Source organism: Muscardinus avellanarius, assembly GCF_963383645.1.
Source record: "Muscardinus avellanarius genome assembly, chromosome: 4".
NCBI lineage: Eukaryota > Metazoa > Chordata > Mammalia > Rodentia > Gliridae > Muscardinus > Muscardinus avellanarius.
The window spans coordinates 85,362,100-85,434,188 of record NC_137789.1 but is presented as its reverse complement, the minus strand read 5'-3'; the positions used below and the strand labels follow the sequence as shown (position 1 = coordinate 85,434,188).

Below are 72,089 nucleotides of genomic sequence, written 5' to 3'. Positions count from 1 at the left end.
ATACATTTGAGTGAGGCTTCATTAAAAACTATTAATACTGCTGTTAGGGAGAAGTTCAGCCAGTCTCATCTGTGAGAGCTTTCAAAAGTTGACTGGCTTTCACTTTCTCTTTCAAGAAAATTAAGATTTCTTGTCTTAATGAGGTCAGTGGTGGTGAAATTGCCTACAAATATAATTCTATGTCAAAGATTTTTAGCCAGCCCCCAAAGAGCAGGGGACCCATTTTCATGCATCTATTTCTCAGCTTTTGTAACATTTCTCCAATGGAAGTCACAAAATGGAGGCTAAAAGCAACCTACAAATATGGATAGTATTGGATTGGATATTTTTGCCTTTTTGTTTTTGAAAACTTTTTTGCTTCTAATATTTAAAAGTTAGAACTAACCTTTTTTTCTTTTTCTTCTTTGAACTGGGGATTGAACTCAGGGGTGTTCCACTGAGCATATTCCTAGCCCTTTTTATTTTGAGACAAAGTCTCACTAAGTTATCCAGGCTGGCCTCAAATGTGAAATCATCCTGCCTCAGCCTCTTGAGATTCTGGAATTAACAGATGTTCACTATGCACCTGACAAGATTTTCATCTTGATGTCTGCATTTTCATTCAAAATCCTGCAAGGTCATTAATAATAGACCCACACTGCCACCAGGCATCTATCAGCTCAGCATCTGGCTGTCCATGTGCAAGGCATGTCCCTGCCTTCCTCCAGTCCTCCATGCTCCAGCTGTCCACACTGGCACTCATTCTACCCACACAGCAGCTCTTCATTCACCCCGCACCCCTCATATTACTAGCCAGGTATTTGAATTTATAATTCTTGTCCTCAATTATAGAAACAATAATAACAGCTAACATTTTCCTAAGCATTCTGTGTGTATTGGCTGGGTGGTACTGGGGATTGAACCAAGGGGATGATCTACCTCTGAGCTACATTCTCCCCCAAGCCTTTTCTTTTCTTTTCTTTTTTTTTTTTTTTTGACAGGACCTCACTAACTTGCTGAAGCTGGCCATAAACCTGAAGCCTTCCAGTCTCATCTTCAAAGCAACTGACAGGTGATCACTATCAGACTCTTGGCTCTAGGAAGCTGAGACACTGGGGAATGGAGACACTGCCCAAGGCCACATACACTTGGTGTATGTGGTGAGTCCAGAGCTGCAGGCAGGTATCTGGTTCAGAGCCTAAGAACACAACCACTAAACTTTGTTTTATATTTAGTTATTCACCTTACTTACTTGTAGTACTGGGGATTGAACCCAGCTGCATTCTACCTGTGAGCTACACTCCTGCACTTTTTATTTTGTATTTGGACACACTGTTTCACTGTTACTGAGCTTACTGCTAAGTTGCTGAAGCTGGCATCAAACTCAATGCCCCTGTATGAGACTCCCAAGTCCTGTGATTATAGGTTTAAGTGTCATGCCCGCTGGCTCTGTCTTTGTACATCTATTCCCAGCTGCTTTGATGATGTCATTACCTCCAGATGTTATGTCTACAGCTACTACTCTAAAAATTGAGATGATTTTCCATCATGGTTCTGGACTAAGGCTGTCCCTTTCTAAGGCTTTATCACTATCTTGCAGGAAGTTGTCCCTTCAGAATGACAAATGGATATTTTAGGTTTGAAGGCACCTCCAGAGTTCTATTTGCATAGCCATCCACATCAGCCTTGGGCTCAAGAATCTGTCTTGTCAGATTCTATAGTAAGATTTATTCAATATTTACATGCATATAAAATTAAAATGTTATGCAGCAATAAAAATATATAGCTTATATGTTATTTTCTATACAACTTGTACTCTTTGTCACCAAGCCACAACTTCATGATTAGGACTGAGAGATCTACAGTGAGCATCTTAAACATATCTCTAAATTCTAGCAATGGTGGCTACTTCTCTCCATCCAAGAACAAATGGGAAACTCTGAAACCAGTTTTGTCTTCCACAGACATGGAAATAAACAAACACACAAACAAACAAAATGGGGCTGAGTGTGTAACTCAGAGATAGAATGCTCCTGGGTTCAATCCCCAGTACCAAAAATAAAATAATGTTTGCAAAGACTTTATCATGGATCAGAAAGCACAGGAGTCTGCATAATCTTCCAGAATTTTTCCTTATCCTTCTCAAGTGCAATCTTACAAATTATAATAAAATATTTTCTCTAATTCTGTAGTTATCTAACATTATTTAATTTAGTCTAAACATCAATTAAACTATACATACTTAATATCTTCATATTAATCACAATGAGGTATGATTTCAACTCAGTCTGTTCTACTCCTAAACTCTGTTTTCTATTACCCCATAGTACCTCCTAGATACTAGCTCCTCTAAATGGCTGCTCAGCAAGGCCTCTGAGAACCACGGACTCACGGGACCACTTATTCGGGGGCACAGACAATGTTCCTGGGAGGCAAACACCACCACAGAGGCAACTGGACCCACGTTCTGAAGTTAAATTTATTACCTCCAAATGGGACAGACATGGTGACCCAATTAAGAATCCCAAAGATTTGAGAAAACAGGATGACAGGGAATCAATTGAGAGCCTTTTTCAGTGAAATTGCTGAGGAAGAATAAAGATGTTCTGGAGAGTGCTAGACAGTAAACCTGCTCTGGAAACAAATATATTTCTGCCACCCCAGAACGGCTCACAGTTTGAGGCCAGCAACAGAGAAAAACCATGAATTTGTTCAGTTGTTCCTAAAGTGCAAAGCCTCTTTCAAGCAAGTGAGTAGAGAGAGCACTAGGAATACTAAGTTAGGAGAGGGACCCTCAGTCCCACAGATAGGCATGGGACCCGGCTGAGCGGGGCTGGGGACCTGTGAACTTACCAGGCCACAGTCTGCTGTGGAACCTGTGGAGGGCAGCCTAGCACCCTGTGCATGCAGCAGGTGGTCCTCTCGAAGCACAGACAATGACTGGGGCTGGAGCAAGGGGTACACATCATGACAGCCTGGGCTCCATCGCTTCTGCTGCTAGACAACTGCGTCACCACTCTGAGGACCTTGTCAGATGGCGCCTTGGCCACCACTTCTGGCACTGAAGCTGCAGGCAGCAAAAGGAATGGGGACTTTCCCTGGCAGCTTTCTGATGGGGAATGTGTTGATATTGGAAAATTGCTTTGGTATTAATTTCAAAGTGTAAATGTAGTCTGGGCTTGGGTGCTGTGCAGGCACTCAGGCATCATGTTATAATGCATTATTTCCCTCACCAAAAGTGATTACCAAGTACACAAAATAGTTGTAGCCCAGGGCCTTCATATTTTAAAGACAAGTTTACATTATAACTTCTAGCAAATAAGCTAAAACTCCCCCAAGGATGCAAGAAGATGGCACAGGCCTTGTCAAAAAGGCAGATACCATATGACCCCTGACTTTGTTAACCAAGTAACACATCTTGGTCTTAACAAACACTTGCCCCGGAGTCAAGGGGCTGCCCATACCTATATCAGGGCAGGAAGAAGGCTTTTGGTCAAGCAGGATGGGAGATAGTAAATCCTCATAGTCATAGCAAAAGGCTTGCACTGGAGATAATGGGCAGACTCACACCTATGTTGGGTCAGGAAGACTATTGGTTAAGTAAGATGGGAGATAATGAATCTTTATAAAAACTGTTCGATATTCAAAACCTCAGTGTCTTTTTTTCAAGGCACTCCACTACATTGTCCCTCTGATGTAGTCCTTTAATAATTCTGTCCCTTCTTTCTGCCTTTGTAATAATAAAAACTACTTAAGCTTACACCAGTATAGTTCTGGCTAATTTTTCTAAACTAGCTAAGAACAAGAGCCCGTACTTGCCATCTCACACCGTTACACTTTCACTTTGTGTTTATTTTCTATTATTTAGTTTTGTGGTGCTAGGAACTGAACCCACAGGCATTCTACCTCTGAGCTATACCCTCAGCCCTATTTTGAGGGTTTTGCCAGGTTGATGAGTCTTACTACTTGCTGAGGCTGACCTCAAACCTGAGATCTACCTGTCTCAGTCTCCCAAGTACTGGGATTACAGATGTGTATCCAGGTAGGTTCACTGTTTACTGAGTCCTAACAGAGCATCTTGTCTCCTTTTGACCTGGAAAGATTAAACCGAAAAGGATGGGCGCTAGTTAGCAGATTGAGGTACACATATATATCTCTAGTTCAAAAGATACTCTCAAAAACCTGGTTTCACTCTTTCTCTATGTTCTCCTGCAAAAACCCAACACATTGTGCCGCCCATGTCAGAATCAAATTGTCTACTTCTAGCCGGGCGTGGTCGCGCACGCTTGTAATCCCCGCGCTTGGGAGGCAGAGACAGGAGGATCGCGCAGGTTCGAAGCTAGCCCCGCGCGCTGGCTTAGGAGGCCCTGTTTCCAAATAAAAATGCAAAAATAGGTCTGGGAGTTTAGCCCGGAGGTAGAAGGGCTTCCAGGAACCCCAGTACCACCAAAAAAAAAAAAAAAAAAAATTGTCTACTTCTGTTTTTCAGTAGTTACTGTTTAAAATTGGATGCTTGAACCAAGCACAGTGGCTGCACACCTGTAATCCCATGCATGGGAGGCTGAGGAAGGAGGATAGCAAGATGAAGGCCATCACAAGTTAAGTTAGACTGTTTCAAAATTGAAAAATAAATAAATAAATAAATAAAATTGAAAAATAAATAAACAAATAAATAGGGCTGGAGGTGTAGTTCAGAATAGAATGACCCTGGGTTCAATCCCCAATACCAAAAATAAAATAAAATTGTATACTTAAAACCATGTCTTATATCCTAACTAGGGGATAGGCGTAGGCTTAGCATGGGAAGTGGAGCAGGAGGCTGACTGGAGACTGCCTGTTTATCAGCCATTTCCTGGGGCCAGCTTCCTGGAGGTGAGCAGCCTCTTTGAGAAAGTGTATGAGAACAGATGACTTTGATAAAATACAATTTTCAGTACATCTACTTTTGGGGCATTTTATAAACAGATATTTTTAAAAAGAGTTTTGGATTTTATCTTTAAAGACTAAAGATTTCAAACAAATTTCTTTAAAAAAATATATAACAAATCAATACAAACTAAAACTTTGGGGGATCAATCTCAAATGATCAGCCAGGGATACCAATCTAGCCAGCAGAGAGCTAGTTTTGTCAAATTTTATCAACCATACAAGGAAAAATAAATCCATCTTCTGCCTGCAAGAACTTTTCAGTTTCGTCATGTTCATTACTGCAGGTAAATACTGCCCTCTTTTGGCAAAATGTTCACATCTACACATGTGATGGTTTGCAGCTTAAAAATTAAAAGAAATGTGATGAATTAATCTTTGTGAAGAAGAATTTTTAAATAAACCTTAGGAAACAAGTATGGTAGTGCATACCAATACTCAGTACTTGAGAGGCTGCAACTTAGGAAGACACAGTTTCAAAATGAAAAGGGTTGTGGAAGCCAAGAGGTAGAATGTCCCTGAGTTCAATTCCCAGCACAAAGAAACAAAATATGACAAAGTTTAAGTATGCTGGACATTGTTCTTAGGTCTCTTCCTTCCTAAGCATACCGATCATCCCCAAAGCAAATCCCCCTGGCCAACTGCACTCTTAGGATTCCCATGTGGAAAAATGAGCCAGACCACTGTTTTGTGCAGGTTTGTGCCTTATGATATCAGTTCAAAATACAATAAATATTATTTGTACTCATAAAGTCTTTCCAAGAGAAAAGATGAAAAGCTTTCCACTTTGGAAGTGTGAACACAAGGCTAAGAACTGTAAGACACAAATGTCACCCCAGGAGTCAGCCTGCAGATAACTGTTGTCTTGAGATACTGCCTTGGAACAACTCTTACTGAGAACTTCCAAATATGCAAATAAAATAATTATCCAGGTGCAGTGGCACCCAACTCTAGTCCCAATACTTGAGAGCCTGAGAACTGCAGTTTTGAGGCCAGCCTGGGCAATTTAGTGAGGCCCTCAGCAACTTAGCGAGACTGAAAAGCTGTTTTAAAATAAAAGAGGAAGAAGAAAGACACCAGGATGTAGTTCAATGGTAGAGTTCCCCTGTGTTTAGTCCCCAGTACTACAAGAACAACAAAATTGAAATGCTTTTTAAAATGTATACATATAGCTGGGCATGGTGGCCCACACTTGTAATTCCAGTACTTGGGAAGCTGAGGCAGGAGGATCACAGGTTTGAGGATAGCCTCTGTAAGTAGTGACTCTCAGCAACCTAGTGAGGCCCTGTTTTAAAATCAAAATAAAAGATAGGGCAGGGAGTGTAGTTCAAATTTAGAATGCCCCTGGGTTAAATCCCCAGTACTTTCCCCTCAAAAATATAAATAAATAAAATGTATCCATGTGCTGGGCACAGTTGTGCATGCCTGTAGTCACAGTACTTGGGAGGCTAAAACAGAAAGATCACAGATTAATGGCCAGCCTCAGCAACTCTGTGAAGTCTTCTGCAATTTAGTGAGACCCTGTTTCAAAATAAAAATAAAATTGGCCTGTGGGTATAGCTCAGAAGTAGAATTTCCCTTAGGTTCAATCTCCTGTACCTCAAAATAAATAAGTAAATAAGTTAAGCATTCATGGGCTATGAGAGAAAATCCAGGTACGTACAAGAGTCCAAGAATTGAATGGGAAGACTACAAGGTCAAGTGGACTGACAGCTGGTTCAGCTACAGACTATTTGCCTCGTTAAGAGCAACAAACTTCTGGGACTGAAGTAGAAGGGGTACAGGCAGAAGAAGAAACTCTTTTATAGTAGAGCCAGAATGTTTCTTAAGAAAGATAATCTCTATCCTCAGCACTGTGCAATACCTACTAACCCCAGACAATGCAGAACTATCTATTTTGGAACTTGCATTGGGGAGGCAGAGACTTTCCCTGGGAGTATACCATCTCCAAAGTAGCCTTCAAGAGGACGCTCAGACCACTCCAGCTGGATGGCCCAGAAGCCCTCATGCCAAGGACATAAAGAGGTCATGTGGGCAACAACCCACATAACAAATGATACATCTAGTTAGGTCTGGTGGCATACATCTGTTATCCAAGTACTTGGAGGCTGAGACAGGAAGATAATGGATTCCAGGCCAGCCTCGGCAATTTAGGGAGGCCATCGGCAACTTAGAAAGACCCATTTTCAAAACACAAAGGGTTGTTTAGCTTGGAGGTAGAATGTGCCCAGGATCAATTCCCATAAGAAATGAAGGAAGGAAAGAAGGAAGGGAGTCATTTGAAACAATGTGATGGGATTAGATGTCATTATGTGTTGTAAAATAAGTCAGACACAGAAAAAAAAAAATGCATGACCATACTTACATGTAGAATCTTAGAAAGTTGATTTCATAGAGGTTGAGAGTAGAATGGTGGTCTATGGCCAAGGATGATAGTAGACCTTAGGACCAAGCTGCATTAATAAAACTGAAAAGGAAAAAGTACTATATTCATGGATTCATATTATAAGCAGGGAAATTGTGGCACAAACTTACCTATAAATTTAATGGTATTCCCAAGAAAATCCCCAAAGAGTTGTGTATATATAATCTGAGAAGCTGATTCTAAAACCTGTATGAAAGACTACAGGTATAAGTTTAGCCAAAAGGGGAGGGACTAAGCGAGATGGTGACTGTGGGACATAGCATATCTCAGTAGCTTTAACACTTGAAATTCAACCACCATGAAAGTAGCTCCTTAACAAGAGAAAAAAAGCAGCAAAAAGTTGAACTACGCTGCAAAAAAATTGAACCATGGCAGAACAAAATCCAGAAGAACAGGGTTTAGCAAAGTGGCCATGGGTACCTGACCTGAGGAATGATACTATGGTGGCCAGCTGCACCATTTTGGCATATCTGCTCTGAGCCAAGATTGCTAAGCACTGAGACCTCTAGAGACTCCTGGCAGAGAAGTCAATGATGTGACATAAAGTAAGTGGCTGCAGATCTTCAGTATCTTAAGCAGTCAGCACCTTCCTCCGGGTATGACAGAGATCCTATAGCCCAAATACCTAGCAAGAACCTGCAGCGGCAATAGTGGTGGCAGTGCATGCAGCCCACCTCCATCTTGCCCTCCAGAGACCTACAGCAGCACTCTACTGTTAACTTTACAACTCAGTAGGAGACCACCCAGCACAGCTATAGGTATTCCAGTGGCAAGTGAAAGACTTATGGGGTCACAGACTTTGCAGTCCACCCTGTGAAGGTTGGGTTGGAGGATGCTGCTGAACACAGCAGAGGTGCAGGAGAAGCCCATAGTGTCCAGGGAGTAGCAGCACACAGGGTCTCCAGAAATCACCCAGTGATTACACTGCACACCTACCATCAATTTAGGCAGAAAGAGAGGAGCATGGCTAGGTCTGCAGAGAGTGCAGAAATCTATTCCTAGTGATACCCGCTGCCTGAATAAACACAGAAATGCATAGGAACAGGTCCTGTGGAAAGTTTAGAGGCACAAGCATGCAGCAAGAGGCACCATCAGTGCGCTTGGTGCCTATACCAACAGAGAGACACCAGCTCAGGTCCTAATCATTGCAGGAGACCCAAAAGTGGGGTTCCAAACTTACTGAGCTTACTGAGCAAATGACAGTGTTTGGAACATGCTTGACAAAATACTAGAGTGAGTAGACACTAAACTGCTAAAAGTATCCATGCAGACACAGGACTTCAGAGGTTAAGTCTGCTTTGTACTTGTGTATTTGCAGGATTGTTTTTGTGTTTGGTTGGTTGTTATCTGTTTGTTTTCCTATTCCTTTTACAAGCTTTCCCCTCTTTCCTATCTATGCTCTTACCACCAAACATTTTTTCCTTTTTGTCTTTGAGATATATCTATATCTATATAAATATATATATATATATATATATATATATATATATATATATATATTTTGGGGGGTGGTACTGGGGTTCTTGGAAGCCCTTCTACCTCCAGGCTACACTCCCAGACCTATTTTATATTTTTGAAACAGGGTCTGTAATTATGCCAGCATGGCTGGCTTTGAACCTGTGCGATCCTCCTGTCTCTGCCTCCCAAGCACGGGGATTACAAGCGTGCGCCACCACGCCCGGTTGTCTTTGATATTAAATTCATTTCATATCACTATACCTACATACTATACACTGACTACTAGAATCCTTCTATATATACACTATCTTTCATATCTATTATATATTATCTTACTATACTTGATCTCTCATTCTACTTGATCATATCCTCTACTGTACCCTATTGCTACATCCATCATTCTAGCTCCTCATCACTCACCCAACCTTCACCATTTAATATAACGCCACTTACCCTTGTATATACCTACTGACACTTCTAAATCTCTACTGCTAATATTGGACTAGAGAGATGAACCACCTGAAAGGACTTCCAGACACTAAAGATAAACTAATCACAGCTGACAGAAGGAAAAACCTAACAGTTCATCATTGAGGTGTAAAATACATAGGTCACAAAATGCTCTTCTCATACCTCTGAGCCAACTCCTATAAAGGAGGTGACAGACAAGAGCACCTGATCTTAATACCTGAAACCCATCATTGCAGCAGGCAGAAGGAACCTCAGAGTAACCAAAACCCAGTACAGACAATCTACAGGTAGAACAAAAGTGGGATAATAGTAGACACATTTTTCAAAGTTAGTATCAAAGGATGATAAATACACAACAGAGAACAAAGAATAATCATACAGTAGAAGCTATTTGATTATAAGGCATATCTTGTGATAAATATCTACCTCCAAAATAAGATACTATTAAGAAAGATAAACTAGACATAAAAAACCTACAGACTGATAGAAAAAGGACATAAATGTAAGAAACAAAATCATGAGAATGAGGAAAAACAAAGAAACAATGAGCTCCCATGACCCCACAATAACAGAATCTGATAACATAGAATTGCAGAAATTGCCAGAAGGACAATTCACAATTTTAATAGTAGAAATGATACAAGACTTCCAAAAAGAGCTCAGAGAAAATCTGAAAGAAATAAAGAAAAAAAAACAAAGAACCTGACACCCCAAACAAGAACCAAAAAGAAACCTGAAAGAAAATGAAGGATGCAAACATTAAACTGAAGGCATTGCCAGGCATGGTGGTACACATTTGTAATTCCTGTGCTTGGGAGGCTGAGACAGGAGGATTGCACAGGTTCGAAGCCAACGTTAGCTACATGGTGAGGATCACAGTAACTTAGTGAGACCCTGTTTCCAAATAAAGTATAAAATAGGTCTGTAAGTATACCCCGGAGGTAGAAAAGCCCCTGGGTTCAACCCCCAGCACCACACACACACACAAAAATAAAGTCATCAATAATAAATATAAATAGTAGCCTAGACCACGTGGAAAATAGAATATAACTCTTAGAAGATGACCACTCCACAAATGAATGCATATAAAACTTAGAAAAAAAAGCAACTGAACAGCATAAATTGGACATTGAAGAGATATTGGTCAATTTTACAAGAGCTAACCTAAGAATACTAGGCATAGAAAAAAGAATAGAAGCTGAAACCAAAAGAATCAACAATTTTTTCAAAAAAATAATATCAAAAAATTACCAAACATAGAAAAAGAGGTCGATATACAAGTACAGGAAACATATACAACTTCCTTTAGACAAGATCAGAGGAAAGATTCACCATACTACCTAAGTAAAACTGACTAAAATAGAGGCCAAGGAGAGAATCCTGAATGCAAAAAAAGTAAGACCAAATGACTTTTAGAGGCAAACCAGTAAGAATTACTTCAGACTTTCCAAACCAAGTCATGAAAGCCAAGAGGGCCTGGAGTAACAACATATTCCAAACTCTGATAGAAAACAATTTGGAGCCCCAAATTTCCTACCTAGCAAAAACCTCAAATTTGATGAGAAAATAAAAACTTTCCATGACAAGCAGAAGCTGAAATAATTAGTCTTCTCAACCAGCACTACAGAAAATACTCAGAGATTAATTACAAAGAATAATTAATAAAGGCCAGAACCAGAGAAACAATAATTTTTATCAAACAAATATCTAAACAAAGAAAAAAAAAACTACCTCAAACAAAAAACCCAAAATGTTAGAAATTTAAAATCATCTCTCAATAGTCATGCTGAATATAAATGGTCTCAATGCCCCATTAAAAAGACATAAATTAAGCCAGGCATGATGGTAGACACTTGTAATCCCAATATTTGGGAGGCTGAGACAGGAGGATCACAGTTCCAAGAGAGCTTCAGCTATTTAGTTAGGCCCTTTGCAACTTGTGAGACCCTATTTCAAAATAAAAAATAAAAAATAGAACTAGGGGTGTAAAGCCAGGCGTGGTGGTGCATGCTTGTAATCCCTGCGCTTGGGAGGCGAAGACAGGAGGATTGAGCAGGTTCGAAGCCAGCCGTGCTGGCTTAAGAGACCCTGATTCCAAATAAAAATATAAAATAGGTCTGGGAGTGTAGCCCGGAGGTAGAAGGGCTTCCAGGAACCCCAGTACCACAAAAGAAAAAAAAAAAAAGAAAAGAAAAAGAACTAGGGGTGTAGCTCAGAGGTAGAATACCCCTGGGTTCCATGCCCAGTACTGTGAAAGAAAGAAAGAAAGAAAGAAAGAAAGAAAGAAAGAAAGAAAGAAAGAAAGAAAGAAAGAAAGAAAGAGACATGAGGTGGCAAAATATATTAAAAACCAAAATCCATCTATATGCTGTCTGCAAGAAACACACCTTACAAATAAAGATAGTCACAAACTAAAGATAAAGGGCTGGAGCAAGGTAATCCACACCAACAGAACTCAAAGACAAGCAGGAGTGGCAATTATGATATATGATATCCAACAAATTAGACTTCAAGCCTAAACTTAGCAGAAGAGACAAAGCAGGTCATTTTTTACTTGTAAAATGAACAATATAACAAGTGTTTTGCTTTAATGAAGGTCAACATTTATCCCCTAAACATGGGCATAGCCACTTTCAAAAATAAACTCTTTGTGACATTAAGTCACATATAGATCCCAATACAATAATACTGAGAGACTGTAACACTCAAGTCACACATAGATTCCAATACAGTAATACTGGGAGACTTCAACACACCTCTAAAACCAATGGACTGATCTTTTAGACAAAAGATCAATAAAGATTCCTCAGACCTAAAGAACACCATACACTAAATAGAACCTATTAGACATATAAAGAATATTCTACCCAACTACAGCTGACTTTTTCTCAGCTGCCCACAGAAATTTCTGCAAAATGGATAACAGCCTGGGCCACAAAGTGAGCACTAGCAAATTAAAAAAATATGACATATTTCCCTGTATCTTTTCAGACCACAATGGACTAAAACTAGAAATCAACTATAAGAAGAACAAGAGTAACCATATAAACACATGAAGACTGAAGATCACACTGCTGAATGAGAAATGGGTCATAGAAGAAGTAAAAGAAGAAATTAAGAGATTCCTAAAAATAAACAAAAATAGAGACACAATATATCAAAAATCTCTGGGACATCTTGAAGGCAATATTAAAAGAAAAATTCATAGCACTAAGTGCTCACATAAGAAGAACTAAAAGTTACCAAATATCCTAATGACACACCTCAAAGCCCTTGAAAAACAGAAGCAGTTTAACTCCAAAAGCTAGCAGAAGACAGGATATCAAAATCCGACCAGAAATCAGTGCAGTAGAGAAAAAAAAAAAAATACAGAAAATCAACAAACCCAAAAGCCGGTTTCTTGAAAAAATAAACAAGATAGATAAACCACTAACCTATCTAATCAAGAGATTAAAAAAAAGAAGATATTACCTTCAACAGTATGGAAATCCAAAGGATAATTAGAATGTACTTGAAAAAACCACACTCCAAAAAAATTGAAAATCTAGAAGAAATTGACAAACATTCCTAATTGAGTCAAGAAGATACAGAAAATTTAACCTGACAAATAGTGATCAAACAGATTAATGCAGCAATAAAGAGCCTATCATCAAACAAAAGCCCAGGACCAAATGGTTTCACAAATGAACTTTATAAAACCTTTATAGAAGAGCTAATCCCAATACTCCATGAAATAGAAAGAAATGGAACTCTCCCAAATATATTATATGAAGCCAACATCACACTAATACTAAAATTAAAGACAGCTCAAGAAAACAAAACTATAGGTCTATATTGTTGATGAACTTAGACACAAAATTGCTACATACTAGCAATATACATTCAAAACCACATCAAGAACATCATACATCATACACCATGACCATGAGAGTTCATCCCAGGGATGCAAGCCTTGTTCAAACAGCCCATGTAATTCACCACATAAATAGAATCAAAGACAAAAATCACATGACCATTTCAAGAGACCCTTAAAAAGCATTCTTCAAAATCCAACACCCATTCATGATAAAAAGCACTGCAGATAATCGGAATAGAAGGAACATACCTCAACATCATGAAGGCAATATGCAATATGCTCAGAAAATATCATATTAAAAGGCAGAAAATTTCAAGAGTTCCCCTTAAATAGAAACGAGACAAGGATGTCCATTATAACCACTTTTTTTTCCAAGTCAGTACTTGAGACTCTGACCAGAGCAATAAGGCAAGAGAAGGAAATCAAAGTACAAATAGAAAAAAGAACTAAAACGAACCCTATTTTCAGATAACATAATACTATACTTAGAAGACCCAACAAACTCAACCAAAAAGGCTTATAGAATTGTTCAACAAATTCAGCAAAGTGTTTGAATACAAAATAAATCCTAAAAAAATCAGAAGCTTTCCAGTATGCCAACCATAAATTCACTGAAAAAGAAATCCATAAAACAATTCCATTCACAATATCCCACACAAAAAAATAAAAGACATAGCAATAAACATAACCAAGGAAGTAAAACACCTCTACCAGAAAATTATAAAACATCCAAAAAATAAAAAATCAAAGACCTTAGGAGATGGAAAGATCTTCCATGCTCTTAAATAGGAAGAATAAATATCCTCTAAATGGCCATTCTGGTAAAAGTGTTCTACAGATTCAATACAATACACATTAAATTACCAAGGTCATTGCTCACAGACATAGAAAAAATTAGTCCTTAAATTCATTTGGTACAACAACAACAACAACAACAACAAAAACCAGAATAGCCAAAGTAGTTCTCAGCAATGAGAACCATGCAGGAGACATCACAATACCTGACTTCAAGCTATACTACAAAGTCATATAATAAGAACAGCATGGTACTGGCACAAAAACAGACACACAGATAAATAGAGCAGGTTAGGAAACTCAGAAACAATTCCGCAAACTTACAGCCAACTGATTTTTGACAAACAAGCCAAAAGCATACAGGGGAAAATAGACAGCCTGTTCAACAAATGGTGTTGGCAAAACTAGTTAACCATATGCAGAGAAATGGAAATAAACCCCAGTTTTTCACTTTGTACAGGAGTCAATTCAAGATGGATCAAAGGCTTAGAAATCAGACCAGAGACCATGCAGCTCCTTGAAGAGGGCATTGGTCCAAACTTCAACAGGCACAGGTAAAAGCTTTCTCAACAGAAAGAACCCAAAGGCAAAAGAAATAAAAAGGAGGATGAATATGTGGGAATGCATTAAACTGAAGAGCTTCTGTGCAGCAAAGGAAACTATCAAGAACCTCAACAGAGAGCCAAAAGAATGGGAGAAAACTTTTTCAAAATACTCCTCCAATAGAGGACTAATATCTAGAATATACATAGAAATCAAGGAACTCACTGCTAAAAGAAAAAAATAACCCAATAAAAAATGGACAAGTAAACTAAATAGACACTCCACAAAAGAAGTACAAATGGCCAATAAATGCATGAAAAAATTGTTCTACATCATTAGCAATCAGAGAGATGCAAATCAAAACTACCCTGAGAGTTCACCTAACTCTAAATATAATGGTATTCATTAAAAATACAAACAACTACATATATTGGCGAGGGTATAGAAAAGCGGGAACTCTTAATACATTGCTGGTGGGATTGCAAATTAGTGAAACCACTTTAGGAAACAGTATGGAGGATGCTAAGAAGAATGGAATTGAACCCATCTGGCAATACCACTTCTGGGTATCTACCCCCGAAAAGAAGGAAAATAAACTACCTAATGCAGGCATATCTATGTCTCTAGCCACACAATTCACAATTGCCAAATTATGGAACCAGCCAAAATGTCCATCAACAGATGAATGGATTATAAAACTATGGGATATGTACACAATGGAGTTTTACTCAACCATAAAGAACAAAATTATGTAATTTTCAGGGAAATGAGTGGAACCAGAGAACATTATGCTAAATGAGATTAGTCAGTCACAAAAAGTACAAAATTGGATGTTCTCCCTAATAGAAGAAAGCTAGGGAGAAAATGGGTCATAGGAGGAACTCTAGACAAAGGAGAAAGCATAGAAAATAAAATAAGGTGACCTTACTAAGGGTGATGGGAGGGGCAAAGAGGGAAATTCCCTAATGTACATGATTTACATTCACAAACACATCAAGGTCAATTACTAACGCAATCATGAAAAGGAGGGAGGGGGTAATAAATGGGGTGGGAATTGGAGAAGGGCTAAATGAGTGATTTGTGCATGTATGCCCCTATCATTTTGTATCCCATTAAGATGTATGACTATGATTCACCAATTAAAAGAAAAACTTAAAAAGAACAATGAGAAGACAATTCTGAGAAAACCCAGTGCAGTCAGGCACTCTATTTTCAACAAAATGTGGGTACTGCAAGTCTTTTATACTTAGGATAGAAAAGGAGATAACCCAAATGTTATCTCTGCAAGCTTTTTGTTTTGGATTGTATTGGCTTTATTGGCTTTTCCTTTAAAAAAAAAAAAAAACTACCTTTATTTTCACAGTCCCGATAACTACTGGATATTAAAAATCTACTTAGCAGATAAGAAGTGATCAAACTGTGTTCTAGTGTTTGTGTTTTCCTCCATTGTAATTTTTAATAAACTAGTAATTCATCTTAAAACATAAAAAGATTTGCCATGAAATGCCTGGAATATAAATTGAAGGATTTACCTTGGTTGATGAAGTAATTTTAATATTAAAGGAACATAAATTGAAGCCTTGAAGCCAGGTATTATGGTGGACACCTGTAATCCCACTATTTGAGAGGCTGAGATAGGAGGATCAGAAGACTGAGGACAGCCTCAGCAAGCAGTGAGATTCTCATCAACCTACAGACCCTGTTTCCAAATAGAAAATAAACTGGGCTAGGGGTATAGCTCAAAGATAGAATGACTCTGGGCTCAAGCCCCAGTATAACATACACAAGAGAAATAAACAAATAAATAAATAAACAAGATACATAAACTGACTCATAAAATAAAAAGTAACTTAAACACAGAACACAACTATATAAAAACTTAATTTATGACACAACACCGCAGATCAGAGAAGGAAACAAGACTTAAAAAAAATCCTGAAGCAACTGATCAACAAAGTAAAAAAAAAATAAAAGAAGAAAAGAAATAAAGCTGGACCATTATTTCTCAAGAGATGTAAAGATCAATTCCAGGTATAGTAAGGATTAAAATGTGAAAGGCAAGTCTCATAGAACTCCTGTAAGCAAAGCATCGGCTGATGTTTTCATGACCTTTGAATAAGATGAATTAGAAAATCAAAACTAAAAATATCAACAGAAGGAACTGATGTTTTTTGAAGAAATTACATCTACACTAAAGATAGTGCAGACTGCTGACCTTGGCTGAGCAGAACCTAGACAGTTAAGCTACAAGGTGCAGGTCAAAAGCCAAACTACCCCGGGCAATCAGACTTCCAGAAGTATTCTCTTCAACATTTGTATCAAGTCTGCCATTCTCTTGGCTACCCTGCAAACTTCTTAGAATGGATCAGGAAACTCAGCGGACCCCTTGCCTCCAGCAACATCTGTAACACCTGAGACCTCAGAGGGTTCCCTGTCCTACCTACATTCCAACTAAAGTAGTTCTTAAATGTAATGATTTTTCTTTTGTTCTGTGACTATAAAAGTTCATGTAATTTATTCTAAAGTGAAATGTGTCACTCAAGGTAATCTGAATCCATGTTCCTGAGCATGGTCACTCATATTTAGCTCAGAATAAATCATTTTCTTATTTATCTTAATTTTTTAATGGAAAAATGCCAATTCATCAAAAGAAAGCATACCAGAAACCATAAACTGAGGAAAAAAGAGACCACAATTGAGAAAAATATCTTAGGGCTGACAATGGATTAACACCCAGACTTCAAAAAGTACTACCACCAAACAGGCAAAAATCACTGAAGTATGTGTGGGTAATTGTGAGATAATTAAAAAATATAAACACTGCTACAACACATATTCTGCACTATTTTGGAAAGCAAATTTGTATCATCTAAGTAAAGATGAATGCAAGTATATTCTATCATAACTAAAGATGAATGTAAGTATATCCCATCACCTGGCAATTTTGCATATATGATATGATATATGCATATATATAATATATGCACATATATGATATATATGATATATATATGCATATATGATAGCCTGAATACAGAAATGTCAGCTGGAGAAGCTCATGCATTGGCAGTGCAAATGTTCAGAGATTAAATGATTAAATTGTGGCTCTAATCTCGTCAAAAGATAAGCAGAAATAACTTGAATGGATTTACTGGGTGGTAATTTAGGCAGGTGGGGTATGGATGGAGGAGGTAGGTCACCAGTGGTGAGGCCTTGGGGACTGTTATCTGTCCCTGGTTGCTTCCTGTCTCACTTTCTGTTTTCAACAGAAGCAGAAAGGTCATGAGATGAGGTCAATTTTCTTCTACCACACCTGCATGAGTCTGCCTTGGAACTGGCCAGCTGTGGACTGATCTCTGCACCTGTGAGCCTATGTAAGCTTTTCCTCCTTTATGTTGTTCATACCAGGTATTTTAGTCAGTGATGGAAAAGTGGGATAAAACACACCCTAAGAAAGTTTGCACACATACAGCCAGGAAACAAAAGACTGTCCACAATACAAACTATTTGCAGGGACCAAAAAAAAAAAAAAAAAAAAAAAAAATGTCCCTGAGAACTGAGATTGTGAACTTTGAACATAACTGTATACAACATAATCTCAAAAGAGTAATGTGCAGTGAACTCAAGAGCTGCAGGGGAACCAAGTAATAGATGGATTGCACAAATACAGCAATGTGAAAAGAAAACTCAAGGTCACACTAAGTATTTACCCTGTAATTGTTTAAGGACAGAATGAGATTGGGAAGGGCACACAGGCGATGGTAATATTAGTAATTAAAACTAACAGTTGGAATCCATGTGAACCTACACTGAATTATTATTCCTTGTACTTTACATACATTCCATAAATATCCTTCTTATCTGTTTTATTATAAAAAAAATTAACTCTACCCTCCAGAGCTGGAGAGAATCAAAAGAGATATCCACACAGTGACAACTACAAACTATTAATTCCACCAGCTTCCACAGGTGTATTAAGACTTTCTAAATTTCAAAATAAAAAAAAAAAAGGCCAGGCCACTGAAGTATGGTGCTTAATTATATTTCACTGTTTATTTAAAATGACTTTCCAAGTCTTCCAATGATTTAACAGGCTTTGCTTCACTTTTATAATCTCAAACTAGAAATCAACATACCTTCCTATTTTATTGTAACCAACATGTACGCTCTTTTAATATTTTATTAATACTACAACCAAGTATTTCAACCAATAAACAGTGCAGATTTAAATTTTCTTCTTAATAGCTGCAGTGTTGTTGGCAGATTCTTGAGGTTTGTTTGAGGCTGGGTGCTATTTCAGGATCTATCTCCAACTAGCTGTGACTTAGACAAAACATTCCGTCACTCAAAGCCCACTGTCCTGTCTACAAAACAGAAGGCCCAGGTTTGATGATCCTAATATTTTTTGTCTATAATATTCCATGTTGATATTCCCCATCATTTTCACTTATACCTCTTCACATCTTTATCTACTGTATTTCTACCTATAAAACATAATTCTCCATACTCAAACATAAATTCATTAAAAAACAAACCCAAACCCAAAACAGATTTGTTCCAATATATCTACATTAATATATAAGAAGGCTTTCACTTGAATTTTCATCTTTACTATTTCTACCTTTTTATTTATTTAAAATACTTCAATGACAAAAAATTCACAGTGATCATGAAAACTGTACACTTTGCCAAGTTAAAAAGAATGAGAACATCAAAGTATCAATCTTCAAATAAACCTTAACAAAAGCCCTTCTAAACAGTAAGATCATCGGTGAAGAACAGTATGGATTTTTACTTATATGAACACCAGCTCCAACAACAACAACAAAAAATAGGAGTAGGAAGGTAGACATGATGAAAACTCTCCCCAAGGTTTCTGGATAAAATTATGTGGGTACCAGAAGTCAAGAATAAACTTCTGAAACAATTCAAGATCCTATGAACATTTCTAAGTGATAACAGTGTGATAAAGTGTGAAATTGACATTTTTCTTTCTTAGAAATAGATTGGGCATTTCTTAATAATAGTTTAAGAAAAATTGTAGACATCCTAACTCTATCCCCAAGCCATGGTGTAAAGCAAAAATCTTCCAAAAAACTATCTTTCACATTAATAAAGTATCCTCAATTATTTAGAACAATTTCATGCCTAGACTATTTCAAGTAATTGTTTTCTGGGGTGTTTTTTTCTTTTACGGGTATAGGAATTGACACTGGGCCTGTGCATGCTAGACAAGTGCTCTGCCATTTAGCTACTTCCCCAGCCCCAAACATTATTTTAGATGTGTGAAATTACTAGAGCTGAGATTTTTGAAACAATGTTCTTAAAATCTTAGTAAGGAGATAATATCTTAGTAAATAATAAATAATAATCTTAGTAAACAGATACAATAATTACATTTCCTTAAGCAAATTTGAGAAGCTACTCTAACCATGATGCTGGTGGTAGTAAATATTTCCCTTCAAAAATATATAATCCATATAACACTAAGTAGTAAAGATTTTACACTGTATACTTTAACAAGGAATGGCTATTTCCAGGCCTTACTAGGAGAAAAAAGATTTATGGCATTTACTACCTGTTTTATCACTGATAGGCTATGTAGCTTAAATATGTAACATTAGCTTAAGTACTTAACATTAAGAAGAAAAAAAAAAAAAGGAAAACCGTAATTTCAAAGAAACATTAAGAGATATGGGAGGTTAAGTGAATATGCTGTAGGTCTCAAAGATTACATGCTGTGATTCTGAACCAGATTTTCAACATTACAAGGTGTCTACATAGAGTTTCTGTGACTATTTCTTATACAAGAAAGACCCAGAGCATATGGGTATGCTTAGCCTACTTTGTCAAACATAAACACCAGATAAATGAACAGTCCATTGGCTGAAATACATCAGCGAACCACACCCACTCTGGCCTGGCCACCTGGTGGAGCCCTGGACAGAGTGGCAGTGGCTCCTGCTTAAAGATTCACTTGCTCTTTACATTATCATTCAGACAGGACAATGGTTTTTATTTTTTAATTAAATACTTAATACAGTGAACTCCAGAAAAAAAAATTAACCCTATATATACTATCTTTGAATATTCTAGAGTTAGGATAACCTCATCATTTTTAAATACTGAAAATGTAAAAAGTCCATACAAATTAAGAGTTGTACATACTTTCTACTTAAAGTATATCCACTCGCTGAGCTCTTAAAATCTCTATGAGAGAAGCAGGTATTTTCCCTGTGTCTTTTGGCAATAGATTCAAAAGCAAAAGTTGCAGGGCTATAAAATTTCATGAAATTTGTGTCTTTTTAAAGCTAAATTACTCAATATCATGTAGTATTATTGCACTCATATATTGCCCGGAATTTATCTACAGAAACTCAGCAATAGTGATTGCAAAAAAAGTAAGGTAAGTAGGTCTATAAAGTATCTGATTTCCTTATTAAAGTTTCCAGAGAGGAAATGAACACAACTGCAATTCAAATCAGATAATATAAGCTTAACAATTATTTAAACCTTATATAAAATTAAATCTAACCCTCATCACTACAAATCTGTAGGGAATCAGAAAAAGATGCACAGGTCACAAAGTCTTAACTATTGTTGCATTCCACTTTGAAATCACTGCGTTTAAACAGAATTTTCCCAAGATTTAAAGAAAAATAGGTTTTATAAAAGATTTTTTAAATCACTGAATACATAATTTTTGTACTACCAGAAACAAGTTATATTTTTTCCACTATGATTCATTCTGATACAGCAAATGATTCTGTCTTTTAATTCCTAAAAAGCACTACATTTTCAAGACTAAAGGGATCATCAGTAGGCATTTTTCTCCTTGATTCAGATTATTTGTCTCTAAAATATGTCAAGTAAGCTTTCAGGGACTCAGGCAAGGGCAGCTTCATGATCTTCTCTCTCAGCAGGTTCTGTGGGGGCTCCTCTGGCTTCATGGCCTCCCCGAGATCCTTCTCTTCCTCTTCCTTGCTGTCTTCTTCCATTTTCTCATCCTCCTCACTGTCTAGAGGCTGAGGAATCAGCTGATTACCCACAAAAACATAAGTGTTAATCCTCTGCTTAACTCTCTTCCTTTTCCTCTTGGGTGGAGCCCTCTGAGAAATCCCCTTGGCCTGCATCTCGTCATTTATGAAATTTCTAAGTGTGCGCCGAATGTAAATACGAGCCAAGTCCTGAAGATTCCTGACAGCACAAGGAGCTAAACACAAACAAAAAAAAAAAAAAAAAGAAAAATTATATACTGTTCATTTCTTCACAGAACAAAATATGGTTTATTAGCAGTTTTTTGTTTTGTTTTTTGTTTAGTTTTGGTGCCAGGGATTGAAGCCAGGAGCGTTCTACCTCTGAGCCACACTCCAAGCTCTTTAAAAAATTAAAAAGTTGTTTTGAAACAGGGTCTTGGTGATTTGCTGAGGCTGGCCTCGAACCTAAGATCTTCCTTTCTCAGCCTCCCAAATACTGGGATCAAAGGTGTGCAGCATACCTGGCTTGTTAGCAAATTTCAGAAAACACAAAAACTCTAAACTCTTGACTTCTGAAGTACTTATTACATTCAAGGTACTAAGGAGCGTATAGCACAGAGGTGTAAAGGCACAGAAATTGAGTGTGTGTGTTGTGGTGTATGAGCATAAAAGTTCTCTGGAAGGATAAATAAGAATTTAGAAGCAGAGTGAGGAAGAAGCAGAACTTGAACCACACAATCTTTTCATTGCTTCATGTTTGAATCATAAGGACTATCTATTCACAACTGCTGAAGCAGCACTGGAAGAGTTGCTTCTGTCTGAATTCTATCACACACAGCTTCTGTGTCTCTTTCTGTCCATAAACAAGGAGACCTGGCCCATGGCTTCCACAGCCAAGGAAATGCCACTGACTCTGCTTACACCAGTGCCTCTTCCACCAGGCACACCTTGGAGGTGGAGCATGCTCCCTGCTGTTCTACTCCTCTCTCAGACCTATGAGTGCTTTTGACCAAGGCCACATGTGCCTCTCCCTAACCCATTTCAGTACTCCACACAGAGAAATCCCTGTGTCCTACCTGAACCGGATTTCTCCTAGTTCTCACCCCTAACGAGATAAAATTATTACCCCAAATCCTTCTCAAATATCTAAAAAAAAAAAAAAAAAACTAAATAAAACATAATCCTGTTCATTTAGGCAGCATTTAAAATATCTTCAATTGTTTCTCTTCTCTCTTCCCTCTTCCCCCTTGGAGCTCTTTTCTGGATACCACCTTTGAAAAGCTGCTGTGATAACATCTGTGGAAGGCCCATCTTCACTTCGCGCTGGGAGCTGTGGGGAAGTCAGCCGCCAGCTCTCCAGGGCCGCACAGGCCTGGCTCCAGCCCCACACACTGTGCCTCCCAGTTTTCCAAGCCCATCCTTGGGGTTAGGGTTCCAACCATCTATCAGATGCCCTGCAGTAGGAGAGGGGGCTTTCTACTGGCCATTGGTGGTAGGAGACTTAACAGCCTAATTCAAAGAACTCTTAGATGTAGCTACTATGGACTACAGAACTGCCTCTCAGGCTATCTTCCTTCCTAACCCTCCACTGAAACCTGAAACAGAAAGCATTCAAAAGAAATAAACTGGCACGTTCAGCTAGAAAGTGATGTTTTTCTACTGGTCTGGACTTGCTCCCATTTACCTGGAGTGGAAATCAAACCAACATCAAGAATCTGAGTTCAAATTCTGCTTCTGCCACTAACTAGTTTTGTGAATGTGGATAATAACAGCAGATGTGTGATATCATCCCTTACATGTTAAAATGTACAAAACACTGCCCGCTCTGCTTCCATTCAAAACTGTTCAATAAATTATTCCATATTCATTCAACAAATATTTGTTAAAATTATAGGCCAAGCACTTAAAAACTCATCTAGATAGAATGAATGATTCAGACTACAAAAGTCACTGCACTCGTGGCATTTCTGTGGTTGGGGAGGGGGATGTAAACAAAATCGACTCTGGGAAAAATATGGGATAAAAAATTAAACAACAAAAAACCTCACACGAGTCATAGGACAGAAATGAACTTGGGAGTATGGTTCCTTTTGAATAGGAGGTCACAGAGTTCTCTCTGAGGAGGTTAGGTCTGAGTCAGGATCTACATGAGATGAGGCCACAGTCATGGAAGTATCCTGGGCAAAGGGAACAAACAGCAAAGCCCTGACAGACCCTGGAGCTCCCCATATTGAAGGAAGGAACCAAGGCTACTTTAGACGGAGCAGAAGGCCTGCCCAACACCTGGGTGATCTCTGATACACAAGTGGTAGTTAAAGATGGAGAAAAAGGGTCACATTTCAGATATCTTTTCAAGACAAGATAGATAGTTTTCTGGGGGTCATGAGGGGAAGTGTTTGGCATGAGCAACTAGGCAAAAGCTAGTGTCAGTTACTGATGTGACAGAGAGGACACAAAAGAGATGAAAATGTGTTGTTTGTGTTAAACCTGAATGTCTATTACTATCCAAGTGGAAACTTCTTGAATAATAACTACATCTTCCATATAATAACTTAATACTAAAGAGACTGAAGTAGGGCCTAGATGAAATGCTGACTGCAGAGTCAACCATGCCTTTCTAAAGTTAAGCGCTTAGATCATGACTCTGGGGCCCAGCTGCAAGGCCAGAGCCATGGCGACATACAAAGACCAAGAGCTAGAGGAGAGTACTTGTTTTCAGAGGACTAAACCTGCTGGTTCTGCAAAGGGAGGGGGTGGAGGAAAACAAAGTTTTAGAAATTACAAAGAACCTAAGAAACAGAAGCTTTTAGCCTTTTCATCTGGCCTTGTTCTTAAACCTCTCTCTTGTCAACCTGACTCTATTCTTCTGCTGTCAGCACTGTCTGCACATCCAGTGATGAACCTTCCAATCTAAACCATTCCAACACCTGAACTTCACAAACAGTGCACTGGGCCCAACATGGAGGAGCGCTCAGACTTGCCTGGATTGGCTTCAAACACCCAGAAATCCTGAAATGGCATCCACACAAGCTCTATTTAAAAGTTCCAGCACAAAGACATTTATTTAATTTTCTACCCTCCCCATTCAAATATTACTCATATTCTCTATTCCTCAACAATTCCTTGGTTCTAACGCTTCCAGTTATGAGTAAAGATTTAATGGAATGGACAATACTAATCCTAAGTCCTATAAAAATTTTAAATTTAAAAACTTTCATATCGAAATTACAGCTTCAGTGATCTCTACCCCACAAACTTAAGTTCCACTTGCTCCCAAAGGACAGGCTTCACAGGGACCCAGGGACTAGCATTTCCACGCTCATTTATTAACAAAGATCTAGAGTGCTTCCCCTGGGGTTGGACCTCACAAACTTGTGTTTTAGGCTTGACCTAAGAAAGAACAAACTCCATATGGTCTCTTCTACCTCTAAACATTAAACAATATATCCTTATTTTTTAGAACTTAATCTATACATACACATAAGTAGAAGCACAGAAATAAGACTGTGAAGCTGAATACAAATTACTGGTGGACCAGAGTAAAAATTTTAACTCCATTATAATAAACCACTTAATATGAGTGATTTTATTGCTATAAGATATATTTGTCATTGAATTTACACCTTTTTTAGGAATTTTTTAATTTTGGTATTAGCATTGTTTTTTTATTTTAACTTCCTATAATGAACAGGGTAACATCTTTGAACAGAAACCTATTTTAACTTGAACGAAAAAGAAAACTTGTTATTCTCCATATATCCTATAAAATGTTGGTAAATAGCAATTTTCATAACATTTTTCATCCTGTGAATATACTATATAAAGCTTTTATTTTTTAGAAAACACTTGAAATTTTTTTCTTTTTTCTTTTTTTTTCTTTTTGTGGTACTGGGGTTCCTAGAAGCTCTTCTACCTCTGGGCTAAGCTCCCAGACCTATTTTTTTATATTTTTATTTGGAAACAGTGTCTCTTAAGCCAGCAGGGCTGGCTTCGAACCTGCGCGATCCTGCTGTCTCCGCCTCCCAAGAGGGGATTACAAGTGTGCGCCACCACGCCCAGCAAAACACTTGAAATTTCTAACTCATTTTATAAATTGCTATTGGCAAGCCAAGTGTGGTGGCGCATGCTCGTAATCACAGTACTTGGGAGGCTGAGACAGGAGGATCACAGGTTCAAAGCCAGCCACAGCTACTTCATGGGGGCCTTCTCAACTTAATAAGACCTTGTTTCAAAATAAAGAATAAAAAATAGGGCTGTGGCTGGGCGTGGTGGCACACGCTTGTAATCCCTGCGCTTGGAGGCTGAGACAGGAGGATCGCATGGGTTCGAAGCCAGCCTCAGCTATTTAATGAGGCTTTCAGCAACTTAGTGAGACCCTGTTTCCAAATAAAATATATTAAAAAAAGGTCTGGGAGTATAGCCCGGAGGTAGAAAGCCTCTGGGCTCCACCCACAGTACCACCAAAAAAAAAAAAAAAAAAAAAAAAAAAATAGGGCTGTGGGTGTGGCTCAGAGGTAGAATTCCCCTGGGTTCAATCCCCAGTATTGCAAAAAGTAAATAAATATAATAAAAATAATAAAATAAATAAAAGTATAATAAAGCTGGTTGTGGTGGCGCACGCTTGTAATCCCCGTGCTTGGGAGGCAGAAACAGGAGGATCGCACAGGTTCAAAGCCAGCCACGCTGGCTTAAGAGACCCTGTTTCCAAAAATAAAAAAAGTATAAAATAGGTCTGGGAGTGTAGCCCAAAGCTAGAAGGGCTTCCAGGAACCCCAGTACCCCCCCCCAAAAAGTATAATAAAAATAATAAAATATATTGCTTTGTCAACTATTTTTTCTCCTTTTATTACAGGAACTTTAAGTATATACAGAAAGAGTTAACATAATGTATACCTGACACACTGCTTTGACTTTCTCATGGCCAATCCTAACCTCTTCAACACCCCACTGTCTTCCCAATCTCATCCCAAGATGATCTAGATGGAAACTTTTGGCACATTTCATCTTTAAGTATTTCAGGATTTTTTTTCCTTTTTTTTTTTTATTTTGGCTAACCACATCCCCACTTTATTCCATTTAATTGAATTTTTATTTTACATTCATATTTATAAATATTCATCTCAACCAGTGAGTTTTATCAGATGAGGGGGAATAGAAATTGCTCCATACCTTTCTTAAAGTACAACATTATAAAATCACATTTAAGCTAGGCATTTGGGATGCTGAGACAGGAGGATTGCAGGTGTGAAAGCCTCAGCAAGCAATGATATTCTCATCAACCTAGCAATACCCTGTTTCAAAAAATAAAACATAAAATAGTGTTAAGGGTACAATTTGGAGGCAGAATGCCCCGGGGTTCAAACCCCATTACCATACACACACACAAAAAAAATACGTAGTATCAAATCATATTTACAACTAAGACTCTTAAAAAAAACTAAATTAGAAAACTATTGGATAAAATAAAGAGTAACTGCTGATAGAATTCTGAAACTTTTAGCAATATTGGTTACAAAGTAAACCACTTAAATAGATGTTACACAAAAACCCCAGGAGACTACAGAAATGTACTTACATGTGGTAATGTGCTTCCAGTTAGGCCACTATCAAGGTCAAACTATGTCCAAGAATTTTCTTTATTACTTTTTATTACTTTCTACTTGGTTATGATGAATTAAAAATTAAAATGTCACAAATAAACTATAATTCTAATGTTCACCTGATTCTGGTGCTATATAGTGCATTTCTGTGTCCCAGGATATACCCAGAATATACTCCTTCTGTGATTAGACTGCACTAAGTTTGAATTTAATGTTCTTCTCCAGTAACTTCATATTTCTAACATAATGAGTGTCTGCAGTACCACAAAAAAATAAGATAAATTATGAATGTTTCATAAATTTTTAGAAAAGAGTGCTTATCTCATTCTACATGAAATTAAAATAAGAGCAGAGTCAGAGTTTAGGAATTTTATGAACTCTTTGACGGTGGCTTCCATTAGAGAAGCACACTCAGCAGGCCCTCTCAGGGTCCAAGTGGACCAGCCTTCAGACCACTGATATTCCCAGAGAGCAGCACACCAGAGGTTCATGGCCCAGCATTACCTCACAGACTTTTCCCCAAGGCAGGGGATAGCTTATACAGTATGTGTGTACAAAACAGCTGGCCATGTAGGTCTCTGCAGCTCCCCCAGTATCGACACACCACACTGCTAGCTTTGGCCCATTCACGTATTGAAAAAATAGATCCCCACAGCAGGAGGTGGATCAGTAACACCTATAAATGGATGGGCAAGTCTGTCTGATTTAAAAGAATAGACCTAAGCTTTTTTCTCCCACTGACTTTGCTTGGTAATGAAACTGACATTTCAATCCCTAGCTATCCGACCCCCAAGTCCCTCTCTCTTAGTGAGCTTGGGATGGAAGCTGGGCATGGTGGTGCACACTTGTAATCCCAATTCTTTTTGTTGTTGCTGTTTTAATTTTTTATTGGTGCATTGTAGTCATACATCTTAATGGAGTACAAGATGGTAGAGGCATACATGCACATTATCACGCAATTAGCCCTTACACAATTCCCACCCCATTCCCTCTCCCTCCTTCCTTCTCATGTTTGGCTTACTGATTGACTTTAATATGTTTGTTAATGTACATCATGTGCATTAGAGAATTTCCCTCTTCTCCCTCCCATCCCCTCAGGTCACCTTATTTTCTCATCTATAGTATCTCCTTCTTCGTTAAGAGTTCCTCCTATAACCCATTTTCTCCCTAGCTTTCACATATTAGACCCTTGAGAGGCTGAGACAGGAGGATCAGAGGTTCAGGGCCAGCCTCAGCTACTTAAGTGAGGCCCTCTGCAACTTAGTGAGACCTTGTTTCAAAAAAAATAGGGCTGGGAGTGTAGCTTGGAGGCAGAATGCCCTTGGGTTCAATTTCCATTACTAAAAAAAAAAAAAAAAGAACTTGGGAGAAAAAACCATGTATAGATTACCGACCTTTTTCAAAACTCCAACACCACTTTTTGTTAAGCACTTTTTTGAGTGCTGGGGATTGAATCCAAGGGAATTCTACCTTCACGCTACACCAGCTTTTTTTTTTTTTTTTTTTTTTTTTAAATAGGTCCTCGCTAAGTTGCAGAAGGTCTTAAGTTGCTGATGTTGGCCATGAACCTGGGATCCTCCTGTCTCAGCCTCCCAAGTATTGGGATTACAGAAATGTGCCACCATGCTCGGCTTAAGCAATTATTATATAAAAGAAAAGCAAGCATGTCACAAATATTATTCCATATAATTTTCTAAAACCATCACAAAAAGTCTTAACATAGTTCAAGAGGATAAAATGAATGCTAAAAATTAAATATTCTCTCTGTAAAGCTAAAATTCCTATGAAATAAAAGCAAACAAAATCAAGAGGTTTATTTTTGGTTAAAAAAATTATTTAACTGTTAACAAAACCATGATATACTCTAAATGAATTATTACTGCTACCTCCTTTTCTTTCTGAAGATCGTGTTAGTTGCAGCAAGGGTACCATTCCCTTCTCCTTAAAGCTTCTCTTTCTTGGTGCTCAACACCCAGTGCAATGCAGTCCCCCATCTTTCTGGTCCCTCCATCACCGATGTGTTTTCCTCTGTTTTCTTTCTAAACTCGACATATCACAGGTCCATTACAGGACCATTACAGGTCCATTACACCGCTCTCTTCACTTCCCCTGCATGGCCTCATCCATTCTCATCTGAACACAGCTCATAGTGCCATCTTTACGTTGAGGATTCTCAAGTCATGTTTCTGTTATGTAGCAGGCTTGCACCCCTGTGGCCATCTGACAAATTTGCATGGTAATAGACAACTCAAACATGACCAGAAGAAAATGTCTGCTCTTTCTACACCTATTTCCAAAACATGCCAGCCCAGTCTTCCAAATAATAGCAGTGGTGCCATCTCTCAGCAGGCCACTGAAAAGAAAAAATACTTCATTTCCTCTTTTTCCTCTGCTCCTGCTCTTCTGAACTTATTCCTGATCTGGGAACCAGCAAGCCCTATTTTACTCTAGAGCCTTTTGCATTTACTTTTTCTCTGTGTGGAAATGTTCTCATATCATTCCAACTATCATGTAGCTGTTGCCTCAGAAGAAAGGCCCTCTTTGCCACCACACCCATGGCAGATAAATGCTCTTCCTCACATTCTTCAAACTCAACACAAACTACAATAAATTCACTTTTGGTTTGACATGCCCTTCTTTCCATGTTCCCATGGAGGCAGCCAGCAATATACTGCACAAGGTCTTAAAAATGGGTGGGGGCTGTGGGTGTAGTTCAATGGTAGTGCACTCTCCTAGTGTGCAGTGCACGAGGCCCTGAATTTTATCTCCAGCATCACAAAAAATAAAGACAGTATTATTTACTTAGCTGTAAAGAAAAACAAAATTTTGTCTTCTGCAGGAAAATAGGTGGAATCTGAGAGCATTCTGTTAAGCAAAATAAGCCGGACTCGGAAAGTCAAAGGTCTTATGTTTTTTTTTTTTAACATGTGGAAGCCAGAGAGAACAAAAGAAAAGATAGGTAGTGAAAACAGGAGGAGATGAGTAGAATAGAGGAAGGAGACCAGAGAGAGGGGAGAACGGAGACAAAGAGGAGATACCGGGAAGTAAAACTGATCAATTTATGTTATGTGCATGTACAAATATGTAACAATAAATTTTGCTATTATGCAAAGTTATAATGCACTAATAAAAATAAAAACAAGACTAAATTTAAAAATTAAAATGGTGGATAAATTTACTGAATGCATTGTTGCATATTTAATTCCCTATTGTATGTAATTACAAGCATATGCAATCCCAAGCATATGAACTGAATATGTGTGATATTTAACCAGAAAGTTCAAAGATCTACTTACGGAGTCCCACAGAATCTGATTTGCCATTGTCATTCTTACTTGGTTGCACAAGTGGAGCAAATGAAACAGCAAGGATGTTTTTACTTTCCCAAGTGTTCTGTCCAGTTCGCATGATCTGTGTTAACTGTTTAGAGTAAAAAAAGAAAGATAATAACTATTCCTGGTAAAGTAACACTATAGACAAAATGTGCTTTAGAGGAATAATTGCCAACGGAAGAAACATAACCACATATACTTAAATGCAACTAAATTACTTTCATTTAAGTATTTATGAATTCAGAAGGAATAAACATAGTTGCTGTTTAGATGGATAATTCAAAGCAAATGAGATATTCAAATATGAGCAGGGGGGGTTGTGTTTTAAAAGTGAGGTCTAATATCCTTTAAAAATACTATAGTCCATATGTGCCACTGCATCCCAAAATATATTTCTGAGATATACTGAATCAGATTAAAGCATTATATTAACAAAATTATATTTTTATTATTGTACCAACAAGTTGAATTCATGAGGGTACTGAATTAGAAACTAATTCTAATCCCAGCTTGGTATTCCACAAATATAGTCATAAGAGACTAGGAGATTTATCAACTCAATAAATACTCATTAATAACCCTAGGCAAAAAATATTATCTCAGTACATGGCTTACTCAAATTGAATTAGTATCTTCAACTCAATATTATGAACAGTAGTAGACCACTGTTGTATTTTGTATTTGTATAATTATATAGCATAAATGTTTAATAAAATATAGATAAGGAAGTAATACTTTAAATATTTTAAAACATATAATTAGAAAGAAACAAAAAATATTACTTAACTGGAAGTGTAATCCTTGGAAGTGTCCAAGCCACGTTGTTCCAGGAATATTTCCACTAACTATTTTTATATTGTGCCTTCATGATAACTAACAATTTGCAACAAAGCACACTGTGTGGAAATGGTGAGACCCATTAACTTGCAAATGGCAGGTTGAGATGTCAGGGCCTAAGATACATAAACTCCACAACTGTCATGCTGGGTCCCGGGGAACCTTACATAATCTACTTCTACTAGACAATTAGCTTGGATTTAGACTAATTTATTATGAAAGACCATTATTTCTCTGAAGTATGTTTTTATAAATTAAAGATAGATCCGGGCATGGTGGCGCATGCTTGTAATTCCAGTACGTGGGAGTCTAAGACAAGAGGATTGCAGGTTCATGGCCAGCCCCAGCTACTTAGTGAGGTCCTCCACAATTTAGTGAGATCATGTTTCAAAAATAAAAATTAGGGCCGGGGGTGTAGTTTGGAAGTAGACTGGTCCTGGGTTCAATTCCCAGTACCACAAAATAAATTACTTAAATAAATAAATGAGTGAGTGAATATTAAAGGTAATTTGCTGTTAAAAGATCCTGCTGTCTGAATAAATTAGCATTTCACATGTTTATTAAACCTAATAATTACAAACCAAGGTAAGAATTTAAAATTTTAAAAAATGCTCATTAATAGCTGAAGAATGCTTTCAAACAACCCTAGATTGTACTGTATGAAGATTTAAAAATTTGTTTTCTTAGCTTATTTTTTTTTTAAGGGGTTCTTTTTTTGTCTTTTTTTGGACTGGGGATCGAACCCAGGGTGGTGCACTTGCCAGGCAAGCGCTTTGCCACTGAGCTACATCCCAGCCCCAAAATTTTATTTTATTAATGATGTTACAAACAGGATTTCTTTTTACTATATTCAAAAAACTGAACACTGGACACTGAGCAGCTGGTGAAGGTCATCACGGTCACCTGAATACTTTCCAGGGGAGGAAACTAGAAGAGGAAGTAACTTGTTCAATATCTGTGCACACATATACACACTTGCCTATGTACACATACTCACACACACACACTCAGCCAGCGGCTGACCATGAATGAAAGCCAAGGCTCCTTTAATCATAGTGGGTTATTTCTACATCACCTTTCCAAAAATAACTGAATCTATTGTTTTATTCATATACATAAATCTGTGAAGAGTATTTCTTCTTTAAAAGTTAAAATACATCTATTGCTTTCACTAGCTAATATCTCCCCAATCTTAAAGTGCTGCGTATATGTCCTGTGACACTAAGCAAAAGGACAGTGGAAGGTACCTGGTCCTCTATAGGCATAACTAGAATGCCTCCGACTTTCAGTAGTATTTTCATGTAGTTTTCATGGTCCTTCTGGACTCCGGCTCCACAATAAATTCGATCATACTGATGACTGTCAGATGCTATCTGGAGGCAATTACCAACCACAAATGCAGGTTCACAAAACTCAAATCTACATGGAAAAACAAATATATTTTTATTCATTAAAATAGTCACTCTAAAATTACCAAAATTCAATCTTTAGAAATAGTGAAATTACCAGAATTAATTATAAGGATAAAATGACTATAAAATTTAATTGAAGTATCATATTTGACTTAAATATCAAATTGATGAAGCTCAACACTGACCCAGTGTACCATTTTGTCATCATTGATGCAGGGTATGTGCTTTCAAAACATTAAACTACTTTGGCCATACCAAAACTTCACCGAAAGCTTAAAACATAAACAGAATGAGAAGTCCACTGTAAGAGCAATTCTGTGATGCCCCACCCCACACTAAGCCAGGCCATGTCCAGGGTCTCCTTTACTGTGACTTTTCTTTGGCTCCTCATGCTTTTCAAGTCTGTCTTCTATTATGTTGCTCCCTGATGCACATGCAAAATGATATATGATAATGTTGTGAGTAATAATGATCAACAAATGAGAAAAGGTTTCACTTTAGATTGTCTTTTCAAAAAAAAAGTTGGCCAACAGAAATAAGAAGGGCTCTTATATAAGTACTCATCTTTGACATTTGTGGTTGAAGGCTAACAGTGGCAGAGGTTTGTCAAAAAGAGATGTCAGTGAGGGAGGGCCTCTTAATACCCACGGTTGGGCAGCACTGCAGAACTGACAGAGAGCAGAAGTAATGTTGCCTTTCCTTACTGCTGCTGGCTCCTGAGATCTCCCTAAGTCACAAAAGACACCCCAGACCACTTTTCCTGGTTACAGTGTTGGTTCATGTACACAGAGTTGGGCTCTCACAAACTATCCTATTTAATAGACTTATGCTTTGTTTCTTAGATATTGATAAATCTGAAAACAGACTAACATGTAACATAAAAATAAAAGCCCCAATGTTCTAAGAAATAATCCTTTTAAACTACTTATCATTTTAAGTTGATTATAGTTAATGTGACCATACAGAAAAATCAACCTATTACTTGAAAATGAAATAACTTACATCAAAAGCTTTGGCATGCAGTAAAATATGATACTGGGTTGAATCACAATCTCTTTTTTTTTTTTTTTTTTTTTTTTTTTGCAGTACTGGGGATGGAACCCAGAGGCATTCCTGCTCTGAGTGACACCCCCAGCCCTAATTTTTTATTCTTTATTTTAGAAACAGGGTCTCACTGAGTTGCAAGGGGCCTCACTAAGTAGCTGAGGCTGTCTGCGGACCGCGATCCTCTGGTCTCTGCCTCTTGAATGCTGGGATTACAAGAATGTGCCACCACGCCTGGCCATCACAATCATTTTTACTTTGTAAAACAAATCCTCTCCTACAATAACAATAGTGGACTTATTATACTAGTGAGTTTTCATTAAAATTCACTAAAATATAGATACTTTGTGAATATATATATATATATATATATATATATATATATATATATATAAAGAGGAATTTGTCAGAATTATGCTCTGTCCTTAATTCCTAACTTCCTGATGGAGAAGGGTGAGGGAAGAATGGAGAGAGGCAAAGACTGGAGCCGCTATACTCTCATCTGCACACCCTCAAACTAAACCAGTCCAAGTCCCATTTTTCTTTTCCTGTAGCTGCTCACATTTTCCAAGTCTGTCTTCTAATATTTTGCTCCCTATTGTATAGAGTAAGTCCAAACTAACAGGCATGTCATGTGCAGTCTTTATGATTGCTATGGTTTGATTGCGGTGTGAGTATATCCTGAAATGGCCTTAGCCCTGGAAGCCTGATCCCTAGTCTGGCAATGTTGAAAGGTGGTGAGATTAGGAGATAGGAGGCAATTAGACTGTGGAAAAACCACCCTCAGAAGGGACTCGTGACCCTCTTATGGAGGTCTGTAAGGTCTCAAAGGCCCAGATTAGTTGTTAGAAATTGAGGCCTCTTCCAAGCGTGGTGCTCACCTCTCTCCAACAAGCCCACCATGCAATGCCATTATCACGACGCACCACAAGGTCCCTCCAGATGCTGCTTTGAGAGCCTGGACTTGCAGACTCCAAAACTGTGAGCCAAAACAAACCTCTCTGCCTTCTAAAGTAACCAGCCTCAGGTATTCTACTATCATAATACAAATAGACTATGGCAATGATTCTACAAAGTACCCTTCAGACTCATTTCCCAGCCCTACCCCAACTTGAACATACTATGCTGCAGCCTAACAGAATTACTTGTTCTAATTTTTTATGAGGATAACTCACTTCATCAAATTTGTGGTAACAACTGGTTTTTTAAAGTTATTTTCAATAACTTCTATGTAAAAATCTTCACCTTTATAAAAACATTTTAAATTATTTAATTTGATATCAGTTATTTAATTTGATATCAGTCTTAATAGTTTTCAGGATGTATGTGAGCATGGAATTTAAATAAATCAAAATATTTTAAATTATTAAACTTTTTCATTAAATCTGTTAAATCACCCAGGCATGGTGGCGCACGCTTGTAATCCCCACACTTGGGAGGTGGAGACAGGAAGATCGCGCAGGTTCAAAGCCACCCTTGCTGGTTTAAGAGACCCTGTTTCCAAATTTAAAAAAAATAAAATAAAAAAATAGGTCTGGGAGTGTAGCCCAGAGGTAGAAGGGTTCCATCCCCAATACCACCAAAAAAAAAAAGTCTGTTATATTTACAATTTTAAAAGCTTTTTACTAGTTAAAATACAGGGTAGTTTACTGAACTAATACCAAGGAAAACACACTTACAGATAAACAAATTACAATTAAAACCTCTTTTGAGATTAGTGATCTTATATATAATTTCATCACAGCAAAATAAACTAAAAAGAATTTAGTGCTTCACTTTAAAATAAAATGACTCTTCTGAATCTACACTCTGTACACTACACTTGATCTCAGACACTAGGACAGACTTTGAAACAAAGTCTGTGTTCTGACTGCAAAGGTATGTTGTGGGCACATACAAACATGAAGCAATAAATCCAGAGTTGTGTGTAATTGTAACCCACCAATAAAAACATTTCAGAAATAAAATCACTGGTCAAGTTACCTAAGAGTAGTAATTGCACAGTTCCTCCAGTCAATTAGTGCTTATAATTCAAAACAACAATAAACACTTTAAACAGAAGAAACAGGATTCCTTAAGAATGAATATAAAAGGAAACTGACAGACCTAAAGATGAGAGAAAGGTTCCCTGAGAAACACTAGCTGTGATCTGAGAGACAAGACAGAACAATCTAGAGCCACACTTTAAAATACAACTCATCAAAAGTGAGCTGGGGTCTAAGTATAAAATTTACTTAAGTTTTTATGTGCCATTAGTCACATAAAAGGAAAATACTAAGCAACTGCCCTTCTGCTTATTACAGGTAAAAAGGCACTTCAAATACTTTCTTCTTTACACAGCTTGTTCCTCTCAAACATTTTTCTGTTATATCTTTGAATATTTATTCTGAATTTAATTGTATCTCCATTACCTGTTATGGTCCTCAATATACATTACTAAATAAGTAAACCATAAAAGAAAAATAAATGTCTTAACTTTTCTTGCTATCAACTATAAACATGAACCCAAATTTGACAAGTTAAATATGATAATCACAACAATCTCAAGTTTGGAAGGAAAGTTTGTCTAGAAACAGAGCTACATAAAAAGTACATGTGTATGGTACTCTCTGTAATAATGTAATAGTTCATGCATTACTAAATTGGCTATTATAATAACTGCAGCTTCATGTTACAGTAAATATACGTTTACCCCTAACAAGCAAAAAATGGCAAAATCTAAAAGTTAAAAACAAACTGTTGTCTTTAATAAATAAATCAATTGTCATGTTAATTTTTGTCATGACAATTTTTGTTTTTTGTTTTTTATTTTTTTGCCTTCCTAAAGGTCTCAAATAAACTACCCTTACTATTCTAGTAAACAACTTGAATGGTTTCCCTTCTGAGGTATATCTACTTCAAACTAAGGAATTTCACACTATCTTACTTCAATCTAGTATTATCAAAAATCAGTGCAGAGAAAAATCAAATCTATAGTACATACTTTCTATAATATGTACTAACAAATGCACAGTCTTTACATATTTATTTAACTTATTAATTTCCTTTACTAGCACACTCAAAACTTTTCTTGAATGTAAAACAATATTCCAAAAGGATTAGATTTCTAGATATGAGTATCTTAAAAACTGAAGAATGTGTTAAAGAAGTGTTGGCATTACAAACATCTAGAAGATACAGAATCCATAAGCCAAACATATTACAAGAAAACTGTAACAGTACCAATTTAGTAGTATAAGATAAATGTCTACTTGAGATAGTGCCCCACTTGGGGTTTATTATAACTATGGCTTTTTTTTTATCCATAATACTTTCACACTAAAAAAAAAAAAACCTCTCAAATTGCATGCTATTAATATATTTTTTAAAACTTATAAATGGATCGGAGATTAACTTTACTAATAAAAAAACTTATAGTTATGATTTACTATTTTTGGCTAGGTAAAAAAATCTTAAGCCGGGGGTGGTGGCGCACGCTTGTAATCCCCATGCTTGGGAGGCGGAGACAGGAAGATCACACAGGTTCAAAGCCAGCCGTGCTGGCTTAAAAGACCCTGTTTCAAAATTTAAAAAGTGTAAAAATGGGTATGGGAAGAGTATCCTGGAGGTAGAAGGGTTTCCAGGAACCCCAGTACCACACACACACACACAAAAACTTAAATATTTGAGAATCATAAATGTTAAGAATCATAAAAATTTTGTTTCCTGACACTAATGTCTTATACTTAAGTTTCTACAATCCTGCAGAGGCAAAGGATATTATAAACCACAAATATAACTTCTGTATAATCTGGAAGATTACCAATGAACTACCTGGGAGTTCTCAGTTTATCACAAAATGTTGATACATTTTATAAATCAAACTTAAACTGGGAAAGGTGCTACACATCTGTAACCCCAATACTTGGGAGGCTGAGATAAGATCACAGGTTTGAGGCCAGCCTTAGCAACTTAGGCCCTCAGCAACTTAGTGAGACCCTGTTTCAAATTAAAAAAAATAGGGCTAGGGGTGTAGCTTGAAGATAGAATACCCCTGGGTTCAATCACTAGTACCACCAAAAAAGCAAAACAAAACAAAAAATATTGGTTTAAAAAAAAGTGAAAAAAGAAATCCAAATTCCATATTTTCATATCAAATGCACACTAAATGAAACCTGAGGGGAAAAAATGGTAAGAAGTCTACCAAAATAGTAACTCATATGGTTATAATTACTTATTAAGGAATGATTCCTATTATTTTTCCTTAGTCTTCACCTAAAGTAAGAGTCCAGTAAAATGTTGTCTTAAGTAAAATGAGAATTATCATCTTTATTATTTTTACAAAATTTCCTAAGCAAATTTTTTCCAAAAATAAATCATATTCCTAAGTTATACTACCTAAAGTATAAATAAACCAGATACAGAAAAAATTCAATAGTCCTGAAATATGTGTAATAATCACAAGTTCATTTGCTATAGGCTTATTTTCATTTATTGATCTAAACTTGAATAGCCAATTACAATTTTTTAGACTCTTATTCAGAAGGAAAGTTATTCATTCTTACTAAAATATACACTGAAAAGTATTTATGGGAGAATAGAGCAAACAGTTATCTTTGTTTAGAATAAGAACACTTGGCCAGAGTAAGACCGGGATTCAAATCACTTACCTCAGCAGTGGTTTTCTTTATGGGTGCATGTCGGAATGTCTTCATCTCGAGACGGACAGATGATTTCGTTCACAGCAGGGACCTTGCCAACTTGCCCATACAATTCTTTTGATAAGCTGCTAGGAGATCAGGGTGACCTAGCCTTGCCCTGTAGCTTCCCTCTTAGACGGATAGTCTAGGTCTAGGAGCTGACTGAGAGTAGAAAAAACAACATTCCCCTTCAATACACTGTGAAGTCGGGGCTGACAATTTGTACACCCAGTTTATCAGGTGCCACAGGACACTGTCATTGAAATTTTAGACAATTATTCCAATGGAATAAAGAAATTTCAAGGACAAGAGAAAGAATACTACCTTGTTCTCACAACTTATAGCAAACAATCTGCCAAACAAATCACAAAACCTTCTTTTTCTTAAAACATTTGTAAAAATACACATTTTGAGTTTTAAGAACTATGGCTACTTTGTTAAAACAAGACAGAAAACTTCACGCCTTTCCTGAGGTGAGGGTGAAAGGAAATATACTCTTGATCTCTACATCCTTACACCATCCAAATACACTTACAGTCAGTAATTAAGCTATTGAAATGAATTTTTAAAGACTTTACCTTTTCAAGTGCTTTCCTTTCCAACTGCACCAAACTCATCTCAAAATAATTCAAGTATTATTCAAAGTAAAGCATTGAGAGTAAATACAGTGGTTTTTTCATTGAATAAACTATTAGAGAAATCCATAGGATCAAAACCAATATCTAAATATTTTACAGTGACAGGTAAATCATATACAGGTGAGCCTTCATGTATCAACAAGGATTTCCTCTTCTTAAAAGTGTTTGAAGCCATTAAATATTTTCAATGTCATTTCTAATAGGTGCTAACATGTATAACTAATTGCCCTGATGACTATTTTTAAGGATTCCCTATCCCAACATTTGGATGTTTGTCATATTTAAAAAGATGTTCATGGCTTGTATCATTTTTAAAAAACTACTTTTATACAGTCAGTAATATGAATACATACAAATATGAGACATAGTCTGAAATATTGAATATTGAATGTAAAATGAATCATTCCTGGCAAAAGTACTTCAAGTATGACATAATTCTCTTAAAGATGTAGTTGTCTAGTGATAAAATTGACAGAACATAGAAATGTTTACTTTTCAAAAGCAAATCTTACATGTGGAAAATGAATTTATAACTTAAAATAAAATTAGAAATTGAGCATGGTGGCACACTCCTGTAATCCCAGTAGTTGGGAAGCTGAGACAGGAGGATCATAGGTTCAGGGACAGCTTCAGCAAGTAGTGAAACTTATCAACCTAGTGAGACCCTACTTCCAAATAAGAAATAAAATTGGGGGTGTAGCTTGAAGGTAAAATAATTCTGGGTTTAACTCCCAGTACCACAAAAAATAAAAATAAAATAAAATAAGCATGACTACATAGTCATGCTTCAGTTAAAATCTCTCAAAACATATAAAAGAAATGCTCCTCCTCACCCTTACTGAAAACACAAGTCCAAGCCCCACTAATGATTAAGAGCTTCTTAATAGACACTACAGTGCATGTCCCACAGAAATGACATTTCCTACTTCTAATCCAAAAGCAATACATGATAAGAAATGAAAGTGTTTAATTTATAACTGGGCCAAATTGCTAGACTATAATCCACTGTCAGCTGTTTACTACTAAGAAGAAATACTAGAATAAGTCAACTATACATGGTTGGAGCCAAACTAGAACTAAGGAAAAGAACATGTTGACTGAAAACACAAGCTCTCTATCCATTCCTGTGGTCTCTCATCCAGGGAATGTGAGCACCAATCCTCTGCAGGACTGTGGAGAAAACTTTAGATTGCTTTTACTATTTTCCTTACTCATATTATGACTCAATTACATGGACAACTATATAAAACAATAGTGTTCTCTTCTTGTGGTCTTTAAATCCCCAATAATTCAAATGATACAGCACTCACAGGGCTACTGATCCTTCAGCATTTCCAAAATCATAGTGTGGAGGAGGGGAGATACTGTATCTACTGAACAATTGACTTACAAGTACACAACACCCTGAAACCAAGCCAAGTATGTGCACATGCATATACTAAATACACACATGAATCTATAAGTAGATGTTTTACTAATTACCATCACAAAGAATTTGCAGGTTACAAGTTCACATTTCTGGCTCCTTTAACTGGATATTTTCTTCTAAACTTTACCTGGAGCAGATTATTTACAAACTCTGAGCAACCTAGCAAGACCCTGTTTCAAAACAAAAAATAAAAAGAGCTGGGGGTAGCTCAGAGGTAAAACGTCTCCAGGTTCAATCTCCTGTATCTATCTACCTACATAGATAGATATAGAAATATCCTCTTACACACACACACACACACACACACACACACACACACACACACACAGAGGCATGACTCTTTTAGCTAGGTGAGGTGGTACATGCCTGTAATCTAAGTATTCTTGGGAGGATGATACTAGAGGATCACAGGTTTGAGGCCAACATCAGCAAACTAGCAAGACCTTGTTTCAAAAATAAAAAAATAAAATAGGGCTAAGGGTATAGATCAGAAGTAGAGTACCCTTGGGTTCAATTCCCAGTCTCTTGAAATCCGATTCAGTTGTTGTTGTTATTTGTTTTTTTTTTTTTTTTTTTTTTTTTTGTCGTACTGGGGGTGGAACCCAGGGGTTTTTCTACCTCCAGGCTGTACTCCCAGACCTATTTTATACTTTATTTGGAAACAGAGTCTCACTAACTTGCTCAGAGCCTCACTAAGTAGCTGAGGCTGGCTTTGAACCTGTGCGATCCTCCTGTCTCAGCCTCCCAAGCACTAGGATTACAAGTTTGCACCACCACGCCTGGCTGAAATCAGATACATCTTTTAAGAAAATTTTAGGAAACTGGGGAATATCACGGGTATCAGAGTATCATACATAAAGCTCCCCATTCATCAATCTCTTAGTAAATCAGAATAGCCACTCCAAATTATTTAATTTGCTGATAAACGACTAAGACATTGTACATACACTATAAGAATTCTTTTATCTAAAAAAATGCTACTTTCAAGATAATAATAACCATGCTTATATACAAAATAAAAAAATACTTTCTATTTCTTAAAAGTTTATCTTACATTGTATATGCTAATGCTGATAGTTTATGAAATCCCCACCTCATCTATTTATTAGCGCTCATTCTGATCTCCAATAATTGCATGTTTAGTTTAAATCATGTGAAATGAGAATACTTTTGAAAAAGGAACCCATAAGCCAAGTGTGGTGGAACATACTTGCAATTCCAATATTACAAGGGGATTACAAGGGCAGTCTCAGCAAACAGTGAGACTCTCATCAACCTAGAGAGACCCTGTTTCCAAAAAAAAATAAAGTAGGGATGGGATGTAGCTTGGAGGCAAAATGCCCCCTTGGTTCAATCCCCAGTACACGAAAGAGAGGAGATAGAGGGAGAGAGAGGAGAGAGGAGAGAGGAGAGAGGAGAGAGGAGAGAGGAGAGAGAGAGAGAGAGAGAGAGAGAGAGAGAGAGAGAGAGAGAGAGAGAGAGAGAGAGAGAGAGAGAGAGAGAGGAGAGGGAAAAGAAGAAGAAGAAGAGGAGGAGGAGGAGGAGGAGGAGGAGGAGGAGGAGGAGGAGGAGGAGGAGGAGGAGGAGGAGAAGGAAGAAGAGAGAAAGAGAGAGATCCAAACCAAGAAAATAAGATTAAGTAAGTAGAAGGTTTTAGCTTTTTATACTCTCCATGTTAAACATAAAAATAATAATCTGATACTAAGGAATATATTAATAGAAACTTTCCTTGGCTACTTTATATATTTCTAATTAAAATATGTATTTGAATGGCGATATACAACTAAATACAACTAATTACTTCTTAAAAAGGGAATTTTAAGATCACTTGCACAGTATTTAAATGTATTAAAAATTGAAAATAAGTGGAAATATTATCCCCAGCATCAAGAAAATTTGTAAACAAAATCACTAAGATAAGAAAAATACCATATACTTATAATTTTTGTTATTAAAGACAAACTATATAAAAGTAACAAACAAAAAAGAACCTACTGAATGACCCATCAACTTTGAGTACTTCCAACCACTCAGCGTTTTGCAAAATGAAACATTTTTGTAGTACCCCTTACTCTGTATACAAGACACTTTTATAAGAATAGGATAATAAAATTCCCTGAACTGTATTATTCAGACTAGTTCATTAATGTAAAAATATTTCAAAAGTAAGTTTAATACTTTAGAAGCAACTATATCATAAGGTCTAATTATTGTAATTGTAAGGAAGACCATTAAAATTTACAAAGACACATTTAGATAAGTAATATCACTTCATTTTAAGAGTCATTTTAGAAATAATCCTGTATAACAAGATCAAACTCAAGAAATGTGAGTCAAGGAAATCTGATCATCTTATAATTACATGAAAACAATTTTTAAAGTTTTTTGAGACAGTCTTCAAACTTAGCTGTTTTATGAGTTAACACATATATTAAGATAGAAATACATTAAATCATGATATAACTTACTGATTCCCAGAACTATCCCCATTCAACAGTAAACCCGAATCAATGTTCTTCAGTGATACAAGGTTTCTCAATCTATACTGCCTGATTAATGACTCAAAATTTAATTGTGTCCTTCATAAATAGGTGAAATGTGTTAATAACTAATATTTAACATGTTTTTACTAATAGTTTGTATCTTCTAAGTTCAAATGTATTCTTTAAAAAGCCCTTACATGTATATAGATTCAACATCAAACAAATACTAGTTCTCATAACTATATAAAAATTATACAAATCTCAAGTACTTACTATGCTAATAATCATAAGATAGAGAAATGATAAAGACATAGATATTAAAGTTAAATCCCAATTTCTTAAGAAATAGCAGGTTAAAATTTTCCTGTCAAAATATATTTTTCTTGGGAATAAAATATGAACCAACACAGTAAGCAATTGAAAAATGATTGAAAATGTGAATTTAATGTTATTTATAAAGACAAGTATATATAAAAGACAATTTTGACAAATCAGCACACAAAAGTCAAGTGGCTTAATTAAATCTAGAGTTTTTTATAGAAAAAAATAAAACCTGAGCATTTGCCAACTCTCCCAAGCTTGCAGGAAGAGCTATTTAATATAACCCAGTTGCAATTTATGTCCAAAATCTCACCTTCTCTCTAAACACTGAGAATTTTTTTTACAACACATCAGTTTTATGATCTTCAACTATTTCAAAGACCACATCCCAGAGGATATATTATGAACCAAACCAACAAGGGCAGTGGGAAATCAAGTAAAAGTGCAAGAGGATCGAGGGAGATGGGTAGAGAAAGGGAAGAGAAGAAAAGACAGTCCCTTGAGACAACCACAGGGTCTTCACTGTGTGGGGGGAGGGGATTTGCAATGAAGATACCCCTTGCCTAGCTTCTGGCTCCTCCCTTGGTCCTGCAAACCAGGTCTCTCTAGAGCAAAGCTCCAGCTTTGGTCCAGACTCCCCCATGTTTCACACTGTGGGTCCTGGCCAGGGACTGAAGGTGAGTGAGACCCCTCCCAACAAGCAAAGCTAGAACTCTGAAAATACTAGTTTCTACACTAAAACTGCTTAAAAAAAGAAAAAGGAAGCCAGGCATGGTGGTACATACTTGTAATCTCAGTATTTGGGAGGCTCAGACAGGAAGGTCAAAGGTTCGTGGCCAGCCTCAGCAACTTGTGAGGCCCTGTGCAACTTATTGAGACCCTGTTTCCAAATAAAGAATAAAAAATAGGGCTAGGGGTATAGTATGGAAGTAGAATACCTCTGGGTTCAATCCCCAGTTCTGGAAAAAAGAAAAAACGTGACAAAGAGCTGAGCATGGTGGGTGGTACAAGCCTATGATCCCTTAGGCTTAGGAGACTGAGTCAGGAGAATAGCAGGTTTGAGGACAGCCTCAGCAAGTAGTGAGAGAAACTGTTTCCAAATAAGAAACAAAATCAGGCTAGGAGTATAGCTCAAAGATAGAATGTCTCCAGGTTCAATCCCCAGTACCAAAAAAAAAAAAACAAAAAACAAAAAAACCTGACAAGGCTCTAAGTTTGTGTCTCCTATCTTTCAAAAGCTGTTTTTGAAAATGACATTATTCAGAAAAATTAGAGATATGAAAGCCCTCCAAATTTTACATCATTTCATAACTCAAGGGCTTCAGCATAAGAACCCTTGTTCCACAATATCATCCAGGCAGATTTTTAGTACGATCCCATGCCAAATGGATTTTCTCTGCCAACTTGAGGAGCAATTCTGTGAACTACTTCTATAAAAGAAAGTTCAACAATGGTTCTATACACAAATTTCTCAAACATAATCCTACCACAGTATATATCAATGTGTCTATGACAATTTCTCCTGCATGTATTACAAAGTAATTGAATTATTTTAAACAAAGCCCTTTGTATGCTGACAGGGACAACCCTCATGATACAAATATAAAAAGACAGAACTATTAAATCAATACAAAAGTTTTAAAGCCAGTGCCAAAAAAATACTGTAATCATAAGCATTTTGAGAAAAGATAGTATGACAATTAATAAATGGAACATTACTAGTAAAGTGAGAGCAGCAAAAAATTAATGTTATTTATTTTATAACTTACTACAGAATTATATGGAATAAAAATAATAGCATAGAGTAATTTTCCTAATTTTTATCTCATTTTATAGTGTGCTAATTTTTGTTGCATTCAACTAAGCAAGTCAGGGCCAATAATAAGCTGATGGTGTTCAAGAACGAACATATTATATGTATCTGTTTTCAAACCAAAACTACAGGTATGGATACTTACTTATCAAAGCTATCACTATTTTTGATGAAGCTCTCCAGTTTTTCCTTGGCATATTCCACCACATCTGAATGAAGTTCAATCCCATGATTTATTCCAAAAGGACCTGCAATCGTAGCAGCATTTTTATATAAATATTAATAATATGCCCATACAGAGCTCTTTTCATTTCTGCTCATTTATCTATCACAGGAGCATTTAAAGAGGGCTAGAAATATGCCAACACCTGTTAGCCAGATTGGAAAGTTGGATGTATATCTATTTACATTGCTTTAACGTATGAAGGAGGGAAAAAAAAATAGTTCACCCAAGTTTTCTGTCAAAAAATGTTATTGCACATAAGGTTGAAAGTCTCTTAAGAGAGTAGTTTATCTGGCAGAATACTACTGCCAAAAGAATAAACACATATCCACAAAGATTAAATTCTATACCATTATTTTCATTTATCCTTTGCTCAAAATTTGGCAATTCTAAAATGCCTGGCACCGTAGGCTGACATAGATAACACATACATATCTCAGATCATCCAACTCCAAGCAGGTAAATACCTGCTCCTCCAGGCCAAGACTACAGAGCAAGCCTTCTGAGCTCCAGGGCCTAGTGGGATGTAGCCATGAGGCCAACAGACACTGCTGTTCTGGCATACTTCACACTTTGCACATGGCATGTCTGTACACAGGATCATGGGTGGAGTGCCCTCCCAGGAAAAGGGCAAGAGAAGACTGCTTTCTCAACCTCACCCCAGGGATTTGCCAGCTTGTTGCTTCTTCCCACTCTGGCAGCAGCACACAAAGAATAAGAATTTAATGTTTCCTAAGGCACAGGGCTGAGCCTGCCCAGAGTCCCATCTACTTATATTAGTTTCTTTTAAACTTATGAAGTTGCGCCAATCAGGTTTTCTACTTGAATTTGGAGACTGGTCTTCTAGGAAAGAATGTGTGCTTCATTTATTTTCTGTATCTTTTGGAAATACATAACTGGAGGTGCCCCCTGCTGAATGCCATTACAAATAGCAGTACAAAACGAAGTTGTTTATACAGGCTACTAAGTATTTTAAAGCAACATAAAAAAAAAATCAGTCATAAGTCAGCATGCTTGGACGTTCTAAGGATGCATAAAAATGCTTTATAATTTAGTAAATAAACTATAAAAACCTAAGCAAATATTTATGAACTCTTCAAGCCAAAATTAGACAAAAACAATGCTTCAGCCTGTTATATGTTGCAATTGTACTCTTTGGTATCATAATCTATCATATTCTAATTTTTTAAAACTGATCTTAAACTTAATTAAAAATAAATCATAATAAAGACAATGAATTTCCTTTGCAATATCTCTATATTTTAAAAATTAACTGAGGCAATTTTAATAAATGTTTTGCTTTTGTTTCCTTATGTAGGAATGGATATAAGCCTTCATCTGAAAATTGGAACAGTTGTCCAAAATCATTTAAGGCTTCATATAATTCCTCATTATAATAAACTAAAAAAACCTGAAATTTCATTTTTTAAAAATGTCCACCAAATGAAACTTAGAAAGGCACACACAGAAATGTTACTTTCTAATGTGGTGTTGAATCTGAATGTTTTAAGAACTTGAATTTTCATAGGGATCAAACATAGAATATCAAGAAAAAGTTTTCCATATTTAAAAACGTCCAAATTAAACTACAATTACTGAGGAATACATACACATTAAGAAAAATATTGCTCTATGAAATGAATCTAATTTCATTCTTACCCTATGAAATGAATCTAATTTTCATCTTACACTGTGAAGATGATCCATTAAGTATAAATGATAACATAGTTTCAATATCAACTAAGAATATTATTCAGCTATTTTTATGAAAAGGGTACAGCTGTATAATTAAGAGGTCAGTTAAAGAAAAAAAAAAGTCTATATTGCTGGCATTTGGCATCCCAGGAGGGCACACTGCACAATCTCAGTCTAGCAGAGGTGCTAAGAATCTGAAAATGATCAGGCTTACATTCCACCTTCCAAACTGTCTTATTAACAGGGAAGCCAGAATTTCTGAGCTCGGCATCAAAAGGAACCAGACAACCTACTCTTCACATATGTTGTTGACCTCTTTTTCTTGCTTTCTGCTTATACTCTAAAAGCAAAGTGGCAAGGTTTAAGAGCATTTTTTCATGGTTTTTCATATAACTTGTTTTTCCTATCACCTTCATACAAGATTATTAATAATGTAAGATAAAAACTTCATCTATATACAAAGGAATTCTTTCACAAACTAAAAATATGCATGTAAATGTTCAGTGCAAATGCCATTTACACATTTTCTAATGGATAAAATTGCTTAATTTTAAGTAATATGGAGGTATATCTTTAATTACTACTTAATGGAAAGTCATTATAACACTGAAAATACATTTAAAAGATAAATTAATGAAAAGCAGAACTTAAGTAATGTCACTAATATCTCATTTATTTTGAATGTGATATACAACTAGAACACGTCAAGTATAAATAGTGCATTGCTGATGATTACAACTCATATTTGACATGTGTATTAAAAAAACAGAAAAATAATAAGACACAGAAAACTGAAAACACACACACAGCTGCTGCTGAGGAAGAGCTAAGAGATCGAGGGTGGGGAGGGACATGTCCATCACATGCTTTGTTGGAAATATATTTAACCATATGCATGTATAATCTTTTCAATAAAAAATAATGGGCTAGTGAAAGAAAGAAAAAATAGAGCATAAATATTCAAATAAAATAAACAATAATATTGTGTATATCTAATAGAAGGGTACAGGTTATCAATGGAAAAAAATGAAACGGTACACAAAGGAAGATGATGTTAAATGGCCAGATGAAGCAATAATTTAACTACGTATTTGACAGAGTCCAAGGTTATTTTATGTTCACCAATAAAAGAGTTTTCTATGAAGTAATAAAGGTTTGAGAAAATGATAACAGTTGATCATTACACTTAAACAACTAAATATAAAGAGAAGCATACACAGAAGTCAAAGTTTATTAAAACAAATATAGTTATTAAAAATATCAAGGTATCCTATATAATAGTGAAAATGGTTTGTTACAGCTGATCAAAGCCCATTTATTGTGAGCAATAGCAAATAAAACAAATTCCAATATAACAAAATCTATAGAATGTTTTTCTTTTGTAGTAACTGGATCTAATCTAGCTCATTTATCCAATTAGTAGTGAAAAATCATCTAACATAAAAGTCATTAATAATTAAGTTTAGGCATAACTAGTCTAATCAGTACCTACATTTCTTTTTACATCTACATATTTTGTGTAAAGCTCATTCACAGAACACAGTCACAGGTAAAAGATATTTCATAACACATAACTAGAAGAACTCTAAAAATAAAATAATTTGAGATCTACCATTTCAGTTGAGGGCTCTGAAGTCAAGCACTGCGGTCTGATGAGAAATCTAGAGGACTTAAGATCAGATGTCTTAACTTCCAGTCCTGGGTCATCTTCTTCACTACTATATAATCTGAGATTAGTCAGTTACTATCTGAAAACTTGTTCTTACTATATAAAAGGCATCCCTGGGAAGACTAAATTACATAAAATTCTCATAAAGTACAAGATAGATAATAAACCATAGTTAGAAACAAAGATGCACACTCTCCCATATAGAACCATATAGCAAAATTTATAACCTACATATAAATGATTCTCAAGCCATGACTGTTTATCAGAGTAATCTGGGAACTTTTTTCTTCCCAGTACTGGGGATGGAACCCAGGGGTATTTTACCTCTGAGCTAAACCTCCAGCCTATTTTTTTTTTTTTTATTCTCTATTTTGAAACAAGTTCTCACTAATTTGCAGAATGCCTCACTAAGTAGCGGAGGGTGGCTGAGAACCCACAATCCATTCCTGTTTCAGCCTCCCAAGTACTGGGATTACAAACTTGTGCCGCCATGCCTGGCTTGGAATTTTTTATTAAATTTAAAATGTAGATTAAATTTTATTTGATTAAAACTATAAATGTGGAGGGGGTGGTGGCACATGCTTGCAATCCCTATTTGGAAGGCTGAAACAGAATAATTGCAGGTTCAAGGCCAGCCTCAGCAACCTAGTGAGACCCTATTACAAAAAAAATAAAAAGGGCTGGGGATGAAGTTCAAAGAATGTCCCTGGGTTCAGTTCCATATATATACATATACATATACATATACATATATATATATATATATATATATATATATATATATATATATGTATATCACACACACACACACACACACACACACACGTGTGCGCGCGCGCACCAAAAAAGTAAATATATAGGTTCTACCCCAAACAAGGGCCAGAGAATCAATCTCTCTAGGTATGCCCAGGTACATACAGGTAACACTAATATGTAGATAGGGTTCAGGAGGACTAGCCAGGCCCTCTTAATTATTATATATAAAGCCCAATCTAAATGATTTGTAAAATCTGTTTTGGATTATCAAAATCAGTATTCATACTGGTAAAGCACTATTAAGAGTTAACAACTTTTGGGCATGATAGTGCATGCCTGTAATCCTGGTACTTGGGAGGCCAGACAGGAAGACCACAGGTTCAAAGGTTCAAAGCCAGCCTCAGCAACTTAGCAAAATCCTCAGTAACTTAGTGAAACTCGGTTTCAAAATTAAAAATAAAAGCTGAGCATGGTGGCATACCCTTGTAATCCCACTACTTGGGAAGCTGAGGCAGGAGGATTGCAGGTTTGCAGCCAGCCTCAGCAATTTATCAAGGCTTAGTGAAACCTTTTCAACATATTGAGACCTCTTTCAACACAAAAAAATAAAACAGGGCTGGAGTTGTAGCTCAGAGGCAGAGCACCCTGAGTTCAAATCCTGAGTTCAACCTGAGTTCAATTCCCAGTACAAAAAAAAAAAAAAAAATCTAAATATTTTCACTTTCGCCTGCCATTCTGTGTTAAGAGCTGGTCATAAAGCAGAAGACATGGTGGTGCACACTTGTAATCCCAGGACTTAGCAAGCTGAGACTGGAGGATCCTACAATCAAGGACAGCAAGTAGTAAGACTATCATCAACCTGGTAAGACTCTATTTCAAAATAAAAATAAAATAGGGCTGGGGGTGTAGCTCAGAGGTAGAATGTTCTGAGTTCAATCCTCAGTGCCAAAAAGAAAAAAAAAGACTCTCAACAACTTAACAAGATCCTACTTCATACTTTAAAAAAATTAAATGGGCTGCTAAGTATAGCTCAGAGGTAGAATACTACTAAGGTTCAATCCCCCATACCAAACATAAATATATAAATGAATAAATACTAAAAGTAAAGGCAGTTTGGCTGACTAAATATTCACAAGAGGGAATAGGTGTATCAGTTATTTGATTTCTATGAAAATAGAAAAAGTCAATGAGATTAAAATATATGTAAAACACCTTTCAACAAATTAAAATACTTCATTTATTATGAAGTAATTACTTATAATAAGCACTTATTAATACTTACTTTTTAATTTATTACTTAAAATATTGCTCATTTTACCCACAAACAAATCTTTTTTTTTTTGTTTGTCTATGGTGCTGGAGATTGAACCCAGGGATATTCTACCTCTGAACTATACCACCAGCCCTATTTTTATTTATTTTTTTTTATTTTGAAACAGGGTCTCATTAAGCTGCAGAGGGCCTCACTAAATTACAGAGGTTGACCGTGAACATGTGATCCTCCTATTTTAACTTCCCAAGTACTGGGATTACAGGTGTGTACCACCACACCTGGCAATATGAGGCTTTTTAAGAAGACTTCTTAAGTAACTAAGGGATAATAACAGGTAAAAGGTAGACAGAAATTGGTTTCATTTTTTTTTCTTTTTATAAATATCCCACAGTATAATGTAGAGACATAAAACAGTCCATGGGCAAACTGGGCATATTGGCACATGCTTGTAATCCTTGTACTTGGGAGGCTGAGACAGGAGTATCACAGGTTCAAGCTTCAGCAAGCAGTGAGACTCTCATCAACCCAGACTGACCAGTGGAATAGAATAGAAGATAGAGAAATAAACCCACACACCTATAGTCAATTGATCTTTGACAAAGGGGCCAAATTTGTATGCTGGAGAAAAGACAGCCTTTTCAACAAACAGTGTTGGGAAAACTGGCTATCCATTTGTAGAACTAAATCCCTACCTTTCACCATGCACAGGAATCAACTAGAGATGGATCAAAGACTTAGAAATTAGACCAGAGACTGTGAAGTTAGTAGAGAAGGGCATAGGCTCAACACTCCAACATATAGGCACAGGTAGTAACTTTCTCAACAAGACCTCCAAAATGCAGGAAATCAAAGCAAGAATTAACAAATGTGATGGCATCAAACTAAAAAGTATCTTCTCATCAAAGGAAACAATCAAGAACCTAAAGAGAAAGCGTACAGAATGGGAGAAGATCTTTACCAGCCACCACTCAGATAGAGGGTTAATATCCAGAATATACAAAGAGCTCAAAAGACTCTACACTAACAAAACAACACAATCAAGAAATGGGCAACTGAATTGAATACACACTTCACAAGAGACACAAATGGCCAATAGATACATGAAAAGATGTTCAATATCATTAGCCATCAGGGAGATGCAAATCAAAACTATGCTGAGATTCCATCTAACCCCAATCAGAGTGGGAAGCATAAAAAACTCAACTAACCACAAATGTTGGGAAAAATGTGGGGAAAGAGGAACTCTTTTACACTGCTGGTGGGAGTGCAAACTAGTTTAGCCACTATGGAGATCAGTGTGGAGATTTCTTGGAGAACTGGGAATGGATCCACCATATGATCTGGCTATACCACTCCTGGGTATCTTTCCAGAGGGGTTGAAATCAGAGAACTACAGTAACATATGCATACCCATATTCATAGCAGCACAATTTGTAATAGACAAAATACGGAACCAACCTAGGTCTCCATCAACAGATGAATGGATTGTAAAATTATGGGAAATACACACAATGGAATTCTACTCAGCTATTAAAAAGAACAAAATCATGTCATTTGCAAGAAGATGGAAATACCTGGAGAACATTATGTTATGTGAGATTAGCCAAGCACAAAAAGAGAAGGGACTTATGTTTTCTCTAATACACCCAAACTAGGGAGTATAAGGGATATGAGAGGGACTCCAGACAATGGAGGAGAAACCTCATCAAAGTTATAATGGAAGGATAGGAGAGGAAGAAGGCTGAAGTTGATTAATAAAGAACCTACATCTGAATTTGTGTAAAAATATAAATATAGCATGGTTAACCTGGACATTGTTGGGAGGGGGAAAGGGAAGAGGGAGGGTACCAAGCATAGTCTGAATGTATGCCATTTTCAAAATGTTCCACATAAAAATAAATAAATAAAAATAAAAATTTTTTAAATAAAAAATAAAAATAAAACAGGGCTGAAGTTGAAGCTCGGACGTAGAATATCCCCAGGTTCAATCTCCAGTACCAAAAAATACGCATATATTCCACAGGAAAATAAAAGGGGAGAAAAAGGAATCAGCCAAAAATGAAGTAATCATTAACTAGATAATCAGAACTGTTAAAATGTATTGCCACAGCCTGGCGTGGTGGCGCACGCTTGTAATCCCAGCATTCAGGAGGCTGAGACCTGAGAATCACGATTCGCTGACAGCCTCAGCTACTTAGTTAGGCCCTCCACAACTCAGTGAGACCCGGTTTCAAAATAAAGAATAAAAAATAGGGCAGGAGGTGTAGCTCGGAGGTCGAATTCCTCTGGGTTCCATCCCCAGACCCTCAAAAAAAAAAAAGTATTGCCACTTAGTAAACCATATGTAATTTCTTATGGTTTCTTGTATCCTACGTGTCAATTAAAAAAAAAAAAATCATGAGACAAACTTGGTCAAATTTTACCAAGGCTTGCCGTGTTAAAACTAACAAGATCATAGAATTTTTATCTGTTGTCCAGGTTTGGAACCAGATAAAACAAATCCTAGAATTTACTGGAAATAAGTTCCAATTCCCCAGGCTCCTCTCAGACTATGGATACATATGTGCTATTTCCTTTTATTACAGATGAATCTTAGTAATATGTTTGCAAGATATTTGACAGTGTTGGTTTTAAGTGGTTATAAGAAAATGAAACCAAAGCCCGAAGTAAATATACATGTCTAAAATGTCAAAACATCAAAAATAGATGTAATAATAGTTCCTTTATAAACTTTTACCCAAGAGGCTTATGTATTCTATTATGTCCAGAGCAACTTATGACTATATCCAATGTGTACAGAGAATTTTCATATTTTTTCTTTTTTTTAATTTTTTTAAAATTTTTATGTGGATCATATTGAAAATGGCATACATTCAGACTGTGCTTGGTGCCCTCTTCCCATTCCCTCCCTCCCAACAATGAGTGTCCAGGTTAACCATGCTACATTCATACTTTTACACATATTCGAATGTAGCTCCTCCATTAATCAACCTCAGCCTTCGCCATCTCCTACCCTTCCATTTCAGCTTTGCTGAGGTTTCCTCATTCTTTCTAATAGTATAAAAAATAAAACTATAAAAAATTATTATGACAACTTTGTGAACTTTCCAAAGACTGTTACTTCCTGGTGTTACTTATATTACTATATACTTTCCATGAACAAAATCACCTGAACACTGACTTTCAGAATGGAGGGAGCAGTGATCAAGGAGACGGCTGAGTAATGGATTCCACTCCTTAGCCCAAGTCAGAGAAAAATAGAATCCCCCCCAAAACAGCACATCAGTAGTAACTCAGTACAGAATATAGAATGGAAAAAAAGATGCACATAAGCCTAACTGGGACTAAGACACAAGATGGGCAAGAAAGGCCATGGGCTCATCTCTAGCACTGCAGAGGGAGCAGGGTGTTGGTAAGAATATGGAGAAACTAAAACTTATGCAACACTGGCAAGAATGCAAAACAGTATGGCCACTTTGGAAAATAATTTGCCAATTTCTTAAAATGTTAAGCCTAAATGTAGCATGCAGTCCAGAAATACCACTCCTAAGAATCCAGCCAAGAGAAAGAGAACACAATTATTTATACATGCATGCTTATAGCAACATTACTTCTAAAAGCCAAAACAAACAAACAGTAATTCAAATATGCATTTACTGATGAATGGATAAACACATATGGTCCATCTATTCAACAGAACATTATTCAAGCATAAAAAAGAATGAAGTGTTCATATGGACACAGCAGAACCTTGAAAATATGACCAGGTGAAAGAACTGTATAATTTCCTTCATATGAAAGATTCAGAAAAGGCAAATTTACAAAGACAAAATATAGATCGGCTGCCAGAGGCTGGAATAGTAAAAAGGGGATGCAATTGGGCATGGAGAATCTTTTTGGTATAGTAAAAATCTGTTCATATTGGATTGTGATGATACTGGTAACAACTCCGTAAATTTATTTAAAATCATTGAAGTGTACACTTAAAATGGGTAAGCCTTATGGTATGTATAATCACACCTCATTAAAGAGAGGAGAGAGAAAAGGGGTGACAGCACACACATGCACATGAAGGCAAGAGAGAAAAAAAGGCAAGAGTACCTGAGGGCAAAGGCAATAGAGTTAGGACTATCTAATGTCCCAAGATTAAGAAAGAAACAAAGAGTGCAGGGACCAAACATGCTGGGAGTGAGTCTCCTGCTGGAGAACTGCTTTCCCTTCAGAAGTGAATGCTGTAGCACCAAAGCACTGGATTCACAGGGCTGGAATGGTTCTGGAAGTTTTCTGGAAGTCACTACTATTTACTAGAGAATTAGGCAAGAGACTAAGATAGTCATTAAGTTGGATGAGTCTGTATAAGCTTTATAAAGAATCTATAATGCTTATATTATAGATTATACAAGAAAATCAGGAATACCCTAAGTAAAGCAGAGCAAAATGGAGAAGAACCATCCCTGCATGAACCAGAAAAATTGCCAGAATAACTTGGCTCCATGGTTCTAGTATCGAAGTAGTTTTTGAAAGGCCTTTTTTCTTGCACTCAGAATTCTGCAAGAATGAAAACACAAGACTAACGCAGAAGAAAATCCATTAAGTACTAGATTCATCATGGAAATTCTTAGTTCTGAAAGGCATAAAGAAGTGAGAGGAATATAAAGAATTTAACTTCACCTTGAAACTTGAGATGTCTCAGTTTTAGGAATTCCAGTGATCCATTCCAAATGTTTAGGATAAAATTAAATTTGTAGCTAACTATTTCAAGTGCACTTAATCACAAGAAATTTCCTAACTTCCTTTCTCTTAGTTAAGAGGTCATTTTGTCCTCTATACTTGTGTCCGTCTGCAGTGGGAATTCTCCAAAGAACATCTTCCCAGAACTGTTACCAAACCACAGGTGCCCTGCTCTCCTTGTTTCTGCCTAGATTCCTCCAGAGTATACTACTGAATGTGCCCTCAGGTTGGGCCAACTGCCTGCAGTGAGCCTGTTGCCCCCATCTAGGGACTGGGAAAGAAAAAAGGGCCATGATGTTGCAGCTCCTTAATAGGGAAAGAGCTTCTGTTAATAAAGCTGCTGAGAAGGAATGGAACCAATCTGATTTTCTATACTAAAGTAATCAGAGTGCACATAAGAATCTTTATTTAGATTTAGTTTTAGGTGACTTTTAATCACCTCCCTTCTTTGACTTAAAAAGACAAAAACACCAAGCTGGCACACACTGAAACAGGAGCATTGCAGGTTTGCAGCCAGCCTCAGCAACTTAGTGAGACCCTGTTTCAAAATAAAAGAATAAAAATAGGGCTGGGGGTATAGAATGTCCCTGGGTCCAGTCCCTAGTACAACACACACACACACACACACACACACACACACACACACACACACACACACACACACACCAAAAAGGAAGGGAGCGGGGAAGAAATATTAAGCTTCCTCTGTGGCATGGTAGATCCAAACTTAGCTGTAGTCAGTTTTACACACTGCTCTGCCTTTCCTGCTTTACAAGGCTTTTTCTCATCAAATGAACATTTCTAGTCAAAAGAACAATTATATCTTGTTCTTAACTGGGCAGAATCACATATATGTCTTGGACTAGTATCCAGAAGTCATGATCATGTGTCTAGCTATAGATCCAAGCCTTCCTGGAATCTTATAACCACAGGAAAATACCAAATGCAGTGTGGGTCATCCATACAAGGTTCAAGTTCCTCCCACACTGTTCTCTGGTTATGGATTAAAAGACAATGAGATGCAATAAAGTTTGAGGTTAAGCCTGGTGTGATGGTGCACACTTGTAATCCCAGTACTTGGGAGGCAAGACAGGAGGATCTCAGGTTCATGGCCAACCACAGGAGCTTAGTGAGACCCTCCACAACATAGTGAGACCCTGTTTCAAAATAAAATAATAAAATAGGGCAGGGGCTGTAGCTCAGAGGTGGGATACCCCTGGGTTCCATCCCCAGTACAAAGAAAAAAAGAAAGAAAGAGAAGAAAGAAAGAGAAAGAAAGAGAGAGAGAGAGAGAGAGAGAGAGAGAGAGAGAGAAGGAAGGAAAGGAAAAAGGAAGGAAGGAAGGAAGGAAGGAAGGAAGGAAGGAAGGAAGGAAGGAAGGAAGGAAGGAGAGAGGTTTGCTCTAAGTGCATCTGGCCACAGGAAACTAATCTCTTGAAGACTGGGACTAGGCAAGGAGTGAAAGGTGACTTCACTGCTAACAAGGTTGCTAATTATGACAGACATCTCCCACCCTGCCTTTGCTAGACTGAGCTTACTCAGCAAGAGCCAGCTGGCAAGTGCTAGGGAAGCAGAAGATAGGATAAACATGCACTCTGAGGCTGGCCAGACATGGAATAAGGCCTGGGTGCCAGCTCAAAGTTGCCAGAGGAAGAAGTATACTGGTCCAAAAACAGTTAACTTCCATTTTTTAAGAGCAGCAGCTATCCCTACTCACCTCACTAGCTCCTTTGATGTGGAGCCTTTCTCAACCCTAGATTCTCTTTTAAACAAGACTGGTAACAAAAGTGGTAGGTAATATGTTAGTTCCAACCTACTGAAAAAATGCATGTGTCAAGATGGGGAAGAACATCAGATTTATATGGAGTCTACATTTCTCTTTACTCTTAAAAATTAATAATTTGCTATAATTTTTTAGCAGTTAGGACAACTAACCCAGTTGTGGAATAAAGGTCCCCATCTCACATACATACCTCTTTTAATGAAATGGATCACAGGTTCTGAGGATAAGAGTAAGGAGCTAGCCAGTATATAGGAAACCTTTAAAAATGCCTTAAAATGTGACCACACCATGTATTGTTCACACGGGGACAATACAGTCAACAGAGGGTACATCATTTTCAACTTAAAGCCCTCCAATAGCCAGGTGTGGTGGTGCACACTTGTAATCCCAGCATTCAGGAGGCTGAAACAGGAGGATCATGGTTCTTGGCCAGCCTCAGCTACTTAGTGAGGCCCTTTGCAACTCAGTGAGACCCTATTTCAAAATAAAGAATAAGAAATAGGGCTAGGGATGTAGCTCAGAGGTAGAATGACCCTGGGTTCCACTCCCAGCACCACAAACATAAATATATAAATAAATAAAATCCTCCAATGATTTCCCCATCACTTTAGAATGACTCTGACAACTGTTTTATCCCTACTTGGGCAGAGACCTCAGCTACAGCACCTCTTACATTAGGTGGGGCTCTCCCACAAGCCAGAGTCTATTTACATCATGGCCTTGACGCTTGCCACACAGATGCCTCTGGAAATGTGGTGGCTGGACTAAACAACTCAGTGAGCATTCTGTTCACCCACATGCTATCTCAAAGACTGCCCGCCCTCCACCCATGCTTCTGCTTCCATTCCCCATCTGCAGCTCTCACTTTCTAGCCACGGACTTTAAGGAAGTTATTTAAATTCTCTATGTCTCTGTGTTACTTATCTACATAATCTGATGAATAACAGCATGTACTTCAACAGCTTATTAGGAAGACTGGACGAGCTGTTACATGTACAGTGCCTTAAACAATGTCTAGCACTTATCATAAACACCAGCAAGCCCCCTGAGGGTAGAACTCTTTCTCCTTTGAATCACTGCAGTGTGCTCACACCAAACAACGTCTGGCAGAGCAAACACAGACTTAGTATGCAGAAATCTTAGCGAACACGTACTTTTTTGTGTTTTCCCCATCTCTTAAATTTGTAGCACCAGAGCCACACCTTGTATATCCCTCATACTCCTATCTCCTCCAACAAAAACCTGGCACAATTTTCTTTTCATTTAAAACAAGAAACTGCTAACTTTTGACTTTTACATGCCAGCAGACAGAACACTTTACTTGAAATAGGCTAAATGATTCCTGAATTTCTTACCAATCAGCTGTTTTAAGTATAAACAATGACTGAGAGGTGGGGAACAGTTCTAAGAGCTATTATAAGTCTAGAGTTGTGCAGGAATTAACTGCTAGGGTCATGGCTAGGAATGAGAAGATTCCTATTACTCTGTCTTTCCATATTGAAGTAAAGAAAATAATTACTTTGAGTATGTACATTTAAACATACTGCACACAAAATTACATACTCTGTAAATCACGAACAGTAATACAAACTCAGCTTACTTTTGTAAATAGAATTTTACAAAAATAGAATTACCTAAAATTAAGCCCACCATTGTACTTAAATATCCGGTTCCACTTCCCAGGTTAAGAAAAGATAATCCTGGTTGAAGTTTCAATGCTTCCATAACTTCCGAATAGATGCAAGGCGCTGATAAGTGTATGTTCCCATGTTTCCAGGCTAAGTCTTTGTAAGCGTTGTCCCTGTAGCCTTCCAGGTAGTAGTCTCCACGGTCAATCGCTCTGAAGGCTTGTTCCACTCTCTCAGTGCGGATGTACTGAGCTTCTTTAAGGTTATCAATTAAGTCGTCATTATCTTCCCCAGCACTCACGGCTCCTCCCATGATAGATTCGAATCAAATCATAAATTCAAAAATGTTATAAAATTAGTAGAAATGGCCTCCAGCAATGTAGTGTGGTTTGTTTTCTTTTGAATACTGCACTTGATTTCCAAAAATAAATTAATCCTGGAAAAATAAAAGTAACAAGTTTAAATTTATGCTCAAGAGGAAAATAATTCGTTTACTAAACAGGTCTTCATAATTAAGTCTTCATAATTGACTACCATTTTTCAAGAATACATCCTGCTACAGGCATAGTGTTACTTAATTCTTACAACTACCACAAAAGGTAGCTGATAATCTCACCTATAAAATAAGAAAACTGGGATGCAGAGATGTCTTCTAGTATTCTAGATCCATTCTAGTATTCTAGACCCATTATATATTCTAGACCCTTCTAGTATTCTAGACCCATTAGAGTATTCTAGACCCATTATACTACTGATACATCTCAACTAAAATAAAATGCAATTTTAAACTCTATTACTTGTCTTATTACATTTCAAGGGCTTTATACATACAGGTGGCTAGTGGCTGCCACAACAGACAGTGCTTCACTAGAGAGTGACTTGGCTAGGCTTTAGTTCCAGGTCCTTCAGATTCTAGTGATACTCTTAGTAACTAGGAGCCTTTGTTGTGTTTTTTGGTTTTTTATAGTGCAGGGGACTGAACCTAGGGCTCTGCACATGCAAGGCAAGCATTCCACCACTAAGCTAAATCCCTAGCCCTCACACAGTTTCTTTATAGTTTAACAATCCTAGCTTAATAAGCAGTTGGTGGGCTGATTTAAAATTTCCGAGTCACTGGGCATGGTGGCACACACTTATAATCCCAGCATTCGGGAGGCTGAGCCAGGAGGATCAGTTCCTGGACAGCTTCAGCTGCTTAGTGAGGCCCTTTGCAACTCAGTGAGACCTTGTATCAAAATAGAGAATTAAAAAAAAAAATAGGGCTGGGGGTGTCGCTCGGAGGTAGAATGCCCCTGGGTTCTATTCCCAGTACTGGGAAAAAAAAAAATTTTAATCAAATTAAATTTCCAAGTTGAAGCTGGGTGTGGTGGCACTTGTAAACCCAGTACTTGGAAGACTGAGACAGGAGGATAGCAGGTTTATGGCTGGTGAGGCTCTCTTCAACTTAGTGAGACCCTGTTTCAAAATAAGGAATAAAAAAATAGGGCAAGAGGTATATAGTTCAATTTTCAGTATCACACACACACACACACACACACACACACACACACACACAATCCAAAGTTATAAAGTAACAATTACAAATGCTATGTAAAATTAAAATGTTAGGACTTTAAAGATGCAAATAGTAAAATCTCAAGAGTATAATGCATACACACACACACACACACACACACACACACACACACACACACACAGATTGCTTTGTTTGGTAAGCCTTGTTAAGATAATCAGGCCACGATAAATAACGAGACCACAAACTTTATTAACAACTTTAATAGTCTAAGCACTGGAACAAATATTAGATACAATATCCACACACTAAACTTCTTTAAAAAACAAAACTGTATCTCTGAAAATTTAAGTGGACCTTTATAACCTAAAGAATTTCAACACACAATACTGAATATACATTTAAACTCTATAGAGTAAGTAAGTAAATTCATGCATCAATTTCTAAATTAACAAATCAGGAGGAGGAAAATAGGATTAAAGCTCCCATGGCCAAAAACCAGGAGCTATGACAGCTTGCTCTAGCATGGCTGCACCCCAACTCTGGGCCCTGGTGAAGAAAAGCCATTGGGGCCTTGAATGTCCTCAGAGCCCTGCCACTCTGCCACTCCAGCACTACTGAGGCTGCTTCCTCACCAGAACCTGTCACACCAAGTTTGTACATGTCCTTTTTATCTTTCCTGTGAGCTCCTTGAGAATTTCCTGATAAACACACACATTTCATTCCTATTTAATTTATTCAAGCTCACTTATACAAAGTTGGATGGCTCTATTCCCTACCTCCAATACCCCCGAAAAAATAATTTTAAAAGTCCAAGGACACGGGGCATTCTTCCTCACCAGTAAGAATATCTTACAACATGTGATGCGAAGAAGAGAGGTTAATCTGCTATCCCTTCAACAATTCTTAGTTTCAGAAGCCCTTTACAGCTCAAGCATCTAGACTCACAGAGTGCAACTCTAGCATTTCAAGATGTTTTTAGTACCTGGCCTCTAAGCCCAAGTCAGTTTTCCATGTAGTAATCAGAGAGTAGAATCTCTTCCTAAAGTGAAAGTAAAATGGCTACTCTAGCCTGAAAGACAGTTCTGTCCGTATCTAGTGTGACACTTGCAAGTGATTTACTTCTGATTACACACAGTTAACTAGTGGCTCTACTGTAATTGCCATGATTACTAGTGAAAAAAATGATTCTCCTTGGCCTGGTTTCCTTTCTTAGTTGCTTCTGAACTCTGTCTTCTTCAAAACTACCATAGAAGAACATACATGTTGTCTTTACTATACAGCTCACATTCTTGGTGAGAAAGGGGCAAGAGAAGTATCAAACAAACAAGAACTACCACTGATTTACTGACACTGTCCTGAGCATGTTACTTGTATGTTATCTCATTAAAAAATCGCATTAAGGCCGGGCGTGGTGGTGCATGCTTGTAATACCCGCGCTTGGGAGGCAGAGACAGGAGGATCACGCAGGTTCGAAGCCAGCCGCACGTGCTGGCTTAGGAGACCCTGTTTCCAAATACAAAGCTGTAAAAATAGGTCTGGGAGTGTAGCCCGGAGGTAGAAGGGCTTCCAGGAATCCCAGTACCACCAAAAAAAAAAAAAAGAAAGAAAAGAAAGAAAATCGCAATAAGCCTGTGAAGAAGGCATCAGCATGCCTGCTTCTTGTGTAAAGAGGCAGGGTGCCACAGTGCCCAAAGTCCTGAGGAGCCCAAAGTGGGACCTGGATCCAGGGAGTAAAGACAGCTTCCTTATAGGTATGCACTGTGTGAAACAGATAAAGAAGCATTGTAAGCTGAGGAAACAGTGGTATTCTCAAGAGAGAAAATGATGATGCTTTTGAAGAAATTACCTGCAGTCAGGCATTTTCCAGCACAATAACAGCCTTTGTGTTGTAGGCCAATGATTTTCTATCTCTTACTTTTTTCCTGCCTGGATCCTCTTGAGAGACTCACCAAATTTATGGACCTTCTCCCTATTAAAAACTGAACAGGTCATAAATTTTGTATACAATTTCAGAAGGCTTCTGAGCTCCTAGAAATCCAAGAGTCCATTCTAATTTAGAGGAAACAGGGATGAGTGCATTTGGAGAGATACAGTATGTATAATATGACCTGTGTACACAAAGACCTGCTTCAGATCTATTGGAACAGGCCTGAGACTGGATTCTAAAAGAGCTGGAAAATCCATCACACAAGCAGCCATGGAAGGACATAGACACTTGATATGTCAGACCCCTTTCTCTACAGTCTAGAAGGAGAGACAAATAAGCAGATTAGAAGCTACCAAGGATGCCCAGGAGGGAAACAATGAGGAAAAGATCCTGGAACTGAAGGAACAGTCATCATTTAGAAACTACTTATCTGTAGTTTCATTTTGCCTGGTCTCATTTACCCAGTCATCCCTGGTTTCAAAAGATTCAATGGAAAAGCCAATAAATAAATAGTTCATAAGTCTTAAACTGCATAATGAAATCTTACACCATCAGGCTTCACCCCACCTGAGATGTGAACCATCCCTTTCCCCTCATGTCCACACTGCATATACTGCACTGATCATCAGTCACACAGTAGCCATACTGATAATCAGTACTGCAGTGCTTTTGTGGAAGACAGCCTCAAGTACCAGCGGAAGGCTACATCACACCTAGTCCTTCATCTCATCACTTAGACATGCTATCATCCCACATCATTACAAGAAGGCTAAGTTCAGTATAATATATATTGTTGAGAGAGACCATATTATCATAATTTTACAGTATGACTGTTCTATTACTTATTGGTGTTAATCTCTTACTATTCCTAACTTATAACTCAAAGTCATTATAGGTATGTATGTACAAGGAAAAATAGTACATATAAACTGAGTATTCATTTTGTGTGTGGGAGTAGGCATACTGAGGATTAAGCCCAGGGGCATTGTACCTCTGAGCTGCACACTCAACCCCCTTTTTAGTATTTTTATTTTTTATTCTGAAACAAGGTCTCTCGAGGTTGCTGAGTCTCGCTAACTTGCTGAAGAAGCTGATCTCAAACCCATGATCCTCCTATCTCAGCCTCCCAAGTACTATACCCAAGTTTAGGTTGAGTATTCTTATCTGAAATACCTGAGATCAGAAGTGGTTTAGATATTTTAGATTTTTGAGATATCTGCATATACATAATCTTAAGGACAGGACCCCAGTCTAAACACAAACTTCATTTATGTTTTGTATACACCTCATACATGTGAACTAAAGGTAATTATACACAATAGTTTTAGTCTAAGGTCAACTATTCTACAATATTTTTAGTATAAGGTCAAGAAATTTTCCACTGTGGCTTGAAAAAGCTTCAGAGCCTGGAGCTTTTTCAGATTTTTAGTTAAGAGATGCTCAATTGTAGATAGTTCAGTACTATCCAGAGTGTTAGGTATTCCCCTGGAGTGCTGGAACACTTCTCTCCAGAGTAAGGAAGGACTGCTGTACAATCTACTAAAAGGCATACTTTCATGCAAATTAGGTCATACACTTAGTATATAGAGTAATGGTGTAACATAATAAAGAAGTGCAGCTCACACTTTATGTTCATATATTGATGTGATCAGGAAGGAGTAAGTTTTTTCATATTAAAAGATAACCTAGCTGAGACTATGGCACATGCCTGTAACCCCAGTACTTGACAGGTTGCAACAGGAGGATCACAGGTTTACAGCCAGCATCAGTAAGTTAGCAGGGCCCTCTGCAACTTAGTGAGACCCTGTTTCAAAATTTAAAAAAAGTTAAAAATAAGGCTGAGTAGTAGTAGAGTCACCCCTGAGTTGAACTCCCAGTATGAGACAGGTGCACATACAGAGAATAATTTCCTAAGAGATGAAAACACATTTAACAAATAAGAAAGCCTAGGGAAGAAAAATAAAGAGGCAAAAAGATTATCTCACACATAATAATACATGTCAGAAAGCTTCAAAGATAGAACTTATTTCACTCTATAAAATATTCCTGAAGTTGAATAGAAACAATTAGCATCAGCTACATTTTCATAATATTGATTAGATTATATATGCCCTTTCTAGAAAACTTGAAAACAAAGTAAAAAAAAAAATTTTTTTTTTTCTTTTGTGGTACTGGGGTTCCTGGAAACCCTTCTACCTCCAGGCTACACTCCCAGACCTATTTTTTAATACTTTTTTATTTGGAAACAGGATCTCTTAAGCCAGCATGCGCTGGCTTCAAACCTGCTCTATCCTCCTGTCTCCGCCTCCCAAGAGTGGGATAACAAGGGTGTGACACCATGCCTGGCTACAAAGTAAAATTTTAAAGAACTGGCCATAGTGGTGGTACATGCTTGTAATCCCAGTACTTGGGAGGCTGAGACAGAAAAACCACAGGTTCATAGCCAGCCTCAGCTACTTAGTGAGGCTCAGAGGTAGAATGCCCTGGGTTCAAACCCCAGTACTGCAAAATATAAAATACATTTTCATAATGCTAGCATTCAAAGAAGCATTGTTAGCCAGGCATGGTGGTGCATGCTTGTAATCCCAGCACTTGGGAGGCTGAGACTGGAAGATTGTTATTCGTGGCTAGCCTCAGCTACTTAGTGACGCCCTCTAAGACTTAGAGAGATCCTGTTTCAAAACATAAAATAAAAATTAGGGCTGAGAGTATAGTTTGGAGGTAGAATGCCTCAAGGTTCCAGCCCCAGTACCACAAAAAGAAAAAAAGAGCTACTATTGTTAACTCTCTAAGCATATACTTTTTTAAAACACAATATTGACATTTTACTGTATACATTGCTTAGGACTCTCAATAAATATTGAGCATTTTTCATGCTTTATTCCAAAATCCAGAGGCTGGTTATACTACCACATATAGACTACCAGGAGTAACAGTCCCCAGCTGCTAACTAATGGGATTTTAAGTAGAATATAATCAATGTATACATGAGCTTATAAAGCAAAGTCTGCCTTAAAGTGACTATGTTGATAATTTATAATGATCCTCTAACTTTAAATATACATCTTTGGGGGAGGTGCATTCCACCTCTGAGCTACACCTCCAGCTCTTTTTTTTTTTTTAATTTTCAAATAGATTTTGCTAAGTTGCTGATGACCTCACTAAATTGCTGGCATTGGCCTTGAACCCATGATCCTTCTGTCTCAGCCTGTAAGTACATGTACCACCATGCCTGGCTAGATCATTTTTAATGAACCTAAAGCAAGCAGTACCTAAAAGCACCTTCAAAGTGCCACTAGTTAATTCTGAGATGACCCCAACTCAATCAAGAAAAAGTTCCTACCACACATCTAGACATCCTGACAGCAAGGTCTAGCCTTGTCTCCACAGATAACTCTGCTGAATGGAATTGCACACACCTCCAAAACAGCACTTCTGCACATGTGAAATAAAGATGCTGCATTCTAATAGGTTACTAAGGCCTCTCATGCCCCTAAGCCCCAGATCTTTCATTTGGAGACAATCACGTTTTGTTACCTAGGAAAGGCTGGCCATGCTTCAGCATTTCTGTTACTCTGATTACAAATTTTACTGGCCCACTCCTGCCATTTTCTCTTCCATATAGAAAACAATTTTAGGAGTGTTCAAGTAATGCATTAAACAAAAAACCAAAATAGTGAACCAAAGAGAAAAAAAAAGGGCAGGGATGAGGGAGTAGACAGTGGCAGAATAGAATAAAAACCTGAATAGCTTAAGCACTTATGTCTGTTTAAGGAAGCCATCATATTTATACATAAAATACAATTTTACTTCTTGACATTTTCTCTATATTGTGGGGACCACACTTAAAAAAGAAAGTGCATATGCACACAAGCACACCTGAAATAATTTGCAAACTGTTCCAAATGTTTCTTACGCTTTTTTGAAAATTTAGATTTGTGGTTTAAAACCATTTGGTGTAGGAAAGAAGTGCAGAGGGCCCTCCTGGACATAATGGTGCCTGGTTGGCTGTTGAGGAACTCACTGTGGAGAGTTAGGTGATGACAAGTCAAAGAAGATGGCAAACAGACAGAAGTCACAGAGTGGGAGGAGAACAGAATTAAGATGAATCGCTTTCCTTCCCTTCTTGCACACATGGAGAAGCAGCCAAGTGCTCCCTGCTGTTCCTTTCTCTGCAAAAGTGAGGACAAATCTCAACAAGCTCTGGGGAAAGACCAGAGATTCAAAGAAAAGCACATTATTTGAGGAAATGAACAAAGAAGGCTCCTCTTCTCCTGAATGCTCTTATCATAAGAGTTATAGTACAAGCTCTTTTGAGTATGGAGGTAACTACATGGGAATTTTTTTTTTTCGTTCATAGGGCTGATATACTTTATATTCAATGATAAACACAAACTTTGTGTGTTTGTATATGTGCATGATGCTTGGGGATTGAACCCATGGGCACTCTGCCTCTGAGCTTCAACACCAGCTCCATTTTTCATTTTGAAGGAGGGTCTAAGTTACCATCATGTGTTGAACCTATGATTCTTCTGTCTCAGCCTCCCATATACTGGGATTAGTCATGCAACACCACACCTGGCATTGTTTTTCTTTTGTAAGTAGTGATACCGTGTAGGAGCTATGTCCTATGCCTACTATGTATAACTAGGCTTTAATTTTTTACTATATCCTTATCATGTTATTATGAGGACACCAAAGTGCAAAGACCTGCATGAGCAGCTCACAGCTCCTGCACAATGGAAACACAACTTAAATCTAACCTGTCAAGCTAGCAAACCCTTTTGAGCAGAACAATTTGCTCATAGATTCCAAAATCAGAGGTAAACTTTTCATTAACTTTTAACTGATAAGGGGATCAATTCTGACCTTCCCTTCAAGTTATCTATTTTCTACTTCCCCTCCCTGCTAGTGCTCTCAGCTAGAAATAAAGTACTGAAGCAACAGGGAAAACATCTGACGTCATTTCCTGGCCATGCAACTTCAAAGTATTTTAACCTGTGATCTTCAGTTTTCTTATCTAAAAAAATAGGAAAAATAACCACATAATAAATTTGTATACATTAAACAGTGGCTTGTGGCACACACTTGTAATCCCCAAGCTTGAGAGGCAAAGACAGGAGGATCGCACAGGTTCGAAGCCAGCCTCTCTGGCTTAAGAGAACCTGTTTCCAAATAAAAATATAAAAATAGGTCTGGGAGTATAGCCCGGAGGTAGAAGGGCTTCCAGGAAGCCCAGTACCACAAAAACGACACAAAACAAACAAACAAACAAAAAAACAGTGGCTTGTATATAAAGTTCCTAACATACAGACACCCACATTCTAAACTTTCATGTAACTAGTTCTCAAATCTAGTAAAGTTACCACCTAACAGCCTCAAGGAGGAACTGAAAAATAAAAATGCAAATCCTGACCTGAGAGGTAGCAAGATGAAAAAACAAGGAGCTGTACACACAGACGGCAGCAGCAGCAGAGGGCATGCATTTACACACACAGCTAAAAAGGATGGTGTAGTGTTTCTTGCCATACTTGGCCATGAACAAGACTGAGAGGCCTAAATTATGAGTAGTTGTACTTCTGTGCTTAATGGAAGTTTTGAAAGAAAGGTACAAACACACTGAGTGTCTCTGGTAGTTTAAGTTCCATCTTACTAGCTAACTTTTGTCCTTGTTAATTTCTCCCCCTCTAACAGAACACTGATTATTTAATTCAGCAAAACTGAACTGGTAAACTTTTCTTTGGCTTCATACATCTTTTCATTCCAAACTGTAAACTCAGTAAAGACAAAAATAATGTTTTCTATTTAATATATTCATCACAGTCAGGGCTAGGGTTATAGTTCAGTGGTTGAGCACTTCCCTGGCATGACTAAAGCCCAGGGTTCATGGCAAGGATTTAATAAATAATTGCTGGTTACTGTGGCAGTAAGACCTTTCTACCTCAGGAAGTCCTTTTAAACCCAAATGTACCCAACAGCTACAATGACATAAGTATTTTTCTTATATATATATTTGAATTCTGGAATCATCATCTTCTCAGATAAGTCATAAGTCACTGTCTCAAAATAAATCACAACTAAGCCGGGCATGATGGCGCACGCTTGTAATCCCAGCATTAGGGAGGTTGAGACAGGAGGATCATGGTTCATGGACAGCTTCAGTTCCTCCTTAGTGAGGCCCTTTGCAACTTGGTAAAACTCTGTTTCAAAATAAAAAGAATAAAAAAATAGGACTGGGGGTGTAGCTAGGTTGTAGAATGCCCCTGGGTTCCACCTCCAGTACCGGAAAAAAAAAAAAAAAAATCACAACTGCCTCCTTCCTTTTCTTCTCCAGGTCAATACTACAAAAAAGAGAACATTTCCTGAAAGTGTCCATGTTACACATTTTGACATTTGGTGAGTCTTCAGACATCTCTATTCACAGATGCAATCTCCACCTTCCCCCTCACTTTCAATCTTCTTGTTCTCCTTGACTTGAGAACAGTGTGAACACAAAGTGGAGAAACAGGAGGCAGCAGCTCCAGGACAGTTTAGGGTACAAGATATATGGTGATGAAAAATGTAAAAGAGTACAGGACAAAATTAGGCAGTTCACGATAGTATTATTATTATTTTGAGTGACAAGACTTCATGTACACCCAGAACACCTCTCTTTATCTCCCTTTTACTCAAAGGTCTTAGTACATAGCCTCTTCAAATCTGTATTACTACACATGTATATGACAACGCTAATTGCATGCTTCAAACATCCTCTTCCTGCTAAGTGCCACATGTCTTTAACCTAACAAAATCAATCTTCAGGAAATCACTGCCTCACATTTAAAGATTATTGTTTAACAAACTTCTTTTTCAAGAAATACATTAAGTCTCTTATTAGCCATCTTTAACACCTTTTTTTAAAAAAGCTATATATGATCTACAGCCTATAACTATTAAACTATATTTCAGTATGATATATAATTACAATGCACTAATAAAAGTATAAAAATTTAAAAATTAGAAAAAAATTTTAAGAGAGCAGTCGTTCACCTCTTTTAACAGTCTTTTAAGTTAGAAAATATTAAAGGAAAACCGGGCGTGGTGGCACGCGCTTGTAATCCCCATGCTTGGGAGGCAGAGACAGGAGGATCGCACAGGTTCAAAGCCAGCCTTGCTGGCTTAAGAGGCCCTGTTTCCAAATTAAAAAGTATAAAAATAAGGTCTGGGAGTGTAGACCGGAGGTAGAAGGGTTTCCAGAAACCCCAGTACCACCAAAAAGAAAAAAAAAGAAAATATTAAAGCAAAATATGTTCAATAAGTGCCTGTGCTCTTAGTATGTACTAAGTTCAACAGTGAAGCATGAAGCATTCACATTTTCATCTCCTCCTGAGTTAGACTTTTGAAGTAGGACTTACTTTACTTCAAAAGGCATGAATTCATGAAGAACAGTACTCAAATAAGCCAGGCATGGTGGAGCACACCTGTAATCCCACCACTTGGGAGGTTGATGTGGGAAGACTACAGGTTTGAGGAGAACCTCAGCAACATAGCAAGACTCTCAGCAACCTAGTGAGACCTGCTTCAAAAAAAATTAGGGGAAAAAGTAAAAGAAAAAGAGCTTCAATCACCAGTACCAACACACACACACACACACACACACTCCCATATAAGAATATTCCAAAGCAAAAGTACAATTAAGGGCATTACTCTGTTTCCTTCAGCTGATATGACATACGATGAACCAAAAACAAAACAAGAGCTCACACTAAAAATATTCTTCTCCAAAATAAATCTCACTAAATGTAGATAATCAAGTTAGAATTGTGGGCACTGTGAGGTCTGGCTGTGAGGCCTGAGCAGAGGAGGTAGAGAAAAAAGAACTCCAGCAGTGAGAAAAAGGCTCTAACCATCCATCTGTCCCAAGCCCATAAGCCTACCTGTTCAGCCCCTGTCAAGACCACCAATGGGAAAAAGCCATGACTGTGTAACTATCCTTTCCTCCTAATGCCCCATAAAAAGCCCCTAGTCTGTAAGACAGGGCCCCTGACTCTCATGGACTCTCCCTCCCAGTCAGGTGCTTCCCCTCAGATTTGTCACCAGATAAATCTGCTTCTGCCGTTCCTGAGCTGTGCACTCTTTGTCTCCATATTTACCAATATATGATATTTACCAGTATATGGTGCATTGGCCAGGAAATGAAATCCAGGACAAAAGTAACGGCCAAAACTTTATTCAGAGGCTGGTCACTCTTTGAGGGACCAGTATCACCTCCTCTTTCCCTCCTCTTCTTAGCACAGCTTCAGCATTTGGAAGGTCTTTTTGCTGATCCAGGACTTTAGTATGCAACAGCAGTCACCTATTTTGGCTTGCTAAGTCGTGCCCCATTATCTCTTATTCTGAGGTGCACAGAAAGGCCCCCCCAAATCCCTTTCCAAATTTCTTCCTGAGGATTTTGTCCACTGACAAAACAGAAACACAGGGACTCCAGCCTTTCTGTTTCTGGCTCCACCCACTCACCTACCAGGCTTGATCCAAACTGAGTGAAATATTCACCTGGGACGCTGGGTGAAAAGCCTTAGTCTCCCCTGGTTATCTTAAAGGCCCTTCAAAATTTCAATTCCTCAGAATCCCCTCTGGTATACCTTTTATACCTTTCTCCTTTTGGACTCAAAGGGGAAGCTTAAACCAAACTGCTTTGCTTAAAAAAAACTGGCACATTCTACCAACCCCAAAATTACACAGACTTAGATAATTACATTGACCAGAACAGCCAAAGGCAGAAGGAAAACCTATTTTCCAGCTTTCTTTCCTCTCCACTCTTGCCCCTTGTTCTGTAAAAACCAATTTCTTTGCCAAATCCTCCTTGATGCAGAACTTCCCAGGGAAAAGACAATCTTCTCCCATGGTCTCGGTCTCCATCCCCACATCCATGCTCCCAAAACTCACAACTAGCCTGAGGCCAGCCCTGCCAGAGCACTTCTGGCTCCCAGGTCCACTTCCGTTTGGGGTGCTTGCTAACCTTCCCACTCCAACCCTGCTGCCAGCGTGCATCTATACACTCCCCCTCCCCCCATCCCTCATGGCCTCCAGACCTAACCCCCTTTCTTGCTCCCTCCTTCCCTCTGCCCAGTGGTCAGCTTCAGAATCTGGCCAGCTCACTTGACGCACCTGGTCTGCAAGCTGCATTACTCCTCCTGCAGCCTCACCCTGCCCTGCCTCCTGACTCCACATCTACCAAGTCCCGCAGCTCCCCACCACATTCTCTCCTGCCCAGGACAACCAAGGCCCCCCTCTGCCCTGTGCCCCCCTCGGGATAAAAAGACCTGTATGCCTCTACCATCTTGTACCCCATTAAGATGTCTGACTACAATGCATCAATAAAAAAAAAATTTTTTTAAAGGCCCTCACTCATCCTTTACTGATCCCTGCTCAAAGTAGATTGCAGATCCAACACTGTTATAGAAATTCTCTGGAATGATCAACCCAAAACCAATTAGGGTGAAAAGGAGAAAGTTCATTGCACCAGTGGGCTGAGGTTGGAGTGGTTCCTGAAGGACCCCAGGCCCGAGCTCGATGTGAGCCCCCATTTTGTGGACTTGTGGCAGCGGGTGGAGGCAGACAGGCTAGCTTACAGGGATTGAAATGTGACTGTGATCCAGGTTGGGTATGAGGAGGGTAGGGAGGGAGGATTCCTGAGCAAGTTACTTACATGTGTCTTTTACAAGCAGTTGCCTGGATACCTGTCCTCCTACAAGTCACATATCTGTAGTTACATTCTTAGTTAAGACTTAGGTTTAGTTTTCCACTCCTCCCTCCAGTCCAGGGAGCTGACACTAGCAAAGAGAGTGCCTTGCAAGTTAATAGGATCAGCCCCTCCCTCTAGGCAACCAG

At 37.6% G+C, this 72,089-nt stretch overlaps 1 protein-coding gene across 1 annotated transcript; it reads right to left on the bottom strand.

The window, feature by feature from the left end:
* Window positions 1-21,298: 21,298 nt before the first annotated feature.
* On the bottom strand, window positions 21,299-59,089 carry PCMTD1 (protein-L-isoaspartate (D-aspartate) O-methyltransferase domain containing 1; the record flags this gene model as incomplete). The annotated part of the gene is made up of 5 exons (XM_080695151.1): window positions 21,299-21,666; window positions 30,327-30,450; window positions 32,447-32,618; window positions 45,164-45,266; window positions 58,783-59,089. The coding sequence occupies 5 exons, from the start codon at window positions 59,087-59,089 to the stop codon at window positions 21,299-21,301; spliced, it is 1,074 nt and encodes a 357-aa protein (XP_080551277.1).
* Window positions 59,090-72,089: the final 13,000 nt, after the last annotated feature.